The 72089-nt window shown below is 39.8% G+C and overlaps 1 protein-coding gene and 1 pseudogene across 1 annotated transcript; one reads left to right on the top strand and one right to left on the bottom strand.

The window, feature by feature from the left end:
• Positions 1–4516: 4516 nt before the first annotated feature.
• On the bottom strand, positions 4517–18943 carry LOC113427191 (vomeronasal type-2 receptor 26-like). Its single transcript, XM_087952010.1, has 6 exons — positions 18720–18943; positions 16658–16949; positions 15289–16125; positions 11989–12207; positions 10135–10264; positions 4517–5421 (listed from the first exon to the last, which is right to left on the bottom strand). Exons 1-6 carry the CDS (start codon positions 18941–18943, stop codon positions 4517–4519), a joined length of 2607 nt encoding a protein of 868 aa, XP_087808136.1.
• Positions 18944–43682: 24739 nt separating this feature from the next.
• LOC113427190 (vomeronasal type-2 receptor 26-like) lies at positions 43683–49932 on the top strand (annotated as a pseudogene).
• The last annotated feature ends 22157 nt before the right edge of the window (positions 49933–72089 follow it).

The raw sequence follows: 72089 nt of genomic DNA, 5'->3' as shown, positions 1-72089 counted from the left end.
AATATCCCAACATGGACAATGACCATTGCATTGCCAAGAAGATCCACTTCCTTGCCTATCAAGACACCCTGGGAGGCATCTTGGTTTCTCTTACTCTTTTTCTTTCTGTGACCACATCTGCAGTCCTGGAGATTTTCCATAAACATCATGACACACCGATTGTCAAGGCCAATAACCGAGATCTCACCTATGTCCTCCTGGTCTCCCTCCTGCTTTGCTTACTCTGCTCCTTCCTCTTCATTGGTCGACCAGGGAAGTTCACCTGTCTCTTTCGACAATCTGCCTTTGCCATTCTCTTTTCCCTTGCAGTTTCCTCTGTGTTGGCGAAAACTGTCATGGTGGTTCTGGCCTTTATGGCCACCAAGCCAGGGAACAAGACAAGGAAACTCTTAGGAAAACCACTGACCAACTCCATTGTCATAGCCTGTCCCCTGATCCAAGCAGTCCTTTCTGCCACCTGGCTAGGAACCTCTCCCCCATTTCTTAACTTGGACTTCCACTCCTTGATTGGAGAGACCATCTTGGAATGTAAGGAAGGTTCAGCTGTAATGTTTTACATTGTCCTTGCCTATCTTGTTTTTTTGCCCTCATCAGTTTCACAGTGGCCTTCCTGGCTAGGAAATTGCCTGATAGTTTTAATGAAGCCAAGTTCATTACTTTTAGCATGCTGGTCTTTTGCAGTGTTTGGATTACTTTCCTCCCCACCTATCTAAGCACCAAAGGGAAGTCCATGGTGGAGTTCTTCTCCATTTTGGCCTCTGGTGCTGCTCTCTTGATCTGTATCTTTCTTCCCAAATGCTACATTATCCTACTGAGGCCCGATCTGAATAGTAAAGAAAATATAAGAAACAAGAATTTCTAATTATATGTATATGTATATGTGTATATATATATATATATATATATATATATATATATATATATATATATATATATATATATATATATATATATATATATTTGTTTTCTTAAGTTTTCATGGTACTTACATGTATGGTGTTCGGCTTGGTTCGGGTATTTTCCCACGTCATTGTAGTTCTTTTAAAGTTGTAGCAACGTTTCAGCAGAATCTCAGGTTCTCGCGGGTATTTGTATGTGGATCTTTGGTTATTCGGGTTTTCTCCCACATAAGATTGGAAATATCTAGGCAACGTATTCGTCTGTATCTAGGTACTCGTCTGTATCTAGGTACTCATCTGTTCGTGAGGGCGGGTTTCCAAATGGCTGGTAGGCAGGAGGTGTCATCTCGTTTATTCATGCTGTCTGGGTGTTTTTTTTATCTCTATAGCTTCTCTGATTATTCTGTTGTTGAAGTGTTCGGTTTTGGCGATAGTTCTGGTATTTTTAAAGTCAATCTCATGTCCTGTGGCTTTGAGGTGTTGGACCAGGGAAGAGGTCGGTTCTTCTTTTTTGATTGAGTTCTTATGTTCTTCAATGCGTGCACTTATTCTTCTGTTAGTTTGTCCGATGTATGTGGTGGGACAGGCGGTGCAAGGGATTTTGTATACTCCTTGATTTTCTAACTCGATTTTGTCTTTAGGGTTTCTTAGGATGGTGGATATTTTTCTGTTTGTGCAGAATGCTGTTTTAATGTTGTGTTTTTGGAGGATCTTGCTGATTTTGTCTGTAGTGCCTTTTATATATGGGAGGAGGGCTTTGCCGTTCTCTTGTTCTCTGTCTTGGATTTTGGTTGGGGTTTCTTTTTGGATTAGGTGGGTAATCTTCTTTCTTTGGAATCCATTGGCTGTTAGTACGTTAGTGAGAGTGTGTAGTTCGGTTTTTAGGTGTTGTTCGTCGGCTAAGCATTTTGTTCTGGAGATGAGTGTCTCAGCTACGGAATTAATCTGTGCTGGGTGGTGGTGTGAGAGTGTGTGTAGATAGCGGTTTGTATGTGTTTTCTTCTGGGAGATAGTGTGTCCTAGAGAGCCATTGGATTTTTTGTATACCAAGACATCTAGGAAGGGAAGTTGATTGTTAGCTTCAATCTGAAGCCTGATGGTGGCAGATGAGATTCTGCCGAAACGTTGCTACAACTTTCAAAGCACAACTACAATGACGTGGCAAAATACCCGAACAAAGCTGAATACCATATACCCGAATAACCAAAGATCCATATATATATATCTTTGGTTATTCGGGTTTTCTCCCGCGTAAGATTGGAAGTATCTAGGCAACGTTTCGATGAAGTCTCATTCATCATCTTCAGGCTTCTGTCTTCAGCTCTGTGCTTCTCAGAGTGATGTGAGCTTGCAGCTGCTTCTTCCTTTTAACTGCTAGTGGGGGTGTGACTTGATTGGGTGGGGGCTTGGCTGTGTTCTGATTGGGTGGGATTGTGTTTTCATTGGTCGGGGTTTGGCTGTGTTCTGATTGCTTGGGGGGTTGGCCGTGTTCTGATTGGCTGGAGATGTGTTCTGTTCAGGTGGGGGCTTGGCTGTGCTAAGGTTAGTCTTAGTTGCTGGGGATTTGAGCTGGTGAGCTGTGATCTTGCTGTTTGGCTTCGAGTTTGTGGTCGTGCCGCATCTTCATGGTGGGGGTCAGTTCGCTTCGTGTATGGCTCGGAGGGTTTTGAAGTGGGTAGTGATGCAGCTGCAGTGCGGCTTCTGGTCCGTGGTCGTGTCTCATCTTCTGTGTGCGTGTGAGTCTGCTTTCTACATGGAAGTGTGGTGGTGGCATCTTGTGTGGCCCTCGTGGGTGTGGGTCTGGTGTCATTCTTCATGTTAGGTACTCGTCTGTTCATGAGTTCATCAATTGGCTGTTAGTAAGTTAGTGAGAGTGTGTAGCTTGGTTTTTAGGTGTTGTTCATCGGCTAAGCCTCTGAGAAGCACAGAGCCGAAGACACAAGCCTGAAGATGATGAATGAGACTTCATCGAAACGTTGCCTAGATACTTCCAACCTTATGCGGGAGAAAACCCGAATAACCATAGATCCACATTATATATATATATATAATTTGTTTTCGTAGATTTTCACAGGTACAGGTATGCAATTCTTGCCATGTTCAGGTCTTTTCCTGTGTAAGATTGAGAGTATCTTGGCAATGTTTCAACGAGGTCCCAGTTGCCATCTTTAGGCTGGTGCTTTCGGCTTTGTGCTTGTGCGAGCAAAGCATGATTGGAGCTCCCGTCTCCCTGTATATATTGGTGGAGAGGTTGGCTGTGTTGTCATTTCTTGATTGGTTGATGGAGTTGATGTTGGCAGATTGGCTTTTTTGTAAGAACATGTGTAGCTGAGGTATTGGCTGTATGTCTATCAGCCTCCTGTATTGTAACGACCTGGGTAATGGGCTGTGTGATGACCTTCTGAGATGTCACAACCATAGAACTCAGAAGGTCATCACACAGCATGTATATATATATATATATATATATATATATATATATATATATATATATATATATATATATATATATATGTCACAGACGGACACAATACAGAAGCCTGATGATGGCAGATGAGATTCTGCTGAAACGTTGCTACAACTTTAAAAGCACCACTACTATGACGTGGGAAAATACCCGAACAAAGCTGAAGGCCATACATGTAAGTACCCGTGAAAACTTAAGAAAACAAATATACACATACACACACACACACACACACACATACACACACCTATTCAGTAATAATATATCCTTAAGTTATTTTCTCTCTAAAATTCTTTTATACTTATATTGTAAAATCTTCTAAAATATTTCATTTCCATTTTTGTTTATCTAACCACTGATAAAATAAATCCCATTTCTTGTAATATTGCTTCTTGCTTCTTGCTCTATAATTTCAAATGTCAATTTACTCATTTCTGCACATTCCATTATTTTCTTAATAACGTCCTCCTCTATTGGAATTTTCTAATTTTTTCAATTTTTAGCAAATACAATTCTAGCCGCTGTTAATATATTCACAATCAAATACTTCATTTCTCTACTGTATATATCTGGTATAATGCCTAATAAAAATCTCGTTTTAAGTCTATGTGGTTTTTTGTCATTTTTTCCAACCACGTGTGGATTTTAGTCCAATATCTTTTCACCTGTGCACACATCCATCACATATGATAATATGATCCAGGTATCTGATGACGTTTCCAACATTTCTCCGATTTGTTCTTGAACATTCTTGCTATTTTTGCCAGGGGTAAATGCCACCTATAAAACATTTTATACAAATTTTCTTTATATGCTGCACACAAATACAAATTCCTTGTGTGACCAATTACATTTGGCCAAAAAGAATTCTATTCTATTTTTGCTCCCTTCTTTCAAAAGTGGCTTGGAGAAGTTCTTCCAGATGTTTCTCTCACTCAGGATAAAGATTCAGAAAAAGAAGAGAGATTAGCCAGGAATAAATAAGGAGGGAGCAGTTATTGCTGGTTAATGGATATTTTATCATTTGTCATATAACTTGATTTACAAATATTTAATGGAAAACCCGTCTCATTCCACTATTTTTTAAATAATCAGATGAAATACAAAAATGCCCAAAACTCAGAATTAATGTTCCCAGTCCCTAGATAATTCAAAGATTTTTGTGCCTCATTAGATGCTCTCTACAATTCAGATTGGGCCTCAGTAGGATAATGTAGCATTTGGGGAAAAAGATACAAGCCAAGAGAGCAGCTGCAGAAGCCAAAATGGAGAAGATCTCCACTGCCACCATGGACTTCCCTTTGGTGCTCAGGTAGGTAGGGAGGAAGGAGATCCAAACACTGCAAAAGACCAGCATGCTGAAAGTAATGAACTTGGCTTCGTTAAAACTGTCGGGTAATTTCCTAGCCAGAAAGGCCACTGTGAAACTGATGAGGGCCAAGAAACCCAAGTAGGTGAGGACAGTGTAAAACATGGAAGCTGAGCCTTCATTGCATTCCAAGATGGCCTCTCCTACCAAGGAGTGGAAGTCCACATTGGGAAATGGAGGAGAGGTTGCCAGCCAAATAGAACAAAGAACTGCTTGTATCAGGGGACAGGCTAAGACAATGGCATTACTAAGTGGTTTTCCTAAGAGTTTCCTTGTCTTGTTCCCTGGCCTGGTGGCCATAAAGGCCAGAACCACCATGACAGTCTTTGCCAACACAGAGGAAACTGCAAGGGAAAAGAGAATGGCAAAGGCAGTTTGTCGGAAGAGACAGGTGAGCTTCCTGGGTCGACCAATGAAGAGGAAGGAGCAGAGGAAGCAGAGCAGGAGGGAGAGCAGGAGGATGTAGGTGAGATCTCGGTTGTTGGCTTTGACAATTGGTGTGTCATGATGTTTGCGGAAAATCACCAGGATTGCAGATGTAATTAGAGAAAGAAAAAGAGCTAGAAAAGCCAAAATGTATCCCAGGGTCTCTTCATAAGTAAGGAAGTAGATCTTCTTGGCAATGCAGTTGTTCTTGTCCTTGTTGGGATATTGGTCTTCTGGGCAGAGGTCACAGTGGGCTGCATCTGAAATCAAGATAAAATGATAAGATTGAAGTTCTTTGCTAAGCGTTTCAGAAGCATCTGCCATTGGCATTCTCCTTCCCTCAGTGGTGACTATTCCCTTGCCGCTGTGTCCAGTCTGCAAATGTGTTATTGGAATGATCCACTGAGTATTTAATGGGGAAATCAAAAATGGAAAACCGGCCTTCATTCATGATGACCCTGGAGAAAGATTAGCCTGACCTGATCAGCTCCACTTGATCTGATCAGTTTGCTTTGGGATGAAACGCTCTCTCCAGTGAATGAGTACTCCTATGCCTACTGTGCCTCTCAGTGTGAGAAAGATTGATAGCTGAATTTTTCAGTTTGTACTGGAACTTCCTCAAGATTGACAGATCTTTAGCTCGAAAGCCTGCTGTTTTGTATTTGTGTATGCTACCTGTTGGCAGATGCTGGAGAGAAAAAAATCATCAAATGGGAGAGATTGAACTTTAGATTAACAGAGTAGGAAGCGACCTTGTAGGTCATCTAGTCCAACCCCTGGTCCAAGCAGGAGACCCGACACCATTTCTGACAAATGGCAGTCCAATCTCTTCTTGAAAGCTTTCAGTGATGAAGCTCCCACAACTTCCGAAGGCAACTTTTGTTCCATTGGTTGACTGTTCTCATTGCCAGGAAATTTCTCCTTATTTCCAGGTTGAATCTCTCCTTGTTAAATTTCCATCCATTGTTCCTTGTCTGGCCTTCAGGTGCCTTGGAAAATAGCTTGACCCAAGTTCTTTATGGAGTTCTTCATTTTGGAAGAAATCTTCCTGGTCTCTACCAGGGTAGAATTCAATTAAACTTCCTTTATTTTTTAGAGCTGCAAAATTTTCATCAATGCAAGTCTACATTAGGAAGATGGGCGTGTTGGTTTGCACAACTGATTTGCTACCTCATGTTCTCTTTTTCTCCTATACTTCCTCATTCCTGTCGGAGCAACTTCTTGTGCAACTTGCCTGTTTGATTAGAAATGGTCGCTTCTGGGCAAGAAACACATCTGTAGCAACAAGTGGGTTTCTCTTCTATAACTTTCTTGGCTTGACCTGGAAGGCAATGCTTCACACAACGGGAGATAGGCTTTGTCTGAAATGACAGTGAGATTAGCTTTGAGATAGAGACATTAGAAATGTTCAGCTTGGCTTCAGGATCTATGTAAAAGGAGCTCGTCTTTTTCCTTCCCCCAAATCCTGGTAAGATGACCTTGTAGGCCATTTATTCCAACCCCTCACCCAAGCAGGAGACCTACACCATTTCTGACAATTGGCAGTCCAGCCTCTTCTCGAAAGTCTCCAGTGATGAAGCTCCCACAACTTCCAAAGGCAACTTGTTGAGGTAATTCCCCGTTAGGAGAATGAGCGCATATAGGGAGACATATAGAGAGTAGTGTTTGAATAATACACACACAGCACACAGATACACTGTAAAGTAAATGTAGGGTTTTAATAAAGGTTAAATAAAGGTTTAAGCAAAGTTCAAAATAAGCAGTCCAAAGTCATTCATAGGTAAGATCAGTCAATTTTCAATCCAGGGATAATCCAGTAACAAAGTCCAGTGTCAAAAACAGTTCAGTATCAGGCTTACATCAAATCCAGGAATTACAGTCAATAGGAGGAACGGCAATATTCTCCAACAGAAGGAAAAAAAGACTCACTCACACTCTCTTCTGAGACTAAGACTAAACAACCCAGGTTTGTGGCTCCATCAGATGGCTGTTTGAGAAATCACACCCAATTACAGTTTTAGGATTCTCTTAAAGAGACAGTATTAAAATGTTTGTCCTGGTTTATATTTTTCCAACCCAAATACCTGTTAGGTGACTTATATTCCTAACACAACTTCTGTTCCATTGGTTGACTGTTCTCATTGCCAGGAAATTTCTCCTTATTTCTAGGTTGAATCTCTCCTTGTTCAGTTTCCATCCATTATTCCTTGTCTGGCCTTCGGGTGCCTTGGAGAATAGCTTGACCCTCCTCCACTCTGTGGCAGCCCCCCAAATATTGGAAGACTACTCTCATGTCTCCCCGGTCCTTCTGTTCACTAGAGTAGCCATGCCATTTTCTGTAAACATTGAGTGTTATATGAGGAAAATACTATTTCCTGATCAAAAGTGATTTAAACATAAATTGATTACAGGAGGGAGAAAGAAAGAAAGTTCCAGATAATAACACAAAGAGGTCTCTGGATCAACTTCTCTGCTTTGTATCTGAAGTTAGAACAAAAAGCAATGAATGGAAACTAATCAATGAGAGAAGCAACTTAGAACTAAGGATACATTTCCTGTTAGAACAATTAACCAGTGGAACAACTTGTCTCCAGAAGTTGTGAATGCTCCAATACTGGAAGTTTTTAAGAAAAGATTGGATAACCATTTGTCTGAAATGTTGTAGGGTTTCCTGCTTGAGTATGGGGTTGGACTAGAAGACCACCAAGGTCCCTTCCAACTCTGCTATTCTATACTTCATATTCACCCATTTTAGAATTTTTGTGCTGGAAAACTTAGCAAGCACAGATAAATGTATCTCCTCTTTCTTTGAAGGGTATATCAATTTCATGGGAGATGGAAAATGTGGACAGAAGAAGCAAACAATAAATAATAGAAATTAAAGCATGAACCACATATCCCATTACTTCAGGAAAATATTGCTGCTGCTGAAGTAGGAGTGAAAAGGCTACTAGGGGACCCATAAGTTGTGCCTTGAACTATCCTATATTAGATATCTGAGGGTAGTCTGTGGGGCAGCACAACTTCAATACAAACACCTGAAAGCTATAGTAAAGAAAATATATATTTAATTATTTGTGCATTAGCTGCAGCTAGAATAGTATTTGCTTAAAACTGGAAAAGTGAAAAGATTCCAATAGAAGAGAATGTGACCAACTGGAAAGAAAAGAGAAGAAGAGATGTAAAAGAAAGAAAGAAACAAAGGAAGAGAAAGAGAAAAAAGAAAAAAAAAAAGATGCGTTTAAAAACAGACAATATCCTTTTTGACAGTCTGCAAGATCCAATTCTCCTACCTTAATTTGAATACACACATCTTATCGATATCTATGCTTAAATTACCCATTGTCCATTAAGCAGTTTATCTCTGGACTAACCAATTATACCAAGAGTTCCAATTATCGTAAAATGTTGAAGACTCTTTGTTTTTAAGTGCTATAGTTAATTTATCCATTTCTGCACAATCACATATTTTCTGGATGACCATTTGTTCTGTAGGTGCATAGGGTGATTTCCAACACTGGGCAAACGCTAATCTGGCTGCAGTTAGGATATGAATTGTTACATATTTCATCTTTTTGGGTAAATGTTTATCAGAGATCCCTAGTAGGAAGAACTCTGGTTTGTATTCGATTTGTTCTTTGGTTATCTCCTCCAACCATTTTCTGATTTTTTGCCAATATTTCTGGGTTTCTTTGCAAGACCACCACATATGAAAGTAGGTTCCTTCTATGCTTTTACATTTCCAGCATTTTGGACTCGTGCTTGGGTTCATTTTCGCCAACCTCGAAGGGGGCAAGTGCCATCTATAAAACATTTTGTATGTATTTTCTTTATATGCTGCCGATTTTGTAATCTTAATATTTCTGTTCCAAATCTTTTCCCGTTCTGATAATGTAATACTTCTTCCGACATTCCTGCTCCAGGCTATCATGTTCCCTTTGACTATCTCTTGTTCTAATTCTACTTCCAGTAAGTATTTATAGAATTTGGATATGTTCTTTTTGTTTGATCCTAGTAAAATTTTATCTAAATACTGCAGTTTGTTTCCCTTTTGTGTATGTAATGTCGATATGTTTTTAATTGTAAATTTAATAAAATTTATTTATAAAAAAAAAAAAAAAGAAGAGAATGTGACCAGGAAAATATTAGATTGTGCAGAAATGAACAGATTAACACTAGCAATTAAAGAAAAAGAACAAACTGAATATTATATGATATGGGAACTATTTTATCAATGGTTGGAAAATAAAAATGGAAGTTAGAAATTAAATATATGAATATAGAACGGAAGGAGTTAATACAAACACTGATGTGTTCTTCTGAAAAATATCAATAGTTTTAGAAATCCCAATCAGATCAGAAATAACAAATAAATCAATATTTTCATCTGTAGAAAGTTAGCACCCAGCCCTCTCCTAGAAGAATGAAATATTCTAGGAACTATTAAAAAGGCAGAATATTTCCCCTAAAAGAGAAATAGAAATCTTAAGAGACCCAGAAAGTCAGCCCCAGCAGATATTTTGGTGCCAAGACAAAAGACCTTTAGCTCCAGGGTAATAGGATTAGATCCAAACCAGGACAAAGCCATTAAGCCATAAGAGGAATTGCCCAAAGACCCTTCATTACATCACCCAGCAACATTCAACCAAGTCTGGGACACAGACAGCCTACAGAGTTAGCTAAGACCCCTGCCCCCTGGGAGTCTGACACTCAATAGGATAAATGCCCTTGCCACAGGAACAGGAAGCTCTAGGGCAAGGCCCAAGAGATAAATATCTCCATTCCATGTGGTCTGATACCCAGGATCACACATAGCTTGGTGGTTCTGCTTCACCATTAAACCATTCTTCCAAGCAGTCTCCATGTTTCCAGTGTCTTTCTTCCCACTTGGAACTGAACCCAGATGGACATTTCTTCCAACAGATTTATGGCTTCCTTGATCCTGGAATATCTACATTTGAAATCTGCTCAACCTGTCTGATTACAAATGGTCCCTTTTGGACAAGCATCACATTTGTAGCAGCAAACTTGCTTGCCCTGTGGAACTCTTCTCCTCTCTCCTGCCTGGCAACTCTTCATGCCACACCTGGCAAAAGACACCTTCTAAAAGATAAAAAGCAAATGCTTGTGGTGGCTTTAGCAATGAACATGGTTCATTTATTCTTCTCCGCATTCTTGTTTCCATCTTTAGAATGCCTTCAAAGAAAATGCATGGCCATGGTCTACCAGAAACTGTGGGGGATTCAGAAGACAGTGGCACCCCCAAACCCACCAATGGATGCTGGATATCAGAATTGGCACCTTGAGGTACAAAGGAAGGTTTGTGTCATTGAGTAACAGCTTTTCTAAAACAAAAAATCATGAGGATCCAACTGAATGAGGATGGTCTGTGGAAAGAAGTTTTGGAAGTCCTAATTGCCTCCTGTGTTTCCTCTTTTTATTTTTTATTTATTTATTTAAAAGACTTTATTAAACAAATTCTACAATTAAAAAACAATTAAAAACATATTTCCATTCATTGCAGCAGATTTGCAGCAGCGTTCACTCACTTTGACATATTCTTAAGTATATAGAATATATTAAATATTATTGCAATTATTTTACATTTGATTTATGTCATATTTTCATATCTTTACATAGTTATTTATATTTATACATAAGCATACACAGTTATGCCTATTCATACCAAATTATTTCATCACATCATAACCTTTCATTTCATCTCTCTATTTTGTGTCTACCTTGCAGCCAATTATACCATAAATTCCAAATTTCGCAGTACTCTGTCTCTTCTCTCTCCTTCATTTCCATTGAAAGCCTATCTATTTCTGCAAACTCTAAAACCTTTTTCATTACCATAATATCAGAGGGAATGCTGTCACTTTTCCAATTCTGGGCAAAGGCTATTCTTGCTGCAGTTATTATATGTAATATAATATATTGGAGTCTCTTACTTATTTTATCTCTTAATATACCCAATAGGAAAGTCTCTGGTCTCAATTCAATTTTCTGTTTTGTAATTTTCTCTAGCCATTTCCTAATTTTAAACTAATATTTTTTAGCTTGAGGGCATGTCCACCACATATGGAAATAAGTTCCCTGTTTATAATTATATTTCCAACAATTTGCTGATCTATTAGGGAACATCTTAGCCAATGTTGCTGGGGGTAAATGCCAACAGTAAAACATTTTGTATAAATTATCTTTGTATGCCGTTGATAGAGTTAGTTTGTAGTTTATTTCCCATAATTTTTCCCAATCTTCCAAATTAATGCTGTAACCAAAATTTTTTGCTCAAATTATCATGGTCTCTTTTACCACTTCCTCTTCCATTCGGTATCTTAGGAGATAATTATATATTTTGGTAATCATTTTTTCATCTTACCCTTGTAATATTTTATCTAATTCATGCTGATCTTTATATATTCTAAATTCTTCTATATCTTTCTTATATCTTGTATGAATTTGTAAATTAGAGCCACCATAGAAGCAATGGTGTATCCCAATGTCCTTGACTTAAATAAAATAGTGAGCTATAAAGAATTATTGGATGAACAGGGAAAAAACTAATCAAGAACTGAAGGAACAAGGAATAAAAATAGACTGGTGGCCCTATTTACAAGTGCCTCCTGTGTTTCAAGAAACTTTTCCCAATCCTAATCTTTTGTGGGCATGGGAAATTAGTAATCAAATGTGTCACATGTAAAGATGTTTACATTGCCTTATGGAAGTGGTATCTTCATCAAATAGCTGCACTATTTTCTGATTCTGGATGATCTGCATCCCCAGGAGAGTGTGAATATTTCCCTGAGAAGATTCCAGCTCACCTTTATAGGCCACACAATTGCATCTGAATTAATGGTGAAATCCTGGCCAGGAGGAGCCCCAGGATCTATATGCCCAACTTTGACAAAGACAAAAGATTGATTGGGGAACCAAAACCAGTTGAGAAGATCATAATGAGCAGAGTCCAGTCCATCTTCTGAGAAGGAGATAGTTTCTCCAACACTGTTGTTGAACTGGACATTCCTCAAATAGGGAAGAATCTGAAAGGAAACAGATCTTCAGACATTGGAGTACCTGCTGAAAGCCACCCATGAGACATCTGTGATGGCCATCATCTTAGATTACAATCTCTGAGAACCTTGAGGAGTTTCCTTGGTGGAGATCTGAGTAATCAGGAGTAACACCAAATATTTGTCTCCTTCCTTAGTGTTATCCAGTATCCTGGCTTCTTCAACTCTGGGTTCATCACAATCATACCTACATACAAATATTTTAAAGAGAGACTCCAAAATTTGTTGTATGGTTTTGCTCCCATGATATCTGGCTATCTATTTACTTTGGCTCAAAGGACTTGTAAGGTCTTGTAGCAATATCAATAGCATTTAGACTTATATATACTGCTTCACAGTGCTTTATAGCCCTTTCTAAGCGGTTTACAGAGTCAGCATATTGCCTCCAACAATCTGGCTCCTCATTTTACTGACCTCAGAAGGATAGAACGTTGACTCTATATGAAATTGCATAGGGTCTCCTGCTTGAGCAGGGGTTGGACTCGAAGACCTCAGAAGTCCCTTCCAGCTCTATTCTGATTGAGCTGATCTTGAGTTGGTGAGAATCAAACTACTGGCAGTGGGCAGAGTTTGCCTCCAAAAAATCTGGGTCCTCATTTTACCAACCTCAGAAGGATGGAAGGCTGAGTCAATCTTAAGCTGGTCAGAATTGAATGTCAGACAGTATTGCAGACAGAGTCAGTCTGCAATACTGCATTGTAACCACTGCACTGCCATGGCTCAGTAAGTTGCAAATCCATTTTAGGAATGATGAAATAATTTCTGTCACAATAGTGTACTGACTACTGACTTTGTCTAGCTGATAGTCAAAGAGAAAATATATATATAGTAACCAGGGCCTATAAAACCTGTCCTGGTTTGTCCCTTCAGTGTTCAGAGAGGTCCAAAAATGAGTCTTTGATATTGATATCTGATGACAGGAACCTATTAGGACAAGTTGACAAAGTGGTTGACTTAGAAAATTGGGTGGATAACATAGGATGCTAAATCTCCAGGGTGATTTTTCAAAAGGCAACTGGACTTTGTTTTGTTTTGTTTTTTCTTTGAGGAAGATGTCTTGCTTCTCATCCAAGAAGCTTCATCAGTTTTAACTGGATGGCAAGGGGATGGAAGGATTATTAATTAGAACTGATGAAGCTTCTTGGATGAGGAGCAAAATGTCTTCCTCAAGGAATAAACAAAGTCCAGTTGCCTTTTGAAAAAGCACCTTTGAGACAACCATGACCTGGATGACTCTCCATAGACACAGAAATATATACCAAGGTTAAAATTAGGTCTTTTTACAGGTTGGATTCAGCCTACATGCTTAGGGAAAGGTGTCCACCAGGACTGAAAATGAACTTTTGAAGCATCACATCTTGCATACAGGCCCCCAAATTGTCATCTTGCTCTGGGCCAGTATGTCTTCTCTGAAATGGCCAGGCAACCATTGAAGGTGTTTCAGAACTTCATAGATCCTTCCTCTATGAATCTTATGAACATCTGGTTTCGTATACTTTCTCTATGCTTCTCAACAATATATTTGATACTTAATTCATATTACTGTTTTAAATTAGTGTGTCTGAATCTGTTTAGAGATGCATTGATATGGTATAATATAATGATATAATACAATGGACATCTAACATCAAAAACATCATTAAAAAGCACAACAAAGAATGTTCTTTCTGTGCCAGCTCAGAAAGCTCAAACTGCTCAAGGAGCTGCTGATACAGTTCTACAGAGGAATTATTGAGTCTATCATCTGCAGCTCTATAACTGTCTGGTTTGGTTCTGCAACCCAACAGGACAGACACAGACTTCAGACCATAGTTAGGACTGCAGAAAAAACAATTGCTACCAACCTGCTTTCCACTGAGGACTTGTATACTGCATGAGCCAAAAAGAGGGCTGTGAAATATTTACAGATCCCTCACATCCTGGACATAAACTGTTTCAACTCCTTCCCTCAAAATGACACTATAGAGCCCTGCACACCAGAGCAACTAGACACAAGAACAGTTTTTCCCCAAACACCATCACTCTGCTAAACAAATAATTCCCACAACACTGTCCAACTATTTACAAAGTCTGCAGTACTATTACTATTAATCTTCTCATCACTCCTTATCACCCATCCCCTCCTACCTGTGACTGTATGACTATAACTTTGTTGCTTGTATCCTTAAGATCTATATTGACTGTTTCCTAGTATGATTTGATTGTACCCTATGGCTATCATTAAGTATTGTACCTGATGATTCTGGACTTTGATGAATGTATCTTTTCTTTTATGTATACTGAGAGCATTTGCACCAAGACAAATTCCTTCTGTGTCCAATCACATTTGGCCAATAAAGAATTATAATTCTAATTCTATAGATATTTAATAAATGCATTTGGGAAGTTTCTGGTAAAGATCATTTAATCTTGGATGCAGAAAAAAGTCAGATGAGTTTTAGAGTCCTGTTGTGTATGCTCAAGGTTGACAGAGACTGCTTTTATACAATAAGCATGTCAGTGCAAGAAATTGCAAACTAAATACATAGGGTGGGGTCACACATAATTCAGACCAATGGAAGCATAAACCAAGGTTGAAATGAATTGAGTTGAATGTCTTTTTACAAGTAGCTACCTACTGAACAAAACTGAGGTGTTTCTGCAAATATACCCACTAGGACTGTTGAAACACACTGTAGAATTGTCATCTTGCTATGGGATGATACTTCCTGCCTGGAATGGCCTCTCCATGAAACTTTGACTGTCTATCTGAAGACCTTTGATAACCTCTGAAGACCATTTAGGAATGTCTTAGAAGAAGACCTTTTTGGAAAGTCTTTCTTGCATGAATCTTAAGGACATCTGGTTTGATTTATTTCTCTTTTCTTCCTCTACCCATTTTCAACAAAACATTATATTTGTATCTTTAAAAAAATAATAATTGCTGTTTTAATCCCTTGGAGATGTAGTGATAGGATGCCATATAGGTGTTTAATCAATAATTCAAAAGATAGGTGAAGAGAGCTTCCTGTCTAAGTATATGTGGACTACATAAGAAGTCACAGAGATTACCTGCCATGATTGAACATTTAAGATCTTCTTACCAAGCCTCATCATGGCTTGTCTCACTCTGGATCCATATATTGCATGTAATGCATGTGCCACCGCATAAATGGCATTGTAGATATTGTAACTTTCACCTGTCATGCTTCTTTCAAACATTAAAGGTGGTATTTGCTGAAAATTCTCTTTTCCTGTACATGGATGTTTCCCCCTTTGAGGGATCTGGTTTGATCTTGGGATCTTGCACTCAAAGACCGACTCCCACCATAGTGGGAGAAAGAAGTCCCCTTGTGGATTCAAAGGGTCCAAAGATAGGAGGAATTGGCTGAATTCTGATAAATCCCTGGTGTGGTCCCTAAAATGCAAAGCTCCATGGAAGGGTTTCATTACTTTCAGTAAGTCTCGATATCCCTTTACAGTAAGTTTTGAATGGGAAATTAAGATCCAAACATTCTTAAATGTTGTTATTCCTGAGTGCTGGTGAATAGATGCAGCCAACTGTACATAGGCGTTACTACTGGATTCTCCAAACAGAATAACCACTTCTGCTTTAAACCAAGCATTGAAAGAAAAAGGTGATGTGAATGCTCTAGTAACCAAATCATGAAATTTAAAGATTTCCATGAAGGCCAGGCAGATCTCTTTCTCCTTGAGCATTGGCATCAGGGATGAAATGAAATGTTGTCCCCTGTCATCTTCAGAGGCCAAAAGTCCAACCCAGTTCCACTGGAAATACAGGAGCAGCTGGACTAAACCCACATACTGAGGAAATTCCTTGGGATTATTCTGGAAGAAGGAAGGATAAACTCTTCGGTCTGCTTGAGAGAACTCAAAACCAACACCGAGCTGGAGGAAGAGGGATTTTTCAAAGACAAAATAAAGTTATATGATGACTTTCGAACTCCCCATTGTGTGGTTGATTACCCCACCACTCAGGCTGTCCAATTATGAATAGTAAACATAAACTTCTTCCCATCTTAGAAACAGCCCCCAGTTACATATTTTGTTTCATTGTGACACGTCAGAAACCAAGGAATCAAACTATCAACTGATACAGAAAATAAACTGCGTTGAAAAAGTGGCTACAATTTTTGGAGGAAAAGTTAGGAAGAAATTGAAGAAGCTTCTTGGATGAGAAGTAAAATATCTTTGTGCTAGGAAGAAGGTATTCTTGGCAAGTACAACATTCCAGAATTATCTCATCCATCCTTTTGTGGTTATGCAAAAATGTATACTGACACAGGAAATATAAAAATCAATCCAACTATATCATGGATTCTCTATTGTACTTCTGAAGATTCCTCCAAAACCTGTTTGGTTTCTGTGTGTGTTTCTGTTGTTTTTGTACTCCATACTGTATCCAGTGGAGCCCCCTTACCTGTGGGACCTTGAAAATGCTGAAGATGGAGGCCATCTGGATTGAAGATTTGGAATTGTGACCTCCAATGACAGAGAGCAGAGGGTCCTGCTTATCACATTTGTAACCCAGAACCATTTGACCTCGTGTGGATAGAAGGGAGAAGCTGATTAATGAAATATTCCTCTCAATCTGGCAATTGTCATAGATGTGGAAGCCAAGAGTGATATTCGGAAGGAGATTCGAATCCTCGTTGACCTCTTTCACTGAAAACACCAAGGCCAGGAACTGCTGGTAATTCTTGGATTCAACTCTATAGGGAGAAAAACATTGGGGAACACTGCAGGAAAACTTATATATGCTTGTGGAATTTCCCTTGTCTTTTGTTGTGTTCTTTGGAGCAGGAATCCCCAAGTTCCATTGGCTTTGGATTTTTTTAAAGGATATTCCTTGATTAAAATTTGTTGGCTTTTTAGAAAGAATAAAATCCTGTCTGTCCCTCTCATGGACCATTTATATCACTCTATTGTTCCTCCCTTCTTTGTTTTGCTCCAGTGGCTATAATCTTTCCCAATTATGCCTCTACATCCTATTCATTTTGGTTCTCTCTTGGAGAAGATAAAGGGATAGAATTAAGATCACATGAAGTGTTAATTCCACTTTATAATACCTTGGTAAGACCACACTTGGAATATTGCATCCAGTTTTGGCCACCATGATATAAGATGTTGAGACTCTAGAAAGAACGCAAAGAAGATTAGGGGACTGAAGAAGGCTAAAACCTACAAAGAACAGTTGCTGGAATTGGGTATGTCTAGTTTAATGAAAAGAAGGACTAGGGGAGACATGATAGTAGTGTTCCAATATTTGTAGGGCTGCCACAAAGTAGAAGGGGTCAACCTATTCTCCAAAGCACCTCAAGGCAGGACAACCTAGAGTTCCAAAGCACAATAGCACTGAAAAATCTCTGGATCAACTTTTCTGTACCTGAAGGCAGAACAAGAAATAATGGTTGGAAGCTAATCAAGGAGAGAACCAACCTAGAACTAAGGGAAATTTTTCAGACAGTGAGAGCAATTAATCAGTGGAATAACTTGCCTCCAGAGTTTGTGGGTAATCCAACACGAGAGGTTTTTAAGAAGAGATTGGACAACCAATGAAATGTTATAGGATTTCCTGCTTGAGCAGGAGGTTTGATTAGAAGACCTCCAAGGTCCCTTCCAATCATGTTTGTATGTTATTTTGTTATGCTTCTTCAGATCTGGTAATCATTTCTGTGCACAAGACTCCAGTAAGGGTCACAACATAGATTTATTGATGGTATTAATGAGCATTGCTGATACCAAAACTGAATCTTGTAGAGGAGGGTTATTGTACTCTCACTTGAAAAGGATTGTGCTTTTATCTGAGTTTTCCATCATGTTTCTGTCCATATTTATATTAAAAGTCAACTCCATCAGGTCCACAGTGTGTAAGGTATCCCCCTTAACTTTTTATTTTGGGTATCACCTTCCAGATGATAAGTTCTTGAAATATGGAGAATTCTAGGCTATTGTCAGCTTGGAAGCTATTATTCTTGGAGGCTTCTGGGCTGCCACATTCAGTGCCTGGGAATTTTGGAGGGGGACTTCAAGGAGCAGTGGAAAATTAGCCACAACAACATTCCTTTCTTAGAGAGTCAAGGATATGTTGCTCTGCACCTGGAGGGGAGTGCCTGGGGATAATCTCCAGTTGGAATGAAGTAATGATTGGACCATGTGATGGACTATTGGGTGCAGGGGATGGATTTTGGTTTCTCTTTGGGCTGAGGAAAGACCAGAAATCTCAGATTCGGGTTTTCCTCAGTTGTGCCAATATGACATCTCTGATGGATCTTTGAGAAGATGACAGTCTCAGAGTCTTTTAATTTGGAGGTTGTTACTTGGAATGTGGACAGCTATTTTATGAGTACAGCTATTTATTGAGAAAAGCACTATACTAAGACATTGCAAATATCATCAGAAAAAAATGTTTCCAAAATAAGTCCTTAAATTCAAAACAAAGCAAATAATAATGTACATCAATCTATTCCAATGAAACTTACGCTGTTAGGAAGGAATGCCGGGATGGGTCTATTTGAAAGTTTAGGACACTGAGGGAAAAAAAGGTTTGCAGGTGCAAATCTCCACCAATAATGAGATCACCATGATTGTAATAGTCCCATTTTCCCTGTAAAGAGGCAGTCAACACACATGTGGTTGGCCTCCTCTTAGCAGCAGTTGGAGCCAGGAGCCAGAGGAGCAGCAACAGGTGAAGCAGGCCAGCCATTCTTGTCATTCACCACAATTTTAAAAAGATGTTAAGACTCTGGAAACAGTACAGAGAAGAGCAACAAAAATGATTAGGGGACCTGGAGTCTAAAACAAATGAAGAATGGTTACAGGGATTGGATATGTCTACTCTAATGAGTTGTGGTGGCACAGTGGATAGAATGCAGTACTGCAGGCTAATTCTGCTGACTACTGACTGACAGCAGTTCGATTCTCAATTGCTGAAGGTTGACTCATCCTTCCATCATCGGTAAAATGAGGACTCAGATTGTTGGGGGCAATATGCTGAATCTGTAAACCACTTAGAGAGGGTTGTAAAGCACAGTGAAGCAGTATATTAACAGATTAATAGATTAACAGAGTTGGAAAGGACTTGTAGGTCATCTAGTCCAACCTCCGACCCAAGCAGAAGACTCTGCACCATTTCTGATGAATAGTAGTCCGGTCTCTTCTTGAAAGCTTCCAGTGATGAAGCTCCCACAACTTCTTCTTTTTTTTTGAAAATTTTATTTGGGTTTTCACAAAAACAAAATACAAATAAAACATCTTTTTTGAAAATAGCATGGTCCCAGGTTATCACTTCTTCATACAGACACAAAACTCAATTTCATGCTCATTTTTATATTCTGTTCCATATCTTATTACCATTTTATATTTTCTACATAGTTTTTCCCCTCTTCTAATTTTCTCAACTTTGTTTTGATTATCTCAAATCATTATATTTATACTTTTGTCTGTCCTGTTACAATTTCACATTATCTTTTCTTATTAAACAAAATTTTCCCTGTAGTTACCAAAAAGAGTATGACACCTTTATATCCTTTAATTTTATCCTTTCAAGCTCTTATTTAGGCTTCAATGTATAGCTTTAAGATTATAGCATTCAATATAATACATAACTTCCAATCAAATTCTGCTTGGTACATTCTTAAAATAGACACTATATTCTTAAAAAGAAAAAATTATATATGTATGTAAATAAAACACATTCCATTCCAATTCAATTCTATCATTAATATGCATTAAAATCTTAACATCTTTAACATTTCTTTTCAATTGAATATCATACTTCCTTGGGAACACTTATAAACTTTCCATAGTTAATTCTTCCCCTCCCCCCCATATTTCTCACTTATATTTTTATAAATCATTACTAATAATTAAAAATGTTCCCTTTTAATTCTCTCAATCATTTTAATTCATTTATTTATTAACAAACATCCCACTGCATTACAATAAATATTTTATCCATCATCATATTTTCTAAAGTTATTTCTATTTGTAATATAACAAAGCTACCTTATGTACCTTTGCAGAATCCCTTTTACAATTAAATTTTCACCCATTATCTCTAAACAAACTTATGGTTACAATCCTTATATCTTTTCCCTGTTTCTCCATTTCTTGTTTCTGTCTTTTACAATTTCTTTTCCTTGCCTTCTTCCCCCTCTTCTTCTCCCTCCCCTTTTTACCCCCTCGTCTCTCTACTTCTAACTCTCTCATCTGTAAGCCCCTCTTCTGTTGCTTTCTAATATTATACTTATCTTTCAAATTGTTCTTCTTTTTGGTTGTTTTTCCTAATCTTAAACCTTTCACTCTCTTTCCCCCCTTTTCTTTTTTCCCCCAACTTAAAATTATTTGATCATTAAAGATGGCTTCTTCTTTGTCCCAATCTTCTTGTTCTGCAAGCGTTTCTTGTTGCTTCTCATAGTTCCAGATCTCCATTTCTAAGAATTGAAACACGAAGCCAAAAGAACTCCCTTCTTGTGCATCTTCTTTCCATTTTTTAAGTTCCGTTTTCAGTTCTTCTAAGAGTGATACCATTTTAAAAACTTTTAAACCACCACCCAGTTAATTTTAGTCATCTAGATGCAAAAACCAAAAATCACCAAGTAATCCAGATAATCCAAGGCTGTTTCTACTTGCTCCTTTTTTCCACTTTCTCTTCCCGGGGTTCTATTATTTTGTTACCAAGTTTCCATTAAAATGTATCTTTGAGGAATCTTGTTAAAATTTCACTGTAAGTTCCTTTTAATTACAGCTCCATTCCTTAATTCAATTCCTCCTCCATTTTTCCAGATCCTGCCCTTCTATTCTTTTTTTTCTCCTTTCCAGCTTTTAAAAACTTTTAAATGTCCAGAAATCTTTATTTATCCCTTTGACTTTTATTTTCAGCTTAGATGCCTATTAATGTCAAAGTGGATTTTTTTTTCAGTTTCTTGCTTAAGTCTCTTAGCTTTCAGTATAAGGAAAGGAAGAAAAAAAAACTAATCCTTTCCCTTCTCTCTCTCCTTCACAGCTTCAAAATCTTCTTTGGAAACAATGTTGTTAATTTTAAATTCCAGGGTACCTTATTTGTTGCTTTTGCTGTTTGACCCGGTCAACCAAAACTTTCTCTTCTTATCTTCCTCCTGCACATTCTTTTCCAGTCGAGTTCTTCTTTGTGGTGGCCATTTCTGACCACCACTACAACCGCCTTCGGGAAAGGGAGTAATGGCCAGCTGGGGAGGAGACATGTGGCTCTCCTCAACCCTGCAGGCAGTCTCCCCCCTCTTCACCACCTCTACGGGGTGGCTTAGCCCTGAAACCAGCCAGCTTGGGGTGCTCCAGCTACGAGCATGGATCGAAGCCTTGGAGAGATGAGGTTTCGGTCTGTCGCTGAAGAAGCTCAAACTGGAAGTCCTGAAGCTCCCACAACTTCTGAAGGCAAGCTGTTCTATTGGTTGATTGTTTGTCAGAATTTTTTTTCCTTATTTCTAAGTTGAATCTCTCCTTGTTCAGTTTCCATCCATTATTCCTTCTCTGGCTTTCCGACAAGGAGAATAATCTGACCCCCTCCTCTCTGTGACAGCCTCTCAAATACTAGAACACTGCTATCATGTCTCCCCTGGTCCTTCTCTTCACTAAACTAGCCATGCTTAGTTCCTGAATGGAGACTGAACAAGGAGAAATCACTGTTCCAATATTTGAGAGGCTCCTACAAAGACAAAAAGGTAAAACTATTTTCCAAAGCACCAAAAAAGGCAAAATGAGAAATAATGGATGGAAGCTAATCAAGACGAGAAGCAACCTAGAATCAAGGAGAAAATCAGAGCGAAATCAACCAATGGAACAGCCGTGCCTTCAAAAGTCGTGGGTGCTCCATCACTGGAGGCTTTCAAAAAGAAACTGGACAGCCATTTGCCTGAAATCATATACAGTCTCCTGCTCAAGCAGTGGGTTGAATTAAAAGACCTCAAAGTTATGTTCCAGCTCTGTTATTTTTATGTTATGTGTCTTCTTCCCTCCTAGATCAAAAATCAAGTGCAGAAGCTCAATTGTAGGTAGCACTTGAAATTCCATCATCCCCCATAGAAAAATGTTGTGCGACCTGGATGGCCCTAGCCCAAATTGATATCAACCATGATTCTTCTTATCTGTGTCTGGTCTGTGACCAAATCCAGCTGAGTCTTACCAAAACCAGGAGCTGTTCTTTTCAAGAAAAGGTTGGAGACGTGTCCTGCCTCCACTGGGAGACATCAGAACATATTTTTAAAGCAGGTTTTATCTTTGAAGATTTGTGAGTGTAGAAATCCACAGGGGATTCATTGTGAATTACTGTCCTTCTGATAATTGCAATCAAAAAGTATTTCCCTATCCATTTAGCAATAGATTTTGTTTGCAAGCCAGAAGGGGAAAAACTTGTTTGTGTCTTTTGTTGTTAATCCATAGAGCAGATGCACTTGAGTGCCTTTAGACCATTTGATCAAAGAAGGGGACATCTTTCTCCTGAATTGGTGGGAAATACTCTTTGACTGCCATATCCCCAAACCAGGCAAGGTCCCTCCAAAAGGGCAAATACAATGTACAGGAAAGGAGAATTTACAGGATCTTCCAGATTTTATTTTTGAAATGAATATGACAGGTGAAAGTTACAATATCTACAATGCCATTTATGTTGTGGCACATGCATTGCATGCAATTTATGGATCAGGAGCATGACCAGCCATGCTGAAACTTGGAAAGAGGTTCTCAAATGTCCAGCCATGGCAGGTAATCTCTGTGATATTATATTCAATCCACAGATCAATATTGAGGATGTTTCTTATATGTATATCTTAAATTACTGATGAACTATCTCTATACTAACATATCACTGCATCTCAGAACAGATTAAAACAGGAATTATTTTTTTAAAAAATGGATTAATTATAATGTTATTTGAAAAAGGGTGCAAAATAGATGTGATGACCTGGGGTGTGGCACAAAGACAACACAGTCAGATAATCAGTAGGAGTCCCTTCATCAGCTCCAACTTTGCTCCCAATGTCCTGGTTACCTTCTGGCTGGAGAAAAACTCTCCTAGGAACAGCCTTTGGCTGCAGAGAATCAAGTCCAAAGCATGGGCAACAAAAACTGTAACTATAAGTCCAATCAAGGCAAAAATGAGGTCATCAGTCCAAGAGGGCAGAAGCAAGAATTCCAGATGTGAAGGCATGGCAATAACTCAACATGGTTGGGAAGATGCCAGGAACATTGATAAGCAAAGTCAACACAAGATAAATGTTTGCATCCAGCAGCTGCCACACTCAGCATGCATTTCTTTTAAACTCTCTTCCCAGCTGTGACTAATGAAGGAATCAGGGCCTTTCCTCCCCCGTAAGCCACACAACCCACATTGCTGTCTTCTCCGTTCCTCCCTGCGTGCTCTAGGACAGTGGTCCCCAACCTTTTTTGTACCAGGGACTGGTTTCAAGCAGAAAATTTTTGCAAGGACCGGGGGAAGAGAAGAGAAGGACGCTCGCGCTCGCTGCTCCACCAGCCCAGGGGGCTTTCCTGTCGCCGCAGCTATTCCGGCGCCCGTTTCACCCCCACCCCCACCCGCCCGCCCAGCGCTTCAATCCACAGTGTCCCGTTCTGCCTGCCTGCCTGCCTGCCTTAGTTTCTGGTTGTTTGGGAGCAGCTTCGGCTGAGAATAACTATTCGCCTCTTTTACTCAGCGAAGCTGTTCGATTCAACCATTAACGAAGGCAGGCAGGCAGGCAGGCAGAACGAGCACTGGTAAACCCCAGCAGCTGCGCGGCGGGCGGGCGGACGGGGTGGGGTGGGGAGAAAGCGGGTGCTTCGGAGGCGCTGCGGCGACAGGAAAAGCCCCCCTTCTTTGAAGCAGTTTCTTCCTGGGCTGGTGGAGGAGCGAGAGAGCGACTGAGAGAGCTGACCCAGAGAGAAGGACAGGCTTCGGTTGCTTCCTCCCTCCCCTTCTTTCATTTGTGTCCTTGATCCCGATCCCAGCAGCATTCACCGAAGGTGAAAAAGCCGCCATTTTTTAAAAAAAAATTCTTTGCGGCCCGGTAGAGAGTGCTCCACGGCCCGGTGCGGTCCGCGGCCCGGTGGTTGGGGACCCCTGCTCTAGGATGAAAAGGGGATGGGCCTGGGTCTTCCTCTGAATTCCCTCTCCCTTGCTCTACCTCTCTCCTGCTCTGCCCAGCTGGATTTTGCCCTTCCCCAGTTTTCTCCACAGCTAATGGAGCTTTTCATCTTCCTCTTCAAATTCAGACTCCGACAGGGGAATGACAATAGAAGTAACCTAAATCAGTTGTGCATAACATCAGTAGATGAAAGATCTTGATATATGGTTCTGAAAGTTCTTCAACAGTTCACTGAGTTTTAGAGGATAACTAGGGAGGAAATGTAAGTCTGGAACAAGATGATAATCAGGATGTATTGTGCTAAATGCTTCCAGGACAGTTGAAGTCGTAATGGGCATATTTGCAGAACCTCCTCAGTAAAAGGTAAATGTAAAGGTTCCCCTCGAACATGTGGGCTAGTCATTTCTGGCTCTAGGGGGTGGTGCTCATCTCTGTTACAAAGCCAAAGAGCCAGCACTGTCTGAAGATGTCTCTGTGGTCATGTGGCCGGCATGACTTAAATGCCAAAGGCACACGGAAGGCTGTTACCTTTCCATCAAAGTGGATAAGATGCTGAGCTTGTCAATCAAAAAGGTCAGTAGTTCGGTGGTTCGAATCCATAGCGCCGCATAATGGAGTGAGCTCCCATTACTTGTCCCAGCTTCTGCCAACCTAGTAGTTCGCAAGCATATAAAAATGCAAATAGAAAAATAGGGACCACTTTGGTGGGAAGGTCACAGCATTCCATGTGCCTTTGCTGTTTAGTCATGCCGGCCACATGACCACGGAGACGTCTTCAGACAGTGCTGGCTCTTCGGCTTTGTAACAAAGATCAGCTCCACTCCCTAGATCCAGAAATGACTAGCACGTATGTGTGAGGGGAACCTTTACTTTTATCTAATTCTACCTTTGGTTAAAACTTGTGGAAGCTAAAATATAAATGCCGGGTTATAAAGAGAATCATGTGGTGTTATGTTAAAGAAGCCAAATATTTGGTGTTACTCCTGACTGCTCATATTTCAACCAAGGGACCAACTCTAATATTTCAGAGATATTTCCTAAGATGATGGCCACCACAAAATGATAGAAGCCATGATGTCTCATTTCTGCCTTTTAGCTAATTGCTCCAATTCCCAAAGATTTATTTTCTTTCAGATTCTTGCCAATTTGAGGAATGTTCACTTCAACAACAGTGCTGGAGATGAAGTGTCCCTGCAGTTGTTAAGTTAGTAACCCGATTGTTAAGTGAATCTGGATTCCCCATTGACTTTGCTTGTCAGAAGGTCCCAAATGGGGATCACATGACCCCAGGACACAGCAATGGTCATAAGTATGAACCAGTTGCCAAGCATCTGAATTTTGCTCACGTGATCATGGGGAGACTGCAAAGGTCGTAACTGTGAAAAGCAGTCACAACAGTGGTGGAATTCTACCAGTTTGGCCCAGTTTGGGCGAACTGATAGTAAAACATGCTACCGTTCAGCTGAACCAGTGTAAAAAAACAGCTACCAGTTCAGCCAAACCGGTATTTCTTCTTCTTTTTCCTCTCCATGATTAGCTGTTCTGATGAGGCTTCCCTGAAGCCCAGGAGGCCAAAAAATGGAGTGCAGAGGGGTTGGGGGTGCTGCACAAAAAAAAGAAGAAAAAGAAGAAAAAGAAGAAGCTAGGTGGAGACACACCTAGCCAGTCCCACCTACCCACCCCCACAGAACCGGTAGTAAAAATATTTGCATCCCACCCCTGGGTCATAAGTAATTTTTTTCAGTGCTGTTATATTCAGTGCTGACCATTCAGTATCTTTGAATGATCACTAAATGAACTGTTGTAAGTCGAGGACTACCTATACTTTTCAGCAGAAACTCTCCATTTATGGTTCTATCTCAAGAGCTCTGGTGGTGCAGTGGTTAGAATGCAGGATTGCAGGTTAACTCTGCCAACTGCCAGCAGTTCGAGTCCTACCAGCTCAAGGTTGACTCAGCCTTCTATTCTTCCAAGGTTGGTAAAATGAGGACCCAGATATGCCGACTCTGTAAACTGCTTAGAGAGGGCTGTAAAGCACTATACAATGGTACACACGCCTAAGTGCTGTTGCTGTTAAGGCAGCTGTCAACTCGTAAAGCATTCCTGGTTTGCTCTCGAATTGCAATGAGAAGGAGGGAAGGAGATCAGATGAAGCAGTTCATTGCTATGACCAGAAGCACATTGCATGCATACTTTTCTCCAGATTGTGTCTCAGGTTAGCAAGCCCAGCTGGAGAGGCATGTTTTCCACAGTCCACAAAAGTGTTTCATTGGAGAATGTGATTTATGACACACCCTGGGAGAAGGGGGGAAACAGGGTCATAGGTGGGCAGTAAATTATGTAGGGTAGAGCTGACTGCACTTGGGAAAAGTGCTGACATGTTGCTCCTAATAATTAATTGGGTTTATTTTGAAACTTGGCTTGAGGGTTATGAATTAATTAGAGCATTTGTCGGAACCCTGACAGAAGCCTTTTGTCTGCATTGTCTCCAACAAAATTGAAACACCTGTCAGAGAAAGAGGAGATCCATCCATCTATGTCTGCTAGCTGCAAAGGGCCACCTTATAAGTGAGAGAAGAGGCATATAACATGTAATAGATAATAATAAATAATAACCCTTAATAAATAATAATAACCCTTCCTGCAAAATAAAATAAGGCTGAATGGACAGCCTTTTTGAAATAGAAAGCTTAGCAGAGAAGCTAAGCCTTTCAAACATGAGGAAATCAAATGAATATAAAAGTTTATTGCAATCTTAAAATCTCTACAAGAATCTGAACTCCTAACAGTTAAAGCAAATGGGTGGTAGATAAGAATCCAGGGAATTAAAGGTGGGCTGGATTGAGATCTCTTGTGGATGGGAAGGGGCTCAAAATTGATGATGCATTTGACCCCTTCCTCAGCCTCAGCCTGGTCCTCTCCTACAGAATGAGAGGAACCAACAACATACAAACATAAAATAGACATATGCAGAGGTGGTATTTAGCAGGTTCTGACCAGTTCTGGAGAACCGATAGCAGAAATGTTGAGTAGTTCAGAGAACCGGCAAATACCACCTCTGACTGGAGATTTTACAGTATCCTTCCCATGCCACGCCCACCAAGCCATGCCCACAGAACCAAAAAAAATTGTAAATCCCTCGGCTGGAAGGATTCCTGACTGATAGACCCATCCATCTTCTGAGGGTTTCAGTTTCAAGTGGAATAGAAAATTTGGCAATATTTCTCACACTGAAAGTCACAACAGTCACAAGTTTCCAGGGACTGGAGATGGCCTTTACTTTCCCGAGCAAACTGACCAGGCCAGCTGGAACTAAACAGATCCTAGTCTCTGGTTAACCTATCCTCAGGATGATCAAGAATGAAGGATGATTTTTCTTTTTTGATGCACCATAAAGTGTACACATCAAATATTCTATCACTACCCACATCATTTGTGGGTTGGCCAGAGCAAAAAAGAGACAATCATGTCACCTTTGGGAGAGTTAATGCTCATGGTAGAGATGCCCCTGAAATTCTTACACAAAAATCCTTAATTTCAGATGCAGCTCACTGTGACCCTTGCCCACAAGACGAATATCCCAAAAAGGACAAGGACCACTGCATTGCCAAGAAGATCCACTTCCTCAACTATCAAGAGACCCTGGGATACACTTTGGCTTTTCTAGCTCTTTTCCTTTCTCTGATCACATCTGCTGTCCTGGTGATTTTCCGTAAACATCATGACACACCTATTGTCAAGGCCAACAACCGAAATCTCACCTACATCCTCCTGGTCTCCCTCCTGCTCTACTTCCTCTGCTGCTTCCTCTTTATTGGTCAACCTGGGAAGATTACCTGTCTCTTACAACAATCTGCCTTTGCCATTCTCTTTGCCCTTGCAGTTTCCTCTGTGTTGGCAAAAACTGTCATGGTGGTTCTGGCCTTCATGGCCACCAAGCCAGGGAATAAGACAAGGAAACTCTTAGGAAAACCACTGACCAACTCCATTGTCTTTGCCTATCCCCTGGTCCAAGCACTTCATTGTGCCACCTGGCTGGTAATCTCTCCCCCATTTCTCAAGTTAGACTTCTACTCCTTGGTAGGAGAGACCATCTTGGAATATAATGAGGGCTCAGCTTCAATGTTTTATGCTTCCCTTGCCTACTTGGGTTTCCGTGGTCTTGTGAGCTTCACAGTGGCCTTTATGGCTAGGAAATTGCCTGACATTTTTGTTATAAATAAATTTTATTAAATTTACAATTAAAAAACATATCGACATTACATACACATAAGGGAAAAAAACAAAAACAAAAAACACTCGGTCTTACGAACCGGAAAGAGAAGAGAAGAAGAGATATAAAAGAAAGAAAGAAACAAAGAAAGAGAAAGAAAAAAAAGAAAAGGATACATTTAAAAACAGACAATATCCTTTTTGACATTCTGCAAGATCCAATTCTCCTACCTTAATTTGAGTACACACATCTTATCGATATCTATGCTTAAATTACCCATTGTCCATTAAGCAGTTTATCTCTGGAGTAACCAATTATACCAAGAGTTCCAATTATCGTAAAATGTTGAAGGCTCTTTGTTTTTCAGTGCTATAGTTAATTTATCCATTTCTGCACAATCACATATTTTCTGGATGACCATTTGTTCTGTAGGTGTATAGGGTGATTTCCAACCCTGGGCGAACGCTAATCTGGCCACAGTTAGGATATGAATTGTTACATATTTCATCTTTTTGGGTAAATGTTTATCGGAGATCCCTAGTAGGAAGAACTCTGGTTTGTATTCAATTTGTTCTTTGGTTATCTCCTCCAACCATTTTCTGATTTTTTGCCAATATTTCTGGGTTTCTTTGCAAGACCACCACATATGAAAGTAGGTTCCTTCTACTAGTTCCATTATTGCTTTATATAGTTCTGCCGGAATCCCATCTGGTCCTGGAGATTTGTTATTACTTTGATTCTCCGTTGCTGACTTCAATTCAGACCATGTAATATCTTTATTCAATAATTCTATCCATTCCTCTCCAATTACCTTGTCATTTGTCTCCTCTAAATAAGTTCTTATTTTATCTTCATTAACTTCCTCCTTTTTATATAATCTTTGAAAATAGTTATAAATGATATATTTTTTCTTCTCTATCTCATGTTGTAAGACGTCCTTCTCATCCATTAGTTGGTTTATCAATCTCTTTTCTTTCACTTTTTTAAGTTTATGGGATAACCATCTTCCTGGTTTATTTGCATGCTCAAAATAATTTTGTTTGGACCTTTTCAAGTTAATTTTTATTTTATCTTGTTCAAGTAAGTTCAATTTATGTTTAATTGTTATTAACTGATTTTGTGTTCTCTGGTTTTTAGGGGATTTTTGTAGTTGTATTTCTAATTCTTTAATTTGTTGTTGGAATTTATTTTGTTGGGCATGTATTCTTTTATTTCTCATGGCATTATAAGAGATTGTTGTTCCTCTTATAATTGCCTTCATTGTATCCCAAATATTTTGTTTCGTGGTTGCTTCATTATTATTTTCTTTTAGAAAATAATTTAATTCCTCTTTCAGCTTATTAATGTACTCTTCTTCGTTTATTAACTGCGTATTTAGTGTCCATTTTTTGTTTGTTTTTCTCCTATCTCTCCAAATTAATTGTATTGGGTTGTGGTCTGCCCATTCATTTGGCAGTATTTTAATTTCTTTTATTTCATTGGCCAATTCCCCATCCATCCAGGCCATATCTATTCTGGTCCAGATTTTGTGTGGATTTGAATAATATGTAAACTGTTTCTCTTCTGGGTTTAGTTTTCTCCATAAGTCTATTAAGTTTAATTCTTTCATCATGTCCTTACAGGGCATAGAAAATTCTCTTCTCCCTTTCTTGTTCTTATTCACATTACTATGGTCTTTTTGATGATCAGCAATGGAGTTGAAGTCGCCTATCATGCAGATATTCCTTTTTTCGAAACCTATTATTCTCTGATGAAGATCTTTAAAAAATTTCCCTTGTTCTTCATTTGGCGCGTGAGATTGCTACCAATAAAAATGTAATATGATTAATCCAAATTTGTATAACCAGAGTTCTTCCTTCCGGATCCGACCAGATTGGTTCTGCTTTTACATCATCTTTCACAAATATTGCAATTCCTTTCTTTTTATGTCTGTCTGCTGGTGCTGTAAAGAGTTTTCCAAGTTTCGGGCAAATTAAATATCTTTCATCCTTTTTCCTAATGTGTGTTTCTTGTAGGCATATTATGTCGGCGTTTTGTCTAATCAATTTAGTTAATATCCTTTTCCTTTTAGATGTTGAATTTAAACCATTTATATTAATGGAGAGAAGTTTCTTTCCTATCTCCATTTATCTAGGTCTGTTTAGTTTTTTGTCTAGTGATAATTCGGTTTTCTTCTTGCTGTTGTTGTGAGATTTCTCCCTGGTTGTGGTTTATCGTTCCCTAAATTTTGAGGAAGTCCTTCTTTTTGGTTTCTATGGCGATTACGATCATCCTGTGGTTTCCTTTTAGTTTCCCCCTTGGTGTATTGGTCATCTGTGCCTATTAGCTGATCATGAAAGTCTTGGGCCTGTTCTATAGTCTATTTTAATTTTTCTCTCTTTCCAAGTTATTAACATCCCTTCCGGAATTAGCCATTTAAAAGGAATTTCTTTTTTATTTAAATAATTGGCCAGAAATTTATAATCCTGTCTTATGACCCTCACTTTCCTTGGGATTTGTTTTAGGATCGTAATCTCTTTACCTCTATATGTTATTGTTTCTTCTCTGGACATTTTAAGAATTAGGTCTCTCACACACCTCCTTGTGAAACGAATATGAATTTCTCTCAGGCAGTTATGGCGTCTAGCATAACTTGTGCTGACCCTATACACCTCGTCAAATTCTTTGATTAGATCGTCTTTTCCCCCCCTAACCATTCAGCCAGTAGTTCTGCCATTAATTGTTCTAGTTCTTCATTTTTTGCTTCTGCCACATTTTGAAACCTTAAATATGCCGCTGCTTTATCCATTTCGAGGTGGACCAGGGAGTCTTCGGTTTCTCTAGTTACATTTCTAAATTCCTCCTCTATCCTTTCAAAATTTGTCTCCATCCGTTCTGTCCTACTCTCTATTTCTCTTATCTTAACTTCGTTTTTCTCCATAGCCTGTTGCAAGGACCCTATCTTATTCTCCACCTTAAGTAAATCTGCTTTCATTTCCACTTTAAGCTTTCCCATCTCATCTTTTAATTCACTAATGTCTTCTCTGGTTTCGTTATGATTCTTAATCATTATTTCTTGCATCTTAGACATTGCTTCTTGCAAGGATAGTAGGGTAGCTTGTATATTAATGTTAGAGACATTAGACTGTTTTTCCCCTATTAGAGATTCTTCAATGGTTTTTTGGATTGTTGGTGAAGCAGAAGTTAAAGTAGTCGTTAGGGTCGGGGTGGTCTTCTTTCCCGATTTCAAAGCCATAGTTGTTGTGGAGGTCATCTCTCTTAATATTTGTTTTTGCTGTTGCACTATATTGGATATATTGTCCCAGATCACCATTCAGTGTTTAACTCCTAAAATAAAAATTCTATTCTAATACTTCAATCAAATATATAAATAGGCAGTCTGTACACCTATATTATAAAAGGTTATCTAATAATATATAATAACCTTTATAATTAATTTATATACTGAATATCAATATTAATCACCAATAATACATCAAATCCAACCCAATTACTACTTTAAGAATTAATCTTAAGCATTCTAAGTAATCTAAATCAACACTATTTTTCACTCTTTGTTGTTACTATTTAAGACAATCAAATCAATTGTCACTGAAATCTATAAAGACAATATACCTTTTTTTCCCTTTGAGTAGGTAAATTTATCAGACTTTTTAAGGGGTTAAGATAGGAAGGAGAAAGGCTGAAAAAATGGGGAAAGAGAAGAGAGAAAAGTTTACCTTAATTTCAGGAAGTCAATAAGCAAGGGGCTAGAGGTTCAAATTGTAAAAATAGTGCCCAAGTAGTAATATTAAAGTATTACCAAATAGAAATTCCAACAAATAAAGGAATATGATAAGAAAAAAAATAAATGAACTTTGTAGTCAATCTTCAAGCTAAAGGTTTAAGTTTTGAGTTTCTTCCAAGCACTCCAGGGAGCGAGTGGTATAATGTGCTGACTAATCACAATAAGGAGTCAATCCTTCCCAGCCTTCCGTTGGTCTCTTCCTCCTTCCTCCTTTTCCTTCTTTCCCTTTCCCGGTTTTGAGTTCAATGTACAAATCTCCTTCACTTATTATTCCCTCCAAAATCCAATAGTCATCTCTTCTTGATTGCTTAACAATCTGTCTTCCCAACAGTATTAAATAAAGCCAATAATCCTATTGAGCTCTCAGAGTTAATAAGTCACTTTCAGTGCCACAGTTCTTCCTCCTCTTGTCACCTCCTTCTTCTCAAATATTGTCAAAAAGTTAGTCCCAAATACCAAATCACTCACAAATTCAAGTCTCCAATCTCCTGGTTTCCAACGTTCTTCCTCTCTCCCCAGGGGTTTCCCTTTCAAAAGCTGTAATCCACACATTCGCTCTAACAATCACGCCTTTCTGCTCGCAATTGTCACACTTTCGCTTTCAAGCTGCTTTTCTGGCCGCTTTTCTCTCCTGTTTCCACAAAGTGCTGCTCACAACCAGGAAGAGAAATCTCTCACACCACTGTCATTCTTCAATCTTCAATCTTCAATATTGTATTATGATCTTTCAACACCTTTTACTGCTCCGATCTTGCAGGCTGTCACTATCTTGCTTAGTCACCTCAGTGGCAGATCGGACTTTGGAGCCGCCATAAACTGGCAGCTAGCTCTTCCGTGCTGGGCTCAGGAGCTCTTCTCTTTGTTACCAGGGGGTTGCCTACCCCCACCCTGTAACTCGAGATTCTCCTATGCTGACACGAACCTCTCCGGGGTTCGTGTATCCCCTTGGGATTGCTCCAGATGCTAGAGAAGGTAACCGAAAACTGCAGCAGTCTTCTCCGCCTCTGCACGTCCCTGTCCTGCCACCGGAAGCCTCTGAAATTGCCTGACATTTTTAACGAAGCCAAGTTCATTACTTTCAGCATGCTGGTCTTTTGCTGCGTTTGGATCACCTTCCTCCCCACCTACCTGAGCACTAAAGGGAAGTCCATGGTGGCCATGGAGATCTTCTCCATTTTGGTCTGCGTCTGGTCTCTTGGCTTGCATCTTTTCCCCCAAATGCTACATTATTCTACCAAGGCCCAATCTAAATTGTCGAGCGATTATAATGAGACACAAAAATCTCTAAAACTTTTAGTTTGGTTTTGTGGCTTTTTGTATTTGACCTGATTTCTAAAATATCATGAAATGAAAAGATCATCTTTGTAAAACAATTGAAAATCAGATGATGTGGTTAATCAGAAAGTTTCTATTAATCAGGAACAATCACTCACATTTTTGTTTTTCATTAGTTCCATTTTTCCCCATTGAGGTTCTAGTGATGAATTTGGAAAATACACATAAATATTAAAGATATGGATATTCATTTCCACCAGGACAGTTGGCTTCTTTATTTCTTTTCATCAAAGGAATTTTTGGTATGTTGAATTTCATTCACTATCAGTGTTTTTAAGCATGTTCATTTTTTAGATCCCTGAGGCTTTGCTGATTTCTTACTAGCCTTTTCATTCAATCAATTATTAAACTTTTTTTAAAGGTAGAGTTTAAATGAACTACATTATTTTAGTTTTAATTAGTTGAGAGACATACTTTATTATTAAATAAGATCATATAAAGTAGACATTAATGATTATTTCATATCCTTGCTATTCTTATTAGTTAATTATTCTTTTCAATAATTATGAAGAAAGAGGGGGCACATCCAGTAGATTAAGAAAGGGATGAAGGATGGGTGAGAATAAATGACTAGTTTTGATTTGTTTGTTATTGAGAAGGGGGGAAGACAAGGTTGCATGATATTCTCTTGCTTGTTTAATAAATGTACACATCAAAGTACAGGAAATGCTTAGAAAGTAGTTATTTGGGAAACAAAATTGTAATATATGTGTAATATAAAGATGACAATATGTTGTCTACAATCTCAAATAATTTGCAACAAAGAATTATGTGTCCAACAAAGACAGCTGTGTTTAATGGAGAAATCAGCTTTCAGTACAAGGGTTTGAATTTATTAGGTATTTAAAGTCTGTTAGATTGTTTCACTCCAAAAGTCACTGGCTTTATTAAGCACTAATAAAGATCCATATTGAGTTAAACTTGCATCAGTTCTGGTTCTTCTATTGTGAAATCATCTTCCCTGGAATAAGGGATGGGTCAGCCACATTACAGGTTCCACCTAGATAGACAAAGTCTATGAGATTGGTAACATCAATCACTCATCAATGCAGTTAAGACACTTGAAAGCCTGGTGTTGTTTTTAATTTTGTATCACATGATTAATATTCTTAGAGTGGTTAGGAGTGGTTCAGTTCAGATGTGGTCCATAGTGTCCAGTCATTCATCCCCCAAATAACAAGCAAAACTGCTCCCTCACATGCACATTCAAGAGGCATTGTGATCCAATGTAGCTTTCATAGTTCTTTTTCTTTCTCGGATCACATGTCTTCTCTTCATAATTTTTATTAAACACCAGGAAAACCCAGATGTCAGAACACTAAAGTTTGGAAAATGTTTGCTTTTAAAATAGCAATAGCACTTAGACTTATATACCGCTACACGATGCTATGCAGTCCTCTCTAAGCAGTTTACAGAGTCAACTTATTGCCCCCAACAATCTGTGTCCTCATTCTTCCCATCTCGGAAGGATGGAGGGCTGAGTCAACCTTGAGCCTGGTGAGATTCAAACTGCCAAATTAGAGTCATCCAGCAGTCAGCAGAAGTAGCCTGCAGCAGAGGTGAGCTGCTATGTGTTTGCCCCGGTTCGAGCGAACCAGCAGCTAATTTTATCATTTTTAATTACCAGTTCAGCGAACCAGTAAATACCAACCCTGGATGGCCCTGCCCACCCCACTCCTCCCAGGAGTCCCACTCGGCCTGTTTTGTATGCCAGGTAAGTACAGGGCTCATGTGGAGGCTTGGGCAGAGCAAAAGATGAGCCTCTGGAGCCTGGGGAATGCGAAAAATGGGCTTCCCGCCATGGTGCAGGAGGCCAACTAGGCCATGCCCAGCCAGCAACTGGTCAGAGAACCAGTTGCTGAATTTTTTTAAAATTAATTTTTATTAATTTTCAATAAACAAACATACACAAACAAAACACAAAACATAAAAACATAAAACTTCTTTTTGGAAAGCGCCTTAGTCCCGGGTTACATCTTTTTATACAGACATAAATCAAATTCATGCTCACATTATATACCATTTCATATCTTATTTATCATTCTACATTTTCTATATAGCTTCTCCCCTCTTTTTACTCTCTTAATTCTATCTTATTTATTTCATCTCAGTTTAAATCATTATCCTTCTATCATTTGTCTGTTCTATTTCAATTATCTATTATCTTTTCTCATTAACACAAAATTTCTCCTGTAATCACTGATTGAAGTATGACGCCTTTATATCTTTCCCCTAAATTTAACACTTAAAATAATATATAGTTTCCATTCTGATTCTGCTTAGTACATTTTAAAGCTACATACTATGTTTTAAAATAGGAAAATGATAAGTTTATAATATAATTAAAACAATAATCCATAGCAAATTAAACTCTATCATTAAATCTTAAGCATTTTACACATTCCTTTTAATATTTTATCCCATTTTATAATAATATAATGTTCCAGTTTTCTAACATTATTTCAAATACAAATACAACAATACAGTCTTATGTACTTTTGCAGAATCTCTTTTAAAATTATATTTTTACCCATTATCTCTGAATAAATCCTGTTTCTTTACATCTTGTTTCAAACCTTTGTAACTTCTCTTCCTTTTTTCCTCTCCTTTCTTCTCCAGTCTAGCCTTTTTACCCCCCCCATCTCTTGATCTCCACCCTCTTAATCTCCACCCTCTTCTGTATTCCTCTTTTCTGTTGCTTTCTGACATTGTATCGATTTTTCACCTTATTTTTCCCTTTTTTGGTTGTTTTTTTAAGTCTTAAATTCTCCATTCTCTTTCCCCTCTTTCCCTTTTCTTCCCCAACTAAAGTTGTTTGTTCATTAAAGATGACTTCTTCTTCATCCCAGCCTTCTTGTTCTTGTAATTGCTGATAGGTAGAAATCGCCATTTCTAAAAAATGAAAAACAGATCCAGAAGAGCCCTTCCCTTCTTGTTCCTCTTCTTTTAGCTTTTTGAATTCCATTTTCAGTTCATCAACAAGTAATGCCATAGTGAAAAAGTTTTTAAAACAACCCAAAAGTTTTTAGTCTTTCAAATAATAATTTCCAAAGGTCCCAAAGTCACCAAGCAGTCCAAATACACACAGTCTGTTTCATTAAGCACTTTCTTCTTTTTATACTTTCTCTTCCTGGGGTACAATTCAATTGTAAAGTTCCAAAATGTATCTTTTAGAAGTCTTGTTACAATTTAACTCTAGTCTTATAAGTTCCAAGCAGCCTCCTCCAGCAAAAATCTTAATGTTAATTCTTTTCCTCTCCCTTCCCACTTATAGCAAAGAGTTAAAAAAAAATTTCTTTTTCAATGTTCAGAAATCTTTAATGTCCCCTTGGCTTTAACTTTCAAGTTTAATTACCTGCTGGTGCCAGAACGGGTTTTTCCAACTTCCTCCTGCATAGGTATTTTGTCATTTTTCCAGTTCTTAGCAAATACAATTCTAGCTGTTGTTAAAACATTTACAATCAAATATTTCAATTCTTTATTGTATATGTCTGGTATGACTCCCAATAAAAAGATCTCTGGTTTAAAGTCTATATGTTGTTTTATCATTTTTTCCAACCATGTGTGGATTTTAGTCCAATATTTCTTTGCGTCCGAACACGTCCACCACATATGGTAATATGAACCAGGTACCTGATGACATTTCCAGCATTTATCTGATTTATTCTTAAACATTCTCACAAGTCTAGTTGCAGTTTTTCCCATTTTATCAAATCTGTCGCAATCTGCTGTTTGAGTTAGTTATCTTAGTTAACATAGTTATCTTCCTTCAGTGTACTACATCTAGGTGTAATTTGTATCCCTAAATATTTAACCTTGTTTGTGACCTGTATTTTTTAAATTTCTTCCAACTCTTTCTTCTTGCTAACATATTCTTTGTTAATATCTTTGTTTTGTCTTTAATTATTCTCAAACCTGCTACTTTTCCATATTCTTCTATTTTTTCTATTAATTTGGGTGCTGTTTCCAATGGGTCTTCTAATATAAATACCAGGTCGTCTGCAAAAGCTTGCAATTTATATTCCTCCTTTTTAATTTTCATTCCTTTTATTTCTCTTTCTTCTCTAATATTCCTGTTCAACACTTCCAATATTAACACAAACAGCAGAGGCGACAATGGATAGTCTTGCCTTGTCCCTTTTCTTATATCTATGGATTCTGTTAATTCTCCATTCACCATCAACTTTGCAGTTTGTTCATGGTATATTGTTTCAATGGCTTGGATAAATTTTTTACCAAAGCCCATTTGTATCAATTGCAGTAAAATAAATCGCTAACTCACATCGTCAAAGGCTTTTTGTGCATCTAGAAATATCAAGGCCATTTGCTTCTCAGGGTGTGCTTCATAATATTCCAGAATATCCAAAATAATTCTCACACTGTCTTTGATTTGTCTCTTTGGCAGAAATCCATTTTGATCAGTATGAATAAAATTATTTAAGTATCTTTTTAGTCTTTCTGCCAAAATTGAAGCAAAGATTTTATAGTCTGAGTTCAATAGAGATATAGGTCTATAATTTTTAACTTGCTGCATGTCTGGACCTTCCTTCTGTATAAGTGTCATGTATGCTTCTGACCATGTTTTTGGTATTCTTTTCTTCAACATAACTTCATTCATAACTTCTAAAAGATGAAGATTCAGTATTTCCTGAAAAGTCTTGTAAAATTCCGCTTGCAAACCATCTGAATCTGGTGCTTTCCCAACATTCTGTTTTTTTAAGGCTCCTGTTAATTCCACCATTTTTATATTTCCTTCTAACATTGTTTCAATATTTTTAGGTATCTGAGGTAGGTTCGCTTTCTGTAGATATTGCTTAGTTTTTTCTTCTTGAATATTCTCTTGAAAGTATAGTTTTCCATAGTAGTCTTGTATATATTTTTTCTTCTCCTCATTTCCATAGCAAACCTCTCCTTCCTTATTTATTAATTGACTAATCCTTCTTGCTTCTCTTTCCTTTCTCAGTTTATAAGCTAGCCATCTGCCTGGTTTGTTTGCATCTTCAAAGTAATTCCGTTTGGCAAGCAAATTTTATGGGACAGACTGAGCTAGCCAATGGCAGATAGATAGATTTCTGAATGAATCTGTGATTCAGTGAACAACTCAATCTGCCTACCTGCTTTGCCTGATTGTGGGTAAAAGTTGCTCTTTTTTAAAAATAAAAAAATCAATATTTACATGCATGGTGTGTTGCGAGTTAATTTTGTGAGTTTGCTTGCAAGCAAACTTTATGTGACAGACTGAGCTAGCCAATGGCAGATAGCTAGATCTCTGAATGAATCTGTGATTCTGTGAGCAACTCCATCTGCCTGCCTGCTTTGCTTGATTTTGGGTAAAAGTTGCTCTTTTTTATAAAAAATTCAATATTAATATAAATATTTATAATATTTACATACAAGCCATGCCCAGCCAGTTACATGAACACTAAGCCACACCCACAAATTAGGCCACACCCACAGAACCAGTTAGTGGTCCCTGGGATCTAAAATTATGAGTTTGGTGGTCCCTGAGGTCCAAAAGGTTGGCGACCCCTGGACTAGAAGAACTCCAAGGACCCTTCCAACTCTGTTATTCTATTATCTACAGAAAAACCGACATCTGCCAGAATGTGGAGGAACACCCCCGATGGGCTGTACCGGGAACTGTTTAGCATGGCAGGCAGAGGGAGGCATTGCTGAAAGCAATGTATGTGGAATTATTCTAACACATCAGCTAACATGGATGTATTTTAACTTTTGCCTGGGGGGTGCTTTATGTTCATTTATTGGACTGACTGTTTGAGCATCTGGCTATTTGTGTTATGGACTAATTGGCCATTGCCTGGGGATTAATCTGGGCTTGCTCATGGCTGCCTTTAGTTGGGACAGTTATAAAGCTGGGTGAAGAGAACAGCTGAGGGAAGGCAAATAAAACCCTCCATAAACCACACAGATGGGTGAGTGAGTGGGACATCCCCATTAACCCTCAGACCAAACTCCATCTGTATACAGTTGCTCTGTTTTATCTAGGCTCAACATCCAATTTCACCCTGACTCTCAAGTAAAGCTGGTCTGTGAACTAACAACAAGAGACCCAACATAATTTCCCCTTTCTGATGTGCAAAAAATAAATAAATCTAGTGCTAAATGTGGAGGATAATTGCTTTTCCTTGCAATTATCAGAAGAGCAATAATTCTTAATGTATCCCCTGTAGATTTCTCACAAATCTTCAAAGACAAAAGCTGTTTTAAACAATATGCTCTTAGTTCTTAAAATGGGAGCAGGACATGTAATCTTAAGCATGTCTTGCAAATAGCTAATTCCTGGGTTTGGCCAGACTCACCTGCCCTCTTTGGTCACAGCCCAAACCGAGATAAGATGGTGGATATAAATTTGTCCTTAAGGCCATCAAGGTGGCACAGTCAGTTTCTATTGTGCTAAAGCTCTGGTGAGATTTTAAGTGCTACCTGCAATTCAGCTTCTGCACAAACCTTGATTTCTGATCTAGGAGGGAAGGTGACAAGAATGGCTGGGCTGCTTCTCTTGCTGCTGCTCTTCAGGCTCCTTCCCTCACCTGCTGCTAAGAGGATTCCGGCTGAATATGTGTTGACAACCCCTTTCCAGATTCAGGAAAAATTGAACTATTACAGGTCTGGTGAACTCATTATTGGAGGGAATTTTCTCCTGACATCCATGGTTTCATCCAACATCCCAGACTTTCAAAAACAGCCAACTTTGCGTCATCTTAAACTTGTGTAAGTTTGAATAGAATAGAATAGAATAGAATAGAATAGAATAGAATAGAATAGAATAGAATAGAATAGAATAGAATAGAATAGAATTCTTTATTGGCCAAATGTGACTGGACACACAAGGAATTTGTCTTTGGTGCAAATGCTCTCAGTATACATAAAAGAAAAGATACATTCATAAAGAGTCAAGAATCATCAGGTACTTAATGATAGTCAAAGGGTAGCATAGCATAGCATAGCATAGCATAGCATAGCATAGCATAGAATATAATTCTTTATTGGCCAAGTGTGATTAGACACACAGGAATTTGTCTTTGGTGCAGAAGCTCTCAGTGTACATAAAAGAAAAGATACATTCGTCCATAGTCAAGAATCATACTGTAAGGTACAACACAATAATAGTCATAGGGTACAATAAGTAATCAAATCATACTAGGAAACAGTCAATAAAAATCATTAGGAGACAAGCAACAAAGTTATAGTCATACAGTCATAAGTGGGAAGAGATGGATGGAAGGAAGGAAGGGAAGATTGATAGTAACAGTAATGCAGATTTAGTAAATAGTTGGACAGTGTTGAGGGAATTATTTTTTTAGCAGAGTGATGGCGTTTGGGAAAAACTGTCCTTGGGTCTAGTTGTTCTGATAGAGAAAAGATACAGATACCTGTTTGCTTTGTTTTGGATTCAGGACCAACTCTCAGAAACACTTGTTCTGTTCATGTATCTAATGTCCTCCATCAATTTATTTTGTCATGCTTATATAGCATATATTGGAGGTGGTGACCCTCAAGAGCTGTATGCAATGAAATTTTATTTTAATGTATGCCTATTAGTGTACATTTAAAGTGATAATAAAGTTATCCGAAGTTCTAATGTCCTGGAGGCTTTTAAGAAGAAACAGGTCATTCACTTGTCTGGAATGGTGTAGGTCTCTTGTTTGCTGCAGGGGGTTGGACTAGATGACTTCAAGATCCCTCCCAACTCTGTTATTCTGTTAGTTGGAAGGTACATTGGAGGTCTTCAAATCCAACCTGCTGCTTAGATAGGAAACACTACACCATTTCAGACAAATGGTTGTCCAATTTCTTCTTAAAAACTTCCAGTATTGGAGTCCCTACAATTTCTGGAGGTAAGTTCTTTTACAGATTCATTGTTCTAACTTCAGAAATTCCTCCTTAGTACTAGGTTGCTTCTTTTCTGGATTAGTTTTGGAATCACTCATGAATAATGGCTTTCAGGAAATATATGCTGTGACTCCAGTTTGTGCTCAACAATGGTTACCAGATCAGAAGACGCTGTTCCAAGAGAGAACTAAATTGGTTAGGATGTTAAGAGAAGCAATTGGAAAGGATGTATCATAATAGAACTAGAAGGATATTGAAGGTCTTCAAGTCCAGCCTACTCAAGCAGGAAACCATATACTGTTTCCGATAAGTAACTGTCCAGTCTTTTCTTAAAAACATCCAGTGATGGAGCACCCACGATTTCCAGTGGTAAGCTGTTCCACTGGTTAATTTTCCTCACTGTTAGGAAATAACTTCTTATTCCAAATTGATTCTCTCCCATTGTTTCCTGTCCTGCTATCTGGTAATTTGGAGAATAGATTGACCCCCTCTTCTTTGAGGCAGCCCCTCAAATCCTGGAATACTGCTAACATGTCACCCCTACTCTTTCTTACAGACACCGGAGCAAACTGAAGAAATGAGGAACGACAGAGGGGTATAAAATGGTCTCTGATATGGACAGATTTCTCTTTTTTTTCATTTTTCATAAAGCCATCCAAGCTTCATCAAGGACCTTTGTTTAGAAATTAGGCAAATCTAATACCACTCTATAAAGCCTAAGTAAGACCACACCTAGAGTACTGCATCCAGTTTTGCTCACAACATTATAAAAAGATGTTAAGACTCTAGAAAAAGTGCAGAGAAGAGCAACCAGAATGATTAGGGGACTGGAAACTAAAACATATTAAGAATGGTTACAGGAACTAGGCTTCGCTAGTTTAGTGAAGAGAAGGACTAGGGGAGACATGATAGCAGTGTTTCAATATTTGAGGGGCTGCCACAGAGAGGAGGAAGGGGTCAAGCTATTTTCTAAGGCAACCAAAGGCCAGACAAAGAATAATGGATGGAAACTGAACAAGGAGAGATTTAACCTGGAAATAAGGAGAAACTTTCTGACAGTGAGAACAATCAACTAATTGAACAGCTTGCCTTCAGAAGTTGTGGGAGCTTCATCCCTTGAGACTTTCAAGAAGAGATTGGATTTCCATTTGTCAGAAATGGTGTAGGGTCTCCTGCTTGGATAAGGGCTTGGATTAAATGACCGACAAGGTCCCTTCCAACTCTGTTAACCTGTTAAATCCAATCAATTGATTGAATGAATGAATGCATTCTTTATTGGCCAAGTGTGATTAGACACGCAAGGAATTTGTCTTGGTGCATATACTCTCAGTGTACATAAAAAGGTACATTTATCAAATATAATAAGGTACAACATTTAATATAGTCATAGGGTACAAATAAGCAATCAAATCGTAGTAGGAAACAGTCAATATAAATTGTAAGGCTTCCTGCTCCACAGTACGTTAAAAAAGGCAATCTCTAGTAGTACACACATTTTCTTGTAACATTTTCTCACATTTTTTTCCATTCTAGATTTATAGCCAAGAACTACCAGCACTTCATGGCCTTAGTCTTTGCAGTCACAGAGATCAACAAGAGTTTGGTTCTGCTGCCCAACATCACCCTTGGATTCAATATCTATAGCAATTTCCAAACTGAGATGTCAATTTCCTCAAACAGCCTCTCCCTGCTCTCCACACGAGGCCGAATGGTTCCTAGTTATAAATGTGACAGGAAGGACACTTTGCTCTCTGTCGTTGGAGGTCTCAACTCCAAATCTTCTCGGCTGATGGCCTCCATCTTCAGCATCTTTAAGGTCCCAAAGGTAAGGAGGCTTCAATGGATGCAGCATGGAGTAGACAAACAACAGAAACAAACCCAGAAGCCAAAAATAATGGGAGGGGGGGAAATAGAAGGAGGATGTGCCTCAGAGAATCTATACTAGAGTTGAATTCATGTTTGTATTTTATTTGTCAAGACATATTTTGATTTAATCTCAAAAGATATTGATATGTTCTTGAAGCTTTGCCCTTGCCAACAGGAATTCTTTCCTAACTTATTTTCCATAAAAGCAAAACATTTTTAATGAATTTGATTCTCTCGGGGCAATTGATTTGAATTTGTTCCTTTGACTTCTGTCATGTCACAACTAGGCAAAATATGTAATTGGTGGTTCTTCCTTAGAAGGGAACGATCTTAAGATCACAAAGTCACTGAACGTGATTCATGGGGCAAGACAGGGCACATTGAATTCCCCTTAAATCTCCATAAAACTTTATCAAGAGTCCGTCTCTCTCCAGCTTGGTGTTGACTTTAAGTTCTCTCATGAAGACAGCATAGTTTATCCTTCCTTCTTCCGAGTTAACCCTAGTGAGTTTCCTCAGTATGTGGGTTTAGTCCATCTGCTCCTGCATTTCCAGTGGAACTGGGTTGGACTTCTGGCCCCTGAAGATGACAATGGAGAACATTTCATCTCATCTCTGATGCCATTGCTCAAGGAGAAGGAGATCTGCCTGGCCTTCTCTGAAAAGTTGAAGTCAGATGTCTTTGCTACTACAGAGTCAAAATTGCTTCATGTTTTCAAGATGTGGTCTAAAGCTGAAGTTATTATTCTGTTTGGAGATTCCAGTAGCAGTGCAAATGTACAGGTAGTTGTGTATGGTCATGAAGTAATGAGAAACAAACCATTTCAGAAAGTTTGGATCCTGACTTCCCATTGGAAACTTAATGTGGTGGGATCTAAAAACATATTGCAATTTATAAAGCCCTTCCATGGGGCTTTGCATTTTAGGCATCACATGGGAGATGTCTCAGATTTCAACCATTTCCTCCTGTCTTTAAATCCTTGGAACCCACAAGGGGATCTTTTTCTCTCTCCATGGTGGGAAAGGGTCTTTGGCTGCATGATTCACAAACCAGGATTGAGCCCTAAAACGGGGAAAAAAGCATGCACAGGAAAGGAGAATTTAGAGAACGTCCCGACTTACATCTTTGAGAAACGCATGACAAGTGAAAGTTACAATATCTACAATGCCATTTATGCTGTGGCACATGCATTTCATGCAATGTATGGATCAATAACCCAACCAATAATGAAGAGGGTTGGAAAGAAGATTGCAAATGTCCAGTCATGGCAGGTAATTTCTATGACTTTTTATCCAGTCTACGGATCCTTAGAGAGGAAGCTTTCCATACATCTGTTCTGTCCTACACCTCCCCCAAAAGCACTGAATCAATTCTGAGTCCCAGCAAAAAAACTCTTTTTTTTACATTAATGTGAATTTATTTCATTCACAGTCAGCCAACAGATTGGCAAACAGTTTTGCGAAGGTATACTAATGAGCTCAGACCTTTATCAATCCTGGAACACTGCATAGTAAATAGTTCCACACTCAGTGCTGGTAGGGAAGGGCTGGGTTATTCAGACAAATATCACGAGGTTGGAACACAGAAGCAAATGAATGAGCGAGTTGTTTCCTGCAAAAGCCCCCTCCCGTTTTGCTTCTCTTTAATCCTAATGGGAGGGGCCATTCATTTGTCTGTCTGTGGCCTTACTCCCACGACAACCCTGAGTTCTTAATTGTGCCTTTCTTTTAGCAGCTCTGCACATGCGCAGGCTGGGAAATGGTTCCAGAAGCTCCCCTGCCTCACTGCTGTCTGAGCCCAAAGGCAGCTGATGATTGCCAGCCTACCCTGGTCCCATCTCTGCCACTGATGCAGAGCCCTTATCTGAGGCTTCCTCAGCCTCCAGGAATGGCCTGGCTTCCTCCCCAACTTCTTCACTACTGTCTGACTCTGCCGCCAGCTCTGCCAGCCACTGATGGGCCACAACAACATCCATTTCTTGAATTACTGATTAAATATCTGTATTGTGAGAAGGCAGGTTGCCCATAAAATGGCCAACAGCTCTTTAAGATCTCTCCCTAATCAGCACAGCAACTGGTGGCTATAAAACTGAGCAGAGAGGCAGCTAAGGATGAGGTATTGTGATTGGTGTGGGGATTGTCTGGGGAAATAAACCAGCCTGAAGCAGTCTAAAGTGGGTAGAAAAAATGCTGTTCTTCAGCAGTAGGACTTACAAGAAGTAATAGTTTGAGGAACAGTTAAGGAGGTGTAGAAGAAGTGGGAAAGAATGGAGTACTGAACAGTGAGTACTCTCTCTTGAGTGCTTGTATGGATGCCAAGGGACTTGTGTGGTTGTGTTGGCTCTTTTGGGTTTAACCCACTCATTTGGGTATATGTAACAGAACCTTTGACAAAATGGTGGCAGAGTGGGGTATCCAAAAAGTCAGCATATCCAAAAAGTTAGGGGCATTCCAAAAGTTGGGATATACAAAAAGAGGAGAATTGCATAAAAAATATGGGATATCTAACACAGAACAGCATCCACATAAGTGGAGACAACTTACACTGAAGAAATGTAGCCCAGTTCCAAATAGGCCATGGCCCAGTAGTGGGCTGTGACTTGGGGGTTGGAGACCCCTGGCCCAGAGCCAGAAGACAATCTAAGTGACTTTGTGCAAGATATTTCAGGGGAGTCTTTTTGGGCACATTTCCAGTTTCCTCAGTGTGTAGCCTAAGTCCAACCTCAAAAAGACACTCAGAATAACAGAGTTGGAAGGGACTTTAAAGGTCTTCTAGCCCAATCTCCCTACTTGAGAAGGAGACCCTATGCCCTTCCAGGTAAATGGCAGTCCAATCTCTTCTTTAAAAACCTCCAGTGTTGAAGCACCCACAAGTTCTGGAGGCAAACTTCCACTGATTAATTTTCAGTAACTGTCAGGAAGTTTTTCTTTAGTTCTTGGTTGGATTTCTCCTTGATAAGTTTCCATCTATTACTTATTGTAACTCGATTAAACTTAAATGGTTTTTGTATCTTTGGCTTAGCATCTTGGGTGACCGAACCACATTTGTTCACTTTGCCATTTGTAGTGCTGCTCTTTTGATTGTATCAAAACAACTTCAATACACACAGGAAGAATTGAATTGCTCCACTAGGTTCCTGGTCTGAAATTCATCAGACCAGGGGTGAGCTTTAAATAATTTAATGACTGGTTCTATGCCCAGTTGCTGGGTGGGCATGGCCATGGTGGGTGTGGCCTAGTCAGCCTCCTGCACCACACTGGAAGAAAAAACGGGCCACAGGGGGCCCATTTTCACCATCCCCGGGCTCCGGATGCTCCCTGGAGGCCAGAAATGGGCCTGTTTCAGGCATTTAGGACCCTCCAGGAGGCCCATTTTTGCCCCCTCTGAGCCTCCACACAGTCCCTGCATTTACCTGTGATCCAAAACAGGCAACATAGGGACTCCTGGGCAGGGCGGGGTGGGTGGGGCAAGCCAGTTGTTGGAACTACTGGTTTGCTGAACTGGTATGAACTGGTTGAAGTGCACCCCTGCATCAGATGTTTATCAGACAAAGGCTAAACATTAGACCTCTCTGGACAGTGAAATGACAAACCTTCCTTTCACATGCCCTCCCCCACTCCGCATACTCTCTGGTCAGACCTGATTGTCAGATAGGGAAAGTCAGTAGAATTGGAACCAATTCTATCACTGTTCTGATAGAAATTATTTAATCATTCCCCAAGTCCTTGATCCAAAGTAAACATTTAAAAATGTACATCCCAGGAATACAACCACATAATACATTTTGTAGTATGCATTACAATTTTTGTGTTTAGGTATAAGTAAAAGTGGATTTGAAGAAACCATCATACGAATGCATAAATAGACAATTTTTTACTGTTGGGGAAAAAGTCAAATATTTGTTGTTAGTCCTGATTACTCAAATCTCTACCAAGGCAACTCTTGTGTCTTATACATATACATATCTCCTAATATGATGGCCATCACAGAATGATAGAAGCCATGATGTCCTTCGGCAAACTATTCCAATTTCTGTAGAACTCTTTTCTTTCAGATTCTTGCCTATTTGAAGAATGTCCAGTTCAACAACAGTGTTGGAAATGAAGTCTCCTTCTCAGAAAATGGATTGGGATCAGCTCAATATGATCTTCTCAACTGGATTCTCTGCCCCAATCAATCTTTTTCCCCCATAAAAGTTGGGCAAATCCATCCCAGGGCTCCCTCAGGCCAGGATTTCACCATTAACAAAGATGCAATCATCTGGGCCACAAAGGTGAGCTAGAAGGAAATGTAATTTCATGGAACTATTCATTTTCTCCTGGGGTTGCAGAACATCCTACCAACTGAACAACAGGTCTATTGAATCAGAAAACATGGCTGCTATTTGGTGAATAAAAACCGCTTTGCATGTAGCACATTTGCATTCTGATTTGTGTCAATCCACAAACGGTTGGGATTAGGAAGAACTTCTGCTTGAACCCCAAAATGCAATCAGAGGCAGAAACAGTATTTCTAGGGACTGTTCTGTTCAAATAGATCATCATATTTTTTTTGCTTTCCTTTACATGTGGAGGTCCCAGTTCCAATCTCCAGCATCCATTTTGTGGATTAGGAATGGCACTGGCTAGAGTCTTGCATGAGCTGTTCTTGGTTTCTGGTAAACCCTGGTGAAACCATCTTCTTTTGGAGACATACTGAAGATGGAAATAGGATTCTGGAGAGCAATAAATAAAGCCTATCCATTGCTTAGTCATCTTAAGCATTTCTGCTTTCTCTTTAAGGAAGTGCCCTTTGCCAGGTGTGGCAGGAAGAGGTGCCATGCAGGAGAGAGGAGAAATGTTCCAGAGGGAGAACAGGTTTGCTGCTACCAATGTAACCCTTGTCCAGAAGGCACCATTTCTAATCAGACAGGTAGAGAAGACTTCAAAAGTAGATCTTTCAGGATTAAGCCACCTATTCAATTGACCAAAATATTTATTGTTGTTCTTGTCATTTTTGGCAAGATTGACATGGTTCCAAGCATTCATGTTTTTCAGCAGAACCTTTCAGTTTATTTATTTAAACTCTCCTACCTCCATGAATAATGTAGTCAGACACAAGGCAGCTGACACCAACAAATTTAGCTTGTGCATTGAGTACCACACAAATGATGAATAGCAGGACAAAATGTTTGAATCAAAATGTGTTGAGTACCAAATTCAATGAGTTTCAAACCAGTTGAGTACCAAGATACCACTGTAGCAGGCTTCCTGGAGGAAAGATCTAAGAGACTTCTGGGGGTTCCAGTATAAACATCACTATTACAGTTTACAGTTGACAATCTCTCATACTGAAAGCCACAGTAATTATGAAAATTCCTTGTGACTGGAGAGGGTATTTTTCCCTCTACAGCAAACTGACCAGAACAGCTCAAATTGAACAGATAATTATCTCTAGCAAGGTCATCATGAAGGTTGATTTGCCTTTTGGATGCACCATAAAGTACACAGCGAGTCATTCCATCATTATATTTGTGAGTGGGCCACAGTAGAAAGGGGACATTCATGTCATCCCAGAGGGAGGGATGATACTCATGGCAGATGTGCTTGAAATACTTTAGACAAGGACTCTTGATTTCAGATTCAGCCCACTGTGATCCTTGCCCAGAAGACCAATTTCCCAAGAAGCACAAGGACCACTGCATTGCCAAGAAGACCCACTTCCTTGCCTTTGAAGAGACCCTGGGATACACTTTAGTATCTTTAGCTTTGTCTCTCTCTGTGATCACATCTGCAGTCCTGGCAACTTTCCTTCATCATCGTGACACTCCAATTGTCAAGGCCAACAATCGAGATCTCACCTACATTCTCCTGGTCTCCCTCCTGCTCTGCTTCCTCTGCTCCTTCCTTTTCATTGGTCAACCTGGGAAGCTCACTTGTCTCTTTCGACAAACTGCCTTTGCCATTGTCTTTTCCCTTGCAATGTCCTCTGTGTTGGCAAAGACTGTCATGGTGGTTCTGGCTTTCATGGCCACCAAACCAGGAAACAAGACAAGGAAACTCTTAGGAAAACCATTGACCAATTCCATTGTCATAGTTTGTCCCTTGGTTCAAGTACTTCTTTGTGCCATCTGGCTGGTAACCTCTCCCCCATTTCCCAACTTGGACTTTCATTCCATATTTGGAGAGGCCATCTTGGAATGTAATGAAGGCTCAGCTTCAATGTTTTACACTGTCCTTGCCTACCTGGGTTTTTTAGCCCTCATCAGTTTTACGGTATCATTTCTAGCTAGGAAATTACCTGACAGCTTTAATGAAGCCAAGTTCATCACTTTCAGTATGCTGGTCTTTTGCAGTGTTTGGATTACTTTCCTCCCCACCTACTTGAGCACCAAAGGGAAGTCCATGGTGGCTGTGGAGATCTTCTCCATCTTGGCTTCTGGAGCTGCTCTCTTGGTTTGCATTTTTTCCCCCAAATGCTACATTATCCTATTGAGACCCAACCTTAATTGCAGAGAAAATATCATAAGAAATAAGAATTTCTAATTCATTCATGGATAGACCACATTTATATTTATTATTCAGGACTCTTTATAATGTAATAAGATTTTAGTATATGTGGTTTTATATGTAGTTTTACATGTAATGAGATGTATCTTTTAAAGCCTTCTTGGGCTTTGTTGCTATTATCATTAAAAAAATCTTGATACTCTTGTCATGTGAGGCAGAAAAAAATCTAATTGGATTTTTAAGAGGAGCTTTAAAAACACTTGAATTTTGCAAAGGGGCATATTGTACATATGTCAGTGAGTAACTTGTGGTTGCACAAATGCCTGTGGTTCTGCATGGCAGAATCAAAGTTTTGCAGCTTCATAAAGTGGCTGGAACTTTAGAGTAGCTCATTTTTTTCAATCAAAGACCTTAGCTATCTTGAATCTGTGTGGGATCAATAGCTCTATATCCGTGAGTTATTACATGGCCCCTAAATGTAACTTGAATGTAAGCAAACTTTAATTTGCTCTGAATTCAATCTTCCTCTTTTGCAATCAGCACATCCTTAGCATATTATAAAGCAGAAGTCTATTTTGGCAAAGGATTAGAAAAAAAATATGGCGACTTCTGTAAGAGTCATTGAAAACCAAATTAGGCTAAAAGTCAAGCCCTAGGGGCAAGCAAACACATGTATTTGAGGCTCCAAAAGATAAAAGCTAGAGAAAAAAATGGGAAAAAAGGCATTTACAAACTCCTGTCCATGAGCTGTCCTGGCCATACCATCCACCAGTCTCTCCTGGCCATGGCTTCCACCAACTTTTCCTACTCCTTTTAGGAAATTGCAATTCAATTGAGAATCAATCACATTAATCCATGAATTAATGACATTGAAATCATCCTGGATCAATGCTCATTTTGCCTTGCCAGGCCTTGCTCCAGAGGGTGGTTCAGGACAGATGTTGAAACATACACACAAAGACAGCAATTATACAAATAAGTGATTTTATTTGAACACTATGAGATTTATACCGAGTGATTTGATCTAGGAGCAAAGGTGATATTTGATACAAGCAAAGGTGATATTCATAAAAATCAGAATGTAAAACAGGAAACACTTTCCCACCCCCTGTGGAAGGACATCCATTCTTTGGAAGGTTTGAGACTGAGCCTTTTCCTCCTCATCCAGATCCCAACAACATCTAGGCACTGGAGACCTTGTCAGCATCACTTGGTTGGCCTTGCATTGACATGTACAAAAGAGTAGCCTAGTCATGATAACTGATCTCCAATGGAAAATGTCCTAGTCCAGTGATGACATGTAGAATTTAAACAGGAGTGGAAAGAATGTCAAGCTTTGAAAGACCCCCAAAATTGTGTTACAGGCTCAACCTATACTGCAGTATAGCAGAGCCTATACTGTTCCATTACCGGTTCGGTGATTGTGTGCGCATGCGCGTGCACCTAACCTGAACACAGCTTCCCCCACACCAGCTGAGGCCTGCAGCGCCAATCAGCTGAGAGGATAAAGAAGAGAAAAGTGTTGGGGCAGGTGGGAGAGCCAATTCTGCACTTTTCTCTTCTTTTTCCTCTCAGCTGATTGTCAGAGGCTTTTTTTCCTCCTCTCAGCTGATCATCAGAGGCTTTTTTACTACCTGTTCAGTTGAACTGGTCCAAACCGATATCGTACCACCACTGCTGCAGGACCCAATCAGCAGGGACCAGAGGTTTTGTCTTTCGAGCTTTCAGATATGTGCTGGAGCTCATCTTCAGGATACTTCTCTCTAGCAGAGTGTGTGCTGTTCTGCCTGTGATATTTGTATGGTGCCTGTTGTACGTGGCTTTTTAGATGTTTATTGGGGTGTGTTGATGCCTGGCTATTAAGTCGTCGACTGTCACTTGCTTGTGCTACCCATCCCTCGCCTTCTAAGTACTTGATAGGCTGGTGGTTAATCAGCACACCTGTTGACTGACAAAAGGCTTGTTTCCCAGACTTCAATCACTACCCTGGCTGTTTTTGTACCTGCTCATCCAACAATCATAGTGTTGTGGCTCCGGACTTGGATTCAGCTCCTGTGGCTGATATGAGCTCAAGTGAGGAGGACATGGCAGAGAAATATGAGCCAGCATGGCTCAGTGATTGGAATGGTAATCAGGAGGAGGAGATGGACGTGACAAGAGAGGACAGACCTAATTTAGTAGAATGGTCAGGACCTTCGATCTCCTCTGGTTCAGTATCTGATCATCAGCCGGGAATGGCTGACAGAGAAGTTTTAAGAGAGTCTTCAGGTGGAGACGAGAACTTGGAGAATTGTTGGTTAGATGTCAGGAATAGACGCCACTTTAAGAGGCAAGGCCAGCTGGAATGCAGGAGATGGGCAAGTCAGTAATTAGGGAAATTAATTGTTGCCCTAATAACTATAAAAGGATCCGCCTGTGTTTGAAAATTTGTCAGGAACAAAGCGTTTAATTTACGTGGAGAAGCACGGTCAAAGCTCGGAGGCTTGTGGATTTAAGCCAGGATTAATGTGCTGTAGACTGTGAATAATAGCAGCCGTTATCTTCTGAAACTCCTCTTCATTTGTTTTGCTTTTGAGGACGGCTGCTTTCGGCGTTGCTTATTTGATTTTGAAGGTGGGACATAACATTTTTGTTCCTGACCTAACAGACCATCTTTGCAACGATGGATTCAAACCAATTGCAACAATTGGTGGAGCAGCAACAACTACAAATTAATCAATTACTTCAGAGTAACGTAACGTTACAGAATCAGGTAACTCAACTGTTGAATTATGTTACCAATTTACAAGGTACTGCTGCTGCTGCTCCCCCTGCCCCTCCTTTGAGAAAAATCCTGGTAGCTATGTCAGAAAAATTTTCTGGGCAAATGGACATGTTTTCGACATTTGTGGGTCAGTGCCAACTGTATTTTTCTGTGAGGCTTGAAGACTTCCCAACCGACCGGGCTAAGGTGGGATTTATAATTAGTTTATTAACTGGGCAGGCTGCCAAATGGGCTACTCCCTTATTAGTGCAAGATAGCCCATTATTGGACAATTTCCAGGGGTTTCTTCAACAAATGAAAGTAATGTTTGAGAACCCAATTAAATTACAAATTGTGGACAGAAAGTTAATGGACATTAATCAAGGAAAACGTTCCCTGCAAGAGTACGTTGCAGAATTCCGTTTGTTGTGCATGGACTCTAACTGGAACGAACCGGCTCATATGGCTGCATTCCAGGAAGGCTTGTCTGATGCCATCAAGGATGAGCTAGTCCATGCAGAGCGGGCTTCAACTTTGGATGCATTAATAATCCAATGTTTGCGTATTGAAGCTCGCTTACAGCAACGTGAGAGTAAACGGACCGTTGTGGAACCACCTGTATTTCCTCGCACACGCATTACACCTATGAGAGTTTTTCAACCCAAGATTCAAGCAGAGGAGCCGATGGAGATAGGCGCACTCCGCCCTCGCTTAACGGTGCGAGAACGTTCGAGAAGGTTCCAGGAAGGCTTGTGCCTTTATTGCGGGGGTCCGGGACATTTTGCAAAGGCTTGTACTCGGAGATGGATTCATAGACCTGTGCCCGAAACCACTCCTGGCCCGTCGGGAAACGGGGTGGGCCCGACCTCGGAGAAACCCTACGTCGGGCACAACCTACACCCCCATCCAAAATTGCCGAAGTAAATCCTGGTCCTCCTCGGCATTTACTGTTGGACACTCGTATATTTTTGCAGTCCCAGAAGGAGGGAATTCCCGCCGTGGCACTGGTGGATTCAGGGGCTACAACCAGTTTTATGGACTGTGCTTTTGTGAAACATTTTAGAGTTCCATTAATTTCTGTAAATCCCCCCATGAAGGTGGAAACCGTAGATGGGCATGAACTTAAGTCGGGACCCATTCGCTTTGCCACCTAGCCAGTACGCATGCTTATTGGGGATCATGAGGAGGCGATAAGTTTTTATGTCACCTCGAACCTCCATCTCCCTTTGGTGCTTGGAGTATCCTGGCTGCGTTTGCACGATCCGTTGGTGGCTTGGGCACAGAACGCCATTTCTTTTCCAAGCCTACAATGTGTGGACCACCTGAGGCATGTCTGCGTGGGCCAAAACATCGCCGCTCCTGCTGTCTCGATTCCTTTGGAACTGTCGGATTTCTCCGATGTTTTCAGCGAACAGGAGGCAGACCGATTACCACCACATCGTGTTTATGATTGTCCCGTGGACTTGATACCGGGCGCTCCATTGCCAAAGGGGAGGTTATATTCCTTGTCAGAGCCTGAGTTAGTTGCACTCCGAGAGTTTTTAGATAAAAACTTAGCTCGGGGATTTATTCGACCCTCGTCGTCCCCTCTTTCGGCGCCCGTTCTCTTTGTTAAGAAGAAGTCAGGAGAACTTCGTCTCTGTTGTGATTATAGATGCCTGAACTCTATCACCGTGAGGAATAGCTATCCCTTACCGCTCATTCCCGAATTGATGGAGCGGTTACGAGAGGCTACTATCTTCACTAAACTCGATCTGTGTGGGGCCTATAATCTGGTTCGGATGCGCAAGGGGGATGAGTGGAAGACGGCGTTTGGCACTCGTTATGGTCATTTCGAGTACACCGTCATGCCATTTGGCCTGACCAACACTCCTGCTGTATTCCAGCATTTGATGAATGATACTTTTCGGGATATGCTGGATAAGTTTGTTGTCATATATTTGGACGACATTTTGATTTATTCTAGGTCCAGAGATCAACATCTTCAGCAGGTTCGTCAAGTGCTTCAGCGTCTTCGGGAGCATAAACTCTATGCGAAACTGGAGAAGTGTTTCTTTTTTCAGTCGTCAATAGAGTTTTTAGGGCACATCATTTCTCCCGAAGACATTGCTATGGACCCAAAAAAGGTTGAGGCATTATGTAGTTGGGAAGCTCCTCATCGAGTCAAGGACGTACAACGACTTTTGGGATTCGCCAACTACTATCGGACTTTTATTCCGGACTTTGCGAAAGTAATGGACCCCATAACTCAGCTCCTTCATAAGAAGGTTCCGTTTGTGTGGGGGCCTCCGCAACAACAGGCTTTTGACATTTTAAAGAAAGCATTTGTAGCCGAACCGATATTGAGGCATTCTGATCCGAATCGTCCATTTGTGGTCGAGACAGATGCTTCTAATGTCGCTATCGGAGCAGTATTATTACAAGCTTCAAAGGATGGCGCACCTCTTTTCCCTTGCGCATACTATTCTAGGAAGCTCACAGCTTCAGAGCGCAATTACACCATCTGGGAAAAGGAGTTGTTGGCCATTAAGGCTGCTTTCGAGACTTGGAGACATCATTTAGAGGGGGCTCGGCACAAGGTAGAGGTTCGGACGGATCATCGAAACTTGGAACATTTAACCACACCTAGGAAATTGAATCAACGCCAGATTCGATGGTCGTTGTTTTTCGCTCGATTCAATTTCCCCATTACTTATGTTCCAAGTGGACAGAACCGGAGGGCAGACACGTTGTCTCGGAAGCCTGAGTATATTTGCTCCAAAGATCCTCTTCCTTTGTGAACAGTGTTACCACCTGAATCTTTGGCCGTACTGCAAGATCCGGTAGATTTGCGGGCTCGCCTACAGGAAGCACAACGTTTGGATGCGTGGACGCAGCAGAGACGTGGGGACGTTGGACCTGATTCTCCATGGTCTTTTGAAGAAGGTCTGCTCAGACATTGGGGTTTGTTATATGTGCCTACCAGACCGTTGAGAGATCTCATCATGACACAATGTCATGATAACCCCGCTGCTGGTCATTTTGGATTTCATAAAACATTGCATTTAGTCACCCGGACTTTTTGGTGGCCTCGGGTTCGCCATGATGTGTCCTCTTATGTCGCTTCATTGCAGTGTAGGTGGCAAAGCGAAAGCGGTGTCGGGTGCGCCCCCTGGACTCCTTCAACCATTGCCGACTCCGGACAGACCATGGGGAACGATCTCCATGGACTTTCTTACGCACTTACCATCTTCGTCGGGATTCACGACGGTGCTTGTGGTAGTGGATATGCTGACTAAAATGGCTCATTTCATTCCCTGTCGGAAATTGCCATCGTCCCATACTACGGCCCAGCTATTTTTGCAGCATATCTTTCGTCTGCATGGACTGCCGGATAGAGTGGTTTCTGATCGTGGGGTTCAGTTTACGGCGCAATTTTGGAAACAGTTAATGGCGGCGCTACAAGTTCAAGTATGCTTAGCGTCAGCGCACCATCTGGAAACTGATGGCGGGACGGAGAAGGTGATTGGTATTCTTACCCAATATTTGAGGTGTTTCGTTAATCTGCGACAAAATGATTGGGCGAAATATCTCCCATTAGCAGAATTCGCTTTTAACAACTCGCAGCACACCTCCACTCGTGTCACGCCATTTTTTGCGAATGTGGGTTATCATCCGCGCTTCTTCCCATTAACGATGATGGATTCCCCGGTTACTGAGACCCAAGATTTTCTGGAAGAACTAGAAGCGGTCCACCATTTAGTAGTACAACAACTTAACAGGGCAAAAGACGATTATAAACGGTTCGCGGACCGATCACGTCGAGCAACGCCTCCGTTAGCTGTGGGTGATAAGGTATGGTTATCCACAAAACATCTGAGGATCAATCGCCCTATTAGGAAGCTAGACCATCATTTCATTGGTCCCTTCCCGATTGAGGTGGTTATTAACCCTGTGGCATACCGACTCACTTTGCCAAGTTCTATGCGCATTCACCCTGTTTTCCATCAATCTCTTTTGGTTCCTGATTCTCCGGAGTGTCATCTGCGTGATTCTGCTGGTACGACTCCCTCATCGATGCCCCCTGAGGAGGCTGCTGTTGAGGACACGGTGGTCAGCGTTATTGATTCGCGTTGGCTCAAGGGTCGTTTCCAGTATTTAGTCGGGAGGAGAGTAGATGACTCGGAAATTTGCTCATGGATGGATGCGTCTGTGGTTCATGCTCCAGATATGATTTCATAAACGTTTCCCTTCGAAACCGCATCCAGATCGTCAGACCCGGGGGAAGGGCCCTGCGGTGAGGGATAGTGTTGTGGCTCCGGACTTGGATTCAGCTCCTGTGGCTGATATGAGCTCAAGTGAGGAGGACATGGCAGAGAAATATGAGCCAGCATGGCTCAGTGATTGGAATGGTAATCAGGAGGAGGAGATGGATGTGACAAGAGAGGACAGACCTGATTTAGTAGAATGGTCAGGACCTTCGACCTCCTCTGGTTCAGTATCTGATCATCAGCCGGGAATGGCTGACAGAGAAGTTTTAAGAGAGTCTTCAAGTGGAGACGAGAACTTGGAGAATTGTTGGTTAGATGTCAGGAATAGACGCCGCTTTAAGAGGCAAGGCCAGCTGGAACGCAGGAGACGGGCAAGTCAGTAATTAGGGAAATTAACTGTTGCCCTAATAACTATAAAAGGATCCGCCTGAGTTTGAAAATTTGTCAGGAACAAAGCGTTTAATTTACGTGGAGAAGCAACGGTCAAAGCTCGGAGGCTTGTGGATTTAAGCCAGGATTAATGTGCTGTAGACTGTGAATAATAGCAGCCATTATCTTCTGAAACTCCTCTTCGTTTGTTTTGCTTTTGAGAACGGCTGCTTTCGGCGTTGCTTATTTGATTTTGAAGGTGGGACATAACACATAGTAGCTGCAAAATTGAATGTGTGTTCTTATTCATTGCTGTATGAGGCTACAAATGAGTTTGAGTCTTCTTATCTAACTGTTCATGTGTTGTTGTAATCTGGTGCTTACCTTCCTCTTCATCTGTCCTACATTGTCACAGGGGGGACCCATGCAAGGGATTTGGTAAATTACATTGGAAGTATCTCCAACCTCCAAGCAATCTTTACCCATACTGGCTGAAATTATCTGGAGAGAAAAAGGGAAGCCATGTAGGACCGTGTCCCCCAGTGGTGGGATTCAATTTTTTTTACTACCAGTTCTGTGGGCATGGTGTGGGTTGGTGGGTGTGGCTTGGTGAACATGGCAAGGGAAGGATACTACAAAATCCCATTCCCCCCCCACACACCCCAGTGACCTGCTTTCCAGCTCCGTTCTCCTGTGCAGGGCAACAAAAGCAGACCCAGCTGATCAGCTAGGACTCGGGAGGCAGAGAATAGATGGGGTGGGGCCAGTCAGAGGTGGTATTTGCCGGTTCTCTGAACTACTCAAAATTTCTGCTACCAGTTCTCCAGAACTGGTCAGAACCTGCTAATGCCACCTCTGGTGTCCCCCATCTTGCCCTACACACTGAGTCTATACTACCATGGCTGATTGTATTTTTCCCCCATCAGCTGACAGCAGACAAATTTCTCAGATACTAACCAGTTGTTAGGCAACACTTCTGCAGAGTTTAAATTAGCTTCATATCTTGAGTATCTGACCTTTCTATTTATTTATTGAATTTATTTGCTGGCAATCTCATAAAGAAACAACTTTTTAAGGGCTATAGCAGAAATGAGCTTCTAATTTCATCTGTTACCATGCAAGAATAAATAAAACAGTGCTTTCAAACAAATGCCTGAATTACTGATCACACTTACTATACAAGGCTACAATTGATTACTGTGCTAGCACCTTGTCCCTTAGTCCTCACTCTATCTGAACAAATTATGGCACAGGGCATATTAGAGTGCAGGTGCTTCCAAAACCTGGTGATACATGATTAGAATATAGTATTGCAGTCAAACTCTGTGCACAGCCTGGAGTTTGATCCTGACAGGACTCATGATTGACTAAGCCTTCTATCTTTCCAAGGTCAGTAAAATGAAGACCCAGATTGTTGGGAAAAATATGCTGACATTGTAAAATGCTATATAGGGCAGATTATAAGTCTAAATGTCAGGGTTTTGTGTAATGCATCCACCAAAAGCAGAACTCTGAGGCAGATAGATTCGTCAAAGAACATTTATTGGACACACCATATCGGCATAGCTAGTGAAAACCAACTCTAAAAGTTCCCGTGGTTTTCCCCCCTAATTAAAACAGCAAATATTCCCTCCCCAGGTGTCACCAATCACATTGTCCAATAAAGGTAGCTGGGAGGCTGCTTGGCCACTCCTCTGCCATCTGTCAGGATGACCTTGGTTTCCACAAGAAAACTTTTTGTTTTGACTGGTAGCCAGTCTATCTGCTTCCCCCTTTCAAAGTTCGTGGCCACTATGAGGCAGGAAAATCTTCTGACATTTTCTGACATTAGAAAGATATACTTCCACAGTGAGCAATTCCTGATGCCATTTTCAGAAAAGTATTCTTTATTTATTAAACAAATGTATATGGCCACCCAACTCATGCTCTGGTGACTCCAGGCAGCTTACAACATTAAAAATCCACAACATAAGAACCCATAACCCATCCCATCCCACCTCATGTCAGCACCAACTCAGTCAACTCAACCACTTATTTCGCCTAGAGAAGAAAGTGATAGAAGATTCTTTTTGATTCAAGGACTCCTTTCAAAAATTTTACTTCTACTTCTATACTTTGCAATCTTCTGGGGAAGTTCAGAAGCCTTGGTGCTTTTCTGCAGAAATAACCAAGCCAACAAAATTGCAAAGAATCCTCCAATTACCTAGGACTCTTCATCAGGAAGATAGAACTGATAGAACTGATAGAACTGGGAGAACTGATGGAGCAGGTCAGTTGCTATGACCAGAAGCACATTCCATGCATATCTTTCTCCAGATTGTATCCCAGGTTACTAGAGCCAGCCGGAGAGGCATGTTTTCTACAGCCTGCGAAAGTGCTCCATTGGAGAATGTAATTTATGACACACCCTGGGAAGAGGGAGGAAATAGGGTCATAGATGGGCAGTAAATTATATGGGGCAGAGCTGACTGCACTAGGGAAAGTGCCAACATGTTGCTCCTAATAAATAATTTGATTTCTTTTGAAACTTGACTCAAGGCTCATGAATTAATTAGGGTATCCATTGGAACCCTGACAAGTTAATTTATGCTGATCCAGATGCTGATTACTGGTGGATAGATGCTGAAGTCTTTTTCACTTTTGAACTGGTTGACAGCAAACATCACTCCTTACTAATGCTAATGATGTTACCTAGTTATGGTAATGAAATGTCTGCAAGAAAGCAAGCTCAACAGCACTAAGGGCCCCTCATTTCAATCCTTAGCTACAAATTTTCTCCTTCATTGGTAGTATATTGATTCTCTGTATCAGACACAACCAGGCAAAATATGTGACTGGTGGTTTTTCTTAAGAAGGGAAGAAGTTTAGCTTGAAACTCAGGGTGAGGCATCCTGATGAGTGGAACAATAATTACACAATTGTGATCCCTAAACTGATCAAAGTAAAATGTTACTTTGCCTTTGAAAAAAAAATCTCACTGTCTCCAGCTTAGTGTCGGCTTTGAGTTCCCTCATGGAGATGAAACGGATTGTCCTTCCTTCTTCCGGATTAATCCCAAGAAATTTCCTCAGTTTGTGGGTTTAGTTCAGCTGCTCCTGTATTTCCAGTGGAACTGGGTTAGGCTTCTGGCCTTTGAAGATGAGAGGGGAGAATGTTTCATCTCATCTCTGCTGCCAATGCTCAAGGAGAAGGAGATCTGCCTGGCCTTCCCTGAAATATTCAAATTTGGCATTCCTGTTATTAATGTGTTGGGATTACGTCTTGTTTTCAAGATTTTGCTTAAAGTTGAAGTGATTATTCTGCTTGGAGACTCCACTACTATTGCATTGGTAGTGCTCGCTCTGTGTAATTATGGACGATCCATATCATTTCAGAATGTTTGGATCATACCTTCCTATTGGGATCTAAGTGTGGTGGGAGCTCAAGATGTATTGCAATTTAGAAACTACTTCCACAGAGCTTTGCATTTTAGGGACCACACCAGGGATGTCTCAGAATTCAGCCATTTTCTCCTGTCTTTGAACCCTTTGAATGCAGAAGGAGATGACTTACTTCCACTATGGTGGGGAAAAAATCTTTGAATGCAAAATCCACAAACCGGGAGTTATCCCTCAAAAGTAGGGGAAACTATGTACAGGAAAGGAGAATTTGCAGAAGCTGCCCTCTTATATATTTGAAACAAGCATGACAGGTGAAAGTTACATTATCTACAATGCCGTTTATGCTGTGGCACATGCACTACATGCAATGCTTGAATCAGGAGCTCAACCAACCATGATGAAGCTTGGAAAGAGAATCTCAAATGTCCAGCCAAGGCAGGTAATCAATGGAAGTTGTTACTCAGACCACAGATCCTTAGAAAGAATGCTTCCCATATGCATTTCTTCAATTAAGAGTTGTAAACCTAATCCTGCACAGTTTTTTCTCCAGTAATATTGCACTGCTAACTAGAGCATACGAAACATTTGCTAGACCAATTCTCAAATACAGCTCATCTGTCTGGAACCCGCACTGCATATTAGACATTAATACAATTGAGAGAGTCCAGATATATATCATGAGAAGAGTCATCCACTCCTCGCAACAGAATACTTTATGTCACCAGACTTGAAATTTTAGGGTTAGACAACTTAGAACTATGCTGACTTCAGCCCGACCTAAGCATAGTACATAAAATTATTCATTGCAATGTCCTACCCATCAATGACCACTTCAGTTTCAACCACAACAGTACAAGAGCACACAATAGATACAAACTCAAGGTATACCATACCAAACTCAATTGCAGGAAATACGCCTTCAGCAACAGAGTTATCAATGCCTGGAATACTCTACCTGACTCTGTGGTTTCTTCCCAAAACCCCCAAAACTTTAATCTTAGACTGTCTACTGTTGTCCTCACCCAGTAGTGGGATTCAAAAAATGTTACTACCAGTTATGTGGGTGTGGCTTGGTGGGCATGGCAGGGGAAGGATTCTGTAAAATCTCCAGTCAGAGGTGGCATTTGCTGGTTCTCCGAACTACTCAAAATTTCTGCTACCGGTTCTCCAGAACTGGTCAGAACCTGCTGAATACCACCTCTGTCCTCACCCAATTCCTAAGAGGTCTTGAAGGGCCATGCATAAACGCACCAATGTACCTACCACCCCTGTCCTAATGTTCCCTTTTATTCTTACCCATTTTATACGTGCTCAACAAATAAAATAAACAAATAAAAAGCAATTACCAGTTAAATATCTGTATGCTACCATATCAATGAATCTAAAAGGATATTAATACAGCAATTATAAAAAATGAATTAAATATAACTTTTTGTTGAAAAGGAATGGAGGCAGGGAGAAAAACTGAACCAAACCAGATATCCATCAGATCCATTGAAGAAACACCTTCTATTAAGGTCTTGAAAAGTTTTCAACAGTTGCCCAAGGTTCAAAAGGTGACCATTACAGGTGGGATATGTCAGCCCAGAGCACACCTATCTAGATGTGTAAGAATTTGAAATCCTAGTTGAAATTCATGCAGAACCACACCAGTCTCCCTCAGTCTGAATCCTGAATTCAACCTCTAAATTGGCACTCAATTCATTTTAACCTTGGTTTATAGGACCATGGTGACTGGAGTGTTTGGAACACTGGGTAGGAGGTAAGCAAGCCCATGTTTGAGACCCAAAAGCTGCCACGGATGGGGTTGAGCTCTTGTCTTTCACTCCAGCTCTTGCCGGGGACATGAAAGGAGCCCCCAATTGGGCATCCCCATGGCAATCCTTTCAACCAGTTCAGCTTGCTTTGTGAATGTAGCCTCTGTGAACTTTAGAACATAGAACAGGATTCCAAATGATCATAACAGGTTTCTGGGCTGAAATTCATCAGGCTTCTGGCATCAATTACTAAATGTTGGACATTCCTGGGTAGTGAAGTGACAAACCAGGACAGATTCTTTTCATATGGCTGCATTTGTTTGGACCTGATTGGTCCATGCTGCTCCCCTTGAATGTCAGTTGGAAAAAGTCAGCAGAATTTTGCATTATTGTGATAGAAATTATTTATGTATTCCTAAAATGCATTTGTTATTTGCATGACCTTGGGCCAAAGAAAATATTTTAAAATGTACATAGATGTATTATGGGAGCAAAGCCACACAATGAAATTTGGTATGTGGCATTAAAATGTTTATATATTGGTATCATTTGGTAGAACTGGAGTTAAAGTAGCCATGATACAAATGCCCAATAATAAAGAAAAATATTTCTCATATTGAATAAGAGTTGATTTTTTGTTACTCTTGATTTCTCAGATCTCCACCAACAAAACTCTTTAGAAGCCAAATGTGATTGGACACACAAGGAATTTGTCTTTGATGCATATGCTCTCAGTTACATAAAGAAAAAACAAAATATATTCATCAAGAATCCTAAGATACAACTCTTAGTGATAGTCATAGGTTACTAATAATCAATCAAATTATACTAGGAAACAAATAAAACAATATAAATTGTAAAGAAACAAGCAACATGGTTATAGTCATAAGTGGGAAGAGATAGGTACTAGGAAGGGTGAGAAGAGTAATAGTAATACAGTCTTAGTAAATTATAATTTGATAATTTAATTCTTCTGGCTTCCCAAAGATGCATCCAACTTTTATCATAGAATAATAGAAGCTATAGTGTCTCATCTGTGGCTTTTTGATCATTACCCCAATGTCTGAAAATCTTTTTTCTTTCAGATCCTTGCCCATTTGAGGAATGTCCTGTTCAACAACAGTGTTGGAGATGAAGTCTCCTTCTCAGAAAATGGACTGGGACCTGCTCATTACGATCTTCTCAACTGGGTTTTCCACCCCAATCAATACTTTGCCCCCTTGAAAGTTGGGCAAATATATCCCGGGCCAGGATTTCCCCATTAACTCCAGTGCAATCATCTGGGCCTCAAAGGTAAGCTGGAAGGAAATCTTGTAATTCAAGGAAAAATTCACCTTGTCCTGAGGATGCCCAACATTCTTTGAACTGGAAAACAGGTCTACTGAATCAAGAAATGTGGCAGATATTTCATGAAAAAACTGGTTTCACTTAAATACTGTACATTTGAGGTCTCATTTGTGGCAGGTCCATTTATTTTAAATAAATATTTAAAATAAATTTATGTCTGTCGAGTGGCATGGTGGTCTAGAAGTGGTGCTCTCACATCACAATGAGGAAGTTGTGAGTTTGATTCTACATAGCAGCAGATACTTTCTATCCAGGTGCAATGAGTTATTGTCTCCTGTGAACACTATGTAGACAATCAGGAAGGGCATCCAGTCAGTAAATGCTCAGCTCCATTCAGTCAACCCAACTCCACCTGATGCAAGGGATTACAGGGTCCTTAAAAGAAAAAAAATGTCTGCCATCTCACTGATAAGGCAACTCTGAGCAGTATACAAGTGATAAAATGGTCAATATAAAACCTATTAGAATTAAAAGAGTTATGTATAACAATTAGAACCAAATGTATGGAGCATTGAGAGTAGGAAGAACTTCTGCTTGAAACCCAGGATGCTATTAGAGCAGGCCAAAGTGATTTCCATGGACCATTCATATTCAGTGAGATCCTCATTATTCTTTGTTTTAGAAATACTGCTGTCAAGATTGAAAAATGCTTAAACATCTTGTAACTATGATTGCTTTTCAACTTGGCAAAGAACTGGGGGGAGGGAAGGGTGAGATGGAATGTGGAGGCTACAATCTTCAACCGTGTGAGCCAAAGACACTTCTGCAGGTGTTGGCCAAGATGTCGACTGTTATCAAAACAAACAATGTGACCCATTCCATGGGAGGAGGGGATGAAATGCATTTTAAACTATGCAGGTTTGTGCAGGGAAATTTAGACTTGATTTTGCTTTCTTCAGTGCTGAAATGATGTACTCAATAAAGTTTGTCTTTTGGGATTTTAAAGTTCCTGAAGATGGAATGTGGAGGCTACAATCTTCAACCATGAAGATGGATGCTTTAATTGGGTGCATTAGTTGGATGGTTGACAGCTGTGGTTTAATGTCAAAAGCTTTCCTTTGCATGTCAAGGTCCAGAATGCAAATGAACTGAATCCTCCAAAAGTTGCTCCTGGTCTCTTATAACCTAGTTAACAATTTTTTTGAAAATATTGCAAAGATGGAAATAGGAACATTGAATTGAATAAATGAAGCATGTTCATCGTTTAGGCCACCCCAAGCATTTCTCTTTCCTCTTTTAGAAGGTGCCCTTTGCCAGGTGTGGCATGAAAAGGTGCCAGGCAGGAGAGAGGAGAAGCGTTCCAGAGGGCAAGCAGATTTGCTGCTACCAATGTGCCACTTGTCCAGAAGGCACCATTTCTAATCAGACAGGTAGAGCAAATCTAGGGAACCTCTTTCCATTGTAGATCTTCCTGGGACAAGGAAACTATGACGATCATGCCTGAGGAATCCCAGAGGACCTGGGATGGTTCCTTTACTGAGGCTAACCTTATGATCTTTTGTTTCATGTGGACTGCACTTCATAGACCAGGAAACATAGTTTGTTCCATCCAACCGGGTTATCAGTGATAGACATGTTGAAGTGACTTGTGCCATCTTTACCAGGATAGTAAACCACAATTAAACAGTAAACAGCTGTCAGTATACAGTACTGTGCATTCACATTAACTCTCAGTTATCTGAGCCTGGTATGGCCTGGGCCCATAACCAGTGTTGAGGTAATTCCCCGTTAGGAGTCCATGGGAAGAACACCAACAAAGATAAACCTCTTTCAAAGGAAACACTAAACTTTGACTCCAGCAATTCTGACTATGCAGTTACAAACTTATATACATAGCTCCCAGCTGCAGCCCATGAAGAGGATCAAGGCCCTCTCCTCCCCCATAGACCATGTCTCTCCCTTATCCTCTTCTTCCTGCATGCCCTAGGATGGAGAGGGGATGGGCCTGGGTCTTTCTCTGACTGCCCAGCCAGCCTCTGCCCTTCCCCAGCCTCCTCCACCACCTCTGGAGCCACACTCTGACTCCCTGTTGGCTGTTCCTCCTCTTCCTCAGAGTCAGTCTCCACCAGGGGCATGACAATGCCTTTTTATCGAACTATTGATAAAACAAATCCCATATCATATAAAATTGCTTGTATTCTTGTTCTCTAATTTCAAATGTCAGTTTACTCATTTCAGCACAGTCCATAATTTTTTTTTGATAGCTTCCTCCTGCATAGGTATTTTGTCATTTTTCCAGTTCTTCGCAAATACAATTCTATGGAATCTAACCAAGGAGATAAGCAACCTAAGACTAAGGAGGAATTTTGTAACAGCGAATATGATTAACCAGTGGAACAGCTTGCCTTCAGAAGTTGGGGGTGTTCCATCACTGGAGGCTTTTAATGGACAGCCATTTGCCTGAAATTATATTGGGTTCAAGCAGGGAATTGGACAGGAAGTACCTCAACCCACCAAAAACATAACTGTAAAAGACAGACCAGAAATAAAAGTAAATATAAGTTTAAAAAAAGTAAGAGAACACCTGTTTGATCTTGATGAAAACAAATCACTGGGGCCTGATGGATTACATCCCAGAGTTTTAAAGGAGTTGGCAGAGGTCATCTCAGAACCACTGCACCATATCTTTCAAAAATCCTGGAGCACCAGGGAACTACCAGAGGACTGGAAAAGAGCTGATGTGTTTCCCATCTTCAAAAAAGGGGAAAAAAACAGACCCAGGAAACTATAGACCAATCAGCCTAACATCAATACCTGGGAAGATACTGGAAAAGATAATAAAAAAACAGATCTGCCAACATCTAGAAACAAATAAAGTAATAACTAGCAGTCAGCACAGGTTTGTTAAGAACAGATCATGCCAAACCAATCTTATTTCATTCTTCAACACAGTGACTAAATTAGTAGACCAGCAAAATACTGTGGACATAATATATTTAGATTTCAGCAAGGCATTCGACAAAGTAGACCACAACCTACTTCATAGTAAGCTAGAAAAAAGTGGAATAGACAGCACCACCACTAGATGGACTCGCAACTGGGTGGCAACTGTACTCAATGAGTAGTCCTTAATGGGTCTAAGTCTACATGGAGGGAAGTAAGGAGTTGGGTGCCACAAGATTCCGTCTTAGGCCCAGTACTCTTCAATATCTTCATTAATGACTTAGATAAGGGAATAGAAGGGGAACTTTCCAAATTTGCAGATGATACTAAGCTGGCAGGAATAGCTAACACCCAAGAAGATAGGCTCAAGATCCAGGTGGATCTTGACAGACTAGAACACTGGGCCGTATTTAACAAAATGAAATTCTATGTAGAGAAAAGTAAAGTCCTACACTTAGGCAAGAAAAAACAAAAGTACACATACAGACTGGGTGAAACCAGGCTCAATAGCAGTATGTGAGAGGGATCTTGGAATCCTAGTGGACAACCAGCTAAATAGGAGCCAGACGTGTGCAGCAGCAGCCAAAAAAGCTAACGCAGTCCTAAGTTGTATCAACAGAGGGATACAATCAAGATCAAGGGAAGTACTAATACCACTCTATAAAGCCTTAGTACCACCACACCTAGAGTACTGCATCCAGTTTTGGTCACCACATTATAAAAAAGATGTTGAGACTCTAGAAAAAGTACAGAGAAGAGCAACCAGGATGATTAAGGGACTGGAGGTTAAAACATACAACGAACAGTTGCAGGAACTGCGCTTGGCTAGTCTAGTAAAAAGAAGGATCAGGGGAGACATGATAGAGATCTTGCAATATTTGAGAAGCTGCCACAGAGAGGAAGGAGTCAAGCTATTTTCTAAAGTGCCTGTAGGCCAGACAAGGAATAATGGATGGAAACTGAACAAGGAGAGATTTAACCTGGAAATAAGGAGAAACTTTCTGACAGAGAAAACAATCAACCAATGGAACAGAAGTTGCCCTCAGAAGTTGTGGAAGCACCATTACTTGAGACTTTCAAGAAGAGATTGGACTGCCATTTGTCAGAAATGGTGTAGGGTCTCCCGCTTGGGTGGGGGGGTTGGACTAGATGACCTACAAGGTCCCTTCCAACTCTGATTATCTGTAACCTCAGTAACCTTCCAACTCTGTTATTCTATGTTCTAATTTTAAGATCCACGGGAGAAATTAGTTTCTCATTTAATATGAAATGGTAAAGGTTCCCCTCACATATATTTGCTCGTTGTCTCCGGCTCTAGAGGGGAAGTGCTCATCTCCATTACAAAGCCGAAGAGCTGGTGCTGTCCGAAGTCATCTCTGTAGTCAAGTGGCCGGCATGACTAAATGCCAAAGGCACACAGAACGCAGTTACCTTCCCACCAAAGTAGTCCCTATTTTTCTACTTGCACTTTTTACATGCTTTCGAACTGCCAGGTTGGCAGAAGAAGCTGGGACAAGTAATGGGAGCTCACTCCATTACGCAGCGCTAGGGATTTGAACCACCAAACTGCCGACCTTTCTGATCAACAAGCTCAGCGTCTTAGCCACTGAGCCACCATGTCCCTTTAATTTAATACACTGTTATATAAATAAACCAGTTACTCCATCAAAACAATGGTATGGTTGCTCATATCTGCTAGGGTACAACTGTTGACCATGTGCTACCATGCCATATTAGCACATTTTCTATCTGAACAAACTATGACACAAGTGCTCAGTTTCATCACACACCCAGCTTCACCTTGACTCTTGCGTCCAGATGCTCTGTGAATTAGCAACAAGAGATATAAACATGTTTTTCCCCTTCTAGTGTTGACAATATGTCAGAACATTGTTAATGTATCCCTGTAGATTTCTACCCTCACAAATCTTTCAAGATAAAACCTGTTATAAAACATACGCTCCTAGTTCTCCAAGTGGGGCAGAACATGTCTGTCACTTTCTCTTGTCTTGAAAATAGAAACTCCTGGATATGCTGAGACTCATTTGGCCATAGTTTTCTCTTTGGCCACAGCCTGAACTCAGATAAGAGGAAACATGGTTGATATAAATTTGCCCTGAGGCCATCCAGGTAGCAAGGGTAGTGTCTATTGTGCGAAAACCTTGGAGAGATTTCAAGTACTACCTTCAATTCGGCTTCTGCACAAACCTTGACTTGTGATCTAGGAGAGAAAGTGACAAGAATGACTAGGCTGCCTCTTCTACTGCTATTGATCTTCTGGTTCCTGCCTCCAACTGCTGCTAAAAAGATGCAAACTGTATGTGTGTTGAGGAATTATTTGCAATCACAGGAAACCTACTACAGGCCTGGTGATCTCGTTATTGGTGGGAATGTGCACCTGGGAATCATCGCTCTTTCCATTGTTCCAGACTTCCAAACAGACCCATTCTTGCTTTTTGTGTCAAGTGTGTAAGTCTCACATGGAGGGATATGATGTAGCTAATTGTTTGCTTTGTTTTAAATTCAGGGTCTCTCTTCAAAATTCTAAAGTTCTAGAATCTAGTATAGTTCAAATCTTTGTTCTTTTTCTCAGTAAAGAGAAAAACTCTTAAAATAGGTAAAAATTATCTATAGAGACGTTTTCATCTGTAAACAACAAAACTGAGGTAGGACAAGAGCTTGAAAATTGTGATGGCCTAGAGAAGGAGTTGAGTTATAATATTATAACCAAAACTCAATTGCAGGAAACACGACTTCAGCAACAGAGTGCTCAATGCCTGGAATACTCTACCTGACTCTGTGATTTCTTCCCAAAACCCCAAAAACTTTAACCTTAAACTGTCTACTATTGACCTCACCCCTTTCCTAAGAGGTCTGTAGGGGGCATGCATAAGCGCACCAATGTTCTACTGTTCCTTTTTTTTTTTTTTGTAAATTTTATTGGTTTTTAAAAACAAACATAAACAAACAAAACATAAAAACATCAAACTTTCTTCCATAGGTATACAGACAGTGTACTGGTTGGTTTACAAATCATTTTGTGCATCCATTTCGTAGTCTTCAATTACAGTTACATTACATAAGAGCTCATATTATCAATCAAAAATTAAATACCCTAATATCATTATTAATCAATTATTTGACTATAATTTTATTCATTCATATTTTACGAGATAACCACAATTTACCTAGTTTATTTTATAACAATTCATATTATCCTCCCAAATCTATCCTAAAAACATTTTGTAGATATAATAAAAAGAAATACATCTTTATATATTCATTATTTTCTAAAAATCTACATATTTCATTACTGTATTTTACTATCTAACCATTGATAGAAAAGGTCCCAAATTTTATAAAATTGTTTATCCTCTTGTTCTCTAATTTCAAATGTCAATCTACTCATTTCAGCACATTCCAATATTTTCTTAATGATTTCCTCCTGTGATGGTATTTTCTCATTTTTCCAGTTTTTAGCAAATACAATCCTAGCCGCTGTTAATACATTTACAATCAGGTATTTCAAATCTTTGCTATGTTTCAGGTAAAATTCTCAATAAAAATATCTCTGGTTTCAAGTCTATATGTTTTTTTGTCATTTTTTCCAACCACATGTGGATTTTAGTCCAGTATTTTTTAGCGTCCGCACAAGTCCACCACACATGATAATATGAGCCAGGTGTCTGATGACATTTCCAACATTTTTCGGATTTGTTCTTGAACATTCTTGCTATTCTTGTAGGGGAAAAATGCCACCTGTAAAACATCCTATACAAATTTTCTTTATAAACTGTTGACGTTGTCATTTTATAATTTTGAGACCTCAATTTTTGCCATTTCTCTAGATCAATCCCATATCCAAAATTCTTCCCCCAAGCAATCATAGTTTCTTTAACTTGTTCTTCTTCTAGTTTAATTTTTAATAAATATCCATACAGTTTTTTAATCACCTTTTCATCAGTATCTGTCAAAATCTTATCTAGATCAGTCAATTTATCATAGAAACCTTCAGTTTTAAAATCTTTATCATACCTTGAATGTATTTGCGCATATGAAAACCAATTCATCTTTATACCTTGTTCCTCTAGTTTTTGCATCGATTTAAGTTCACCCTTTTCATTCAATATTTCCCCATATCTAACTGTTTGTTCCTTTTTATATATTATAGGATAAGAAAATTCTTCAATAGTCGATAACCAGACTGGAATTTTCAAATAGCATTGTCTTTTAATCTTCTCCCAGTTTAACCACAAAGACTCCCATATATGATGTCTTTTAAAATACCCCTGTGTTTTAGTTCCTTTGTACCATAAAAAAGCATGCCACCCCAACAACAAATCATGTCCTTCTAATGTCAACAATCTAGTATTTCTTAGTGTTATCCATTCCTTAACCCACATCAGATTTGTAGCTTGATAGTACAACTCCCAATTAGGCAAACCAAATTCTCCTCTAATTCTAGCATCTTGCAAAAGCTTTAACTTTATTCTCGCTTTCTTACCTTGCCATATATATTTCAACACAATTTTATTTAAGTCTTCAAAATAGACTTTTCCAAGCCTAATTGGAATTGTTTGGAACAAATATAAAATTCTGGGTAATATATTCATCTTGATTGTTAAAATTCTCCCTATTAGTGACATTTTTAGATTTTCCCATTTTGCCAAGTCTAGCGCTATCTGCTGTTTAAGTTTGATATAATTATTCTCTTTTAATGTACTACATCTTGCTGTCAAATGTATCCCCAAATACTTGATCTTATTCGTGACTTGAATTTTCAATAGATCTGCCAATTCTTCCTTTTGTCTTGATAACACATTCTTTTTCAAAATCTTTGTCTTGTCTTTGTTTATTTTCCAACCAGCCACCTTGCCATATGCCTCTATCTTTTCCAATAGTTTTGGTGCTGTTTCTAAAGGGTCTTTTAAGATAAAAACCAAATCATCCACAAAGGCTTGCAGCTTAAATTCTTCCTTTTTAATTTTCATTCCTTTTATACTCTTTTCATCTCTAATATTTCTGCTTAACACTTCCAAAGTTAACACAAATAGTAAAGGTGATAGTGGGCACCCTTGTCTTGTTCCTTTTCTTATGTTAATGGAGTCTGTCAATTCTCCCTCTATCATTACCTTTGCCGTTTGCTTGTAGTATATAGCTTCTATTGCTTGAAGAAATTTTCTAGCAAAACCCATCTGTTCCAACAATAATAACATAAATTGCTAATTCACATTATCAAATGCCTTTTGTGCATCTAGAAATATCAAAGCCATTTGTTTTTCAGGATGTGCCTCATAGTATTCCAAGGTATCCAAAATTACTCTCGTATTATCTTTAATTTGTCTCTTTGGCAGAAATCCATTTTGATCAGAATGAATAAAGTTATATAAATATTTTTAAAGTCTTTCTGCCAATATTGAAGCAAAAATTTTATAATCTGCATTTAGTAGAGAGATAGGTCTAT

Source organism: Notechis scutatus, chromosome 1 (genome assembly GCF_049901735.1).
Source record: "Notechis scutatus isolate UNSWTSFEM ecotype Mainland chromosome 1, rNotScu1.2, whole genome shotgun sequence".
Taxonomy (NCBI): Eukaryota; Metazoa; Chordata; class Lepidosauria; order Squamata; family Elapidae; genus Notechis; species Notechis scutatus.
This window is presented reverse-complemented; position numbering and strand designations above follow the sequence as displayed.

Coding starts and splice junctions, on each gene's coding strand:
- LOC113427191 (XM_087952010.1), bottom strand. CDS start 18,943: ATGGCTGGCCTGCTTCACCTGTTGCTGCTCCTCTGGCTCCTGGCTCCA. Junction 16,950..18,719: donor CGGCATTCCTTCCTAACAGC/GTAAGTTTCATT, acceptor TTCTCCCTATAG/AGTTGAATCCAAGAATTACC. Junction 12,208..15,288: donor TAAATGTTCAATCATGGCAG/GTAATCTCTGTG, acceptor GTTTCCTTTCAG/ATTCTTCCCTATTTGAGGAA.